The 72089-nt window shown below is 38.0% G+C and overlaps 1 protein-coding gene, 2 long non-coding RNA genes and 1 pseudogene across 6 annotated transcripts; 1 reads left to right on the top strand and 3 right to left on the bottom strand.

Annotated features, from left to right (window-relative positions):
• Nucleotides 1–31247: 31247 nt before the first annotated feature.
• On the bottom strand, nucleotides 31248–40026 carry LOC110928904. 4 transcript variants are annotated; one of them, XR_002586732.2, is made up of 4 exons: nucleotides 39904–40026; nucleotides 32698–32764; nucleotides 31568–31653; nucleotides 31248–31474 (listed from the first exon to the last, which is right to left on the bottom strand). It is a non-coding gene; the product is annotated as an uncharacterized LOC110928904 (long non-coding RNA). The 4 variants fall into 4 exon arrangements; XR_002586731.2 differs by lacking the exon at nucleotides 39904–40026 and adding an exon at nucleotides 33643–33786; XR_002586730.2 differs by lacking the exon at nucleotides 39904–40026 and adding an exon at nucleotides 33643–33744 and having other exon boundaries at nucleotides 32698–32768.
• Nucleotides 37393–39014, bottom strand: LOC110928905. The gene is made up of 3 exons (XR_002586734.2): nucleotides 38948–39014; nucleotides 37819–37904; nucleotides 37393–37725 (listed from the first exon to the last, which is right to left on the bottom strand). It is a non-coding gene; the product is annotated as an uncharacterized LOC110928905 (long non-coding RNA).
• Nucleotides 40027–45411: 5385 nt separating the features above from the next.
• Nucleotides 45412–52537, bottom strand: LOC110931411. Its single transcript, XM_022174806.1, has 3 exons — nucleotides 52299–52537; nucleotides 46395–46688; nucleotides 45412–45853 (listed from the first exon to the last, which is right to left on the bottom strand). Exons 1-3 carry the CDS (start codon nucleotides 52535–52537, stop codon nucleotides 45412–45414), a joined length of 975 nt encoding a protein of 324 aa, XP_022030498.1.
• A 1298-nt stretch (nucleotides 52538–53835) lies between these two features.
• Nucleotides 53836–64233, top strand: LOC110931410 (annotated as a pseudogene).
• The last annotated feature ends 7856 nt before the right edge of the window (nucleotides 64234–72089 follow it).

Raw genomic sequence — 72089 nt, 5'->3', positions numbered from 1 at the left:
GTTATCCCTAACCCTCTCGCCCATGCATTTTCGTTCCGATTTCCATTCTGGGCTAGAACAAACCGACGCGATGAACCCCTAGGAGCCCGCTGCGGATCCTAGAAAGAAGTTTCGAGAGTAAAGCGACACAGGATAGCAAATCCTAAATCACGCGTTATTGGGGAAAGAAACTGCTATGGCGCAGTAGCACAACTATTTGGGCTTCATGTGTGGAGCAACTAGCCAAGATTAGTAGGATCGACAACTTCGGTTACATCCCTTGTATTCACGTACTTCTTTTCCCCGACTTGAGTGTTGGGACGCGTTCCCTCATCCGACCGATGGCATGGATTCTTAAGGCACTTTAGTAAGCCTACACCTTACGGATTTCTGTTTGCATGTCTCAAACACAGGAAGCATGCGTGATGTATGCTTCTCATTGTAGTATCAACGATCGTATCGCGCTTCCATCGATCACGAAGTTAGTTCCCCAAATTCCTCGATTACGTGGTGAAACCTTGTTCCAGTTCAACCTTATACCTCAGCACGCCCCAAAACCCCACAAGTTGATATCTTTCTTACAAAACGGCATATGTGGAGGCGTAACACGACGATGACACAAACCAGACAACCCATCGACGGGCACGGTGACCTAGATGCTCACCTTATCCTTCATTTTCCAAGAGCCGTTATTCTTTGACGACTTTTCTGATCATGAGAATCCTTTCACTAGCTTTCGTACGAACCAAAAATTATTGATTGGGCGGTATCTTCACTTCTTGCGTTTCTATATCGCGACATCCACGTTTCTTCATATAGAAGCCTTGACCAGATCTCTTGTTAGTTTGGTGAACTCAACAAACCCGACCTTTAGTTGACAAACTTTCCAGCCCTTGAAATCCAGCAATGTGTTACTTCAATCATACTTCCTCAAAAACCTGTTTTCGGAAGTTTCGCATCAAAACCCCTCGGCGACGCAAGCGCTACTTTGAGCTCAATCTCACGACTGAGAACAACACACTTAAGCTCGATTTCCTAGTGATTTGAGAAATCACATCCTGTCAGACGTCTTAGTAGTCCCTAAAGCCTACAGACCCGCGCGGTAACCATTCCTCTCTAGCTGCTTCTTACTATGCTAACCACATTGACGTAACACTCCATATCGGCAAGCGACGTTCTTTATTCTAACCACATGCAACTTGTGTACGACCAGCTACCTTATCAACATCAGATAAATCCTTATTGATCCAAAAGCCTTTATGTTTGCCCTAAGTTGAACCGCATTGATTGCGACTACCCCTATTGCATAATTTCTTGCTACCCGCGTTATGCTTCACGAACTCCCTGATCCTTATCCTACCCTATTCTGCACAAACCACCGTTTGGACGAAGTACTTTCTACGAACGTTACTCGTTGGGGCAACGAGCCAAGGATGCCCCGGAGGCAAAGATATCGCAAGCACGGTCCTTCGAACTTGATACGATCAACACCTAGTCACGACTTCGAATTCATCCCACCTTGTCAAAAGTTTGACGCCTGACTCCTTCGACGACATCTGAACCTACTCCGAGAACCAGTAGGGGATCCGAATGACTCTCACGCTTAACTCTAGAATCTCTACGACACAAACCGCTTTACGCTAAGTTTTCAACGCGCGACTTTTGACGTCGCAAGGCCCGCTTTTCTCGATCGCTTGTGCCTCTCGACAACCCAAAGTCCCCGAAAGGGGGCTAGTCTATGCATGGTTCAGGATTGGGAGCCGTAGCCCTTGCGCTCAAAATGAGGAGACGTTACTCATACGGTACCAACTGCACGGTCTACACCGATCACGAGAGTCTCCAGCATAGTCTTTGAACACGCGACAGCACCGACGGGGTCGAACTCCTAAACGATCACGAATGCGTGATTAGGCATCATCCGGACTAGGCTAACAGGAGACTAAACTTAAGCAGGTAGGTGTGTTACAGTTTACCATTCCTTCGAACCTCTTGATCAAACCTGAAACGCTCTAGTAGAAACTCTGCAAGCGGAAAAATTCTTTGGCTGAGCCCATGCGGGGCATGGGAAGCCGCTCGAACTCGAAGGCAATTGCGCTCACTACTTTATGGAATGTATCTGGATTCCATCTTACGGGAATCTCCGAGAGCTTGTGATGGGCGAAGCACACAAGTCCACTTGATACATCCCGATGCGGACAAGATGCATCACGACCTCAAGGCCCAATTGGGGGATCAAAATCGTTCGACCAAGATTGCACACTTCCTTGTGAACAAGGGGAACGGCAGGTTTTTGAAACTTGCAGCTGTCTACTTGTAAGAAGCAATTGCTAGGCACGGGGTGCCAACTTCTATTATCTTGGATCGAGAACCACGTTTTGCCTCCGAGTTATGACAGGCTACGCACAAATCCTTTGGCTCACAGTTAGGCATGAGCATCGCTGCTCACCCGAATATGAATGGGCAAACAAACCGTTATTCCCGGGGGGGGGGGAATACCTTTAAACTACTGTTCCTGGGAGGAATGCCTTTAAGACTGCTACTCCCGCGAGGAATACCTATCCATTTTTGGTTAATATTCGATGTTAGTTAATAGACTCAACTCTACCACCTTATTGAGGAACCGGTTGAAACCACGATCCTCGAGTGTAACAAGATGTTAATCGACCGAGTCCGTTGGAACTCGCGCCATGGCCCAGAGTATACCTGGGAACGGGAAAACCAGCTGGTGTGCATGTATCCCAGGTTGTATACAAACATTACTTCCAGCGCTGAAGCTACAACTGAAATTCCGGGAAGAAATTTCAAGCCAACAAGGGGATGATGTGACACCCCACGAAACGTTTAAACACACTAGCATGTCAGTGGCTGCGTGCTAAATTTCGGGACGAAATTTCTGGAACTTGGGGATAATGTGACACTTCGGGTTTTCCTGTACGTTACATGGATGTTATAATTAAATTTGTGGAATCCTATGCTATGTGAAATACATACGAACACTGTGTATCTTGGGCTACACGATCTTATGTGCTATGTGGCTTGCATGTTTGTTCTGTGAAATTCCGTGAAAGCGCTTGTATCTATGTATGGTAATGGAGTCTATGTATACATATGGAGCGTAGTGTATGACGTTTGCTTAAATTTCGAGGACGAAATTCCTGTAACATGGGGAGAATGTGACAACTCGAACCCTTGATCTTAATCGTCGTGAGACGAGCTTGTTACTCACGTTGTCGAGAGAAGGGCATTTTGGGAATACGTACATTTATTATTATTATTATTATTATTATTATTATTATTATTATTATTATTATTATTATTATTATTATTATTATTATTATTATTATTAATATTAACGATCCGCGAACGATTTGTTTAACGAGTGACACGAATCGAAAAATAAATAACTTATCGAAAGCTGGAATGATTTTCGATCGTATTTTGTTTGTGACTTAAACCGAGCTTTGGGCTTAGCTAGGTACTTAAGGTATGCGGATCCATACACGCGGGCCAAGCCCAACCCAACTCCTCTACACTCCAAACCCTACCTATTTAAGCTTCACTTTCTCATTCCCCTCTCATTTTTCACTTAAAAACCCTAACCCATAACCTCTGCCTCCCCTCTGATGTCCAGTCGCCGGAGCCGTTTTCCGGCAAGAGTCCGGTGATACATTTCCGGCCACGCAAAATCCCTAACCTCCCATTCTTTTTATATTTTCACTCACACCCATCTAGAGAATTGAAGAACGAGAAAGAGAGGCCGACCACCCCTCTCCTGCGGCGTCGCGATAGTGGTTCGACGACGGTCATAACTGTCATTCTGACGGCGCCTTACGACGGCGGATGGTGGAGTCTTGGTGGTGAACAGAAGCTGCAGCAGCAGCGACACCTACGATGGTAGCGCCGCCGTGACGGCGGCGGTGGTGCTTCTGACTTCGACAGGCTTCACTGGTAAACACATCTCTCTCTCTCTTTCTCCCCCTCTCTCTCTCGTTTTCCGGCGATAATGTTGCTGCGTTGACGATGTTCATGTGTGAGTGAAGGTTTTGTTCTCGGGTCAGAACTGGGTTTCTGTTCGGGTTTTATCTCGGGTCAAGACGAACCAACGTGCCAGAGGTTAGTCCGAGTTCTGTTCGGATTCTGGTCGCCGAAAATGAGGGCAGCAGCGGCAGTCACTACGATGGTCCAGAGCTCGGCCTTGGTGTTTCAGTTCTGATTTGGTTTTGGTTCGAGTCTCGGGCCACACGCAACCACCTGTCGAAAATGCGGAAGCAATGGCCTAGTCCCCGGAGAATACTTTACGCTTGCTTGAAAAATAGCGCCGCCCTCAGCATAAATGATGAGATAATAAAATTGCTAATCAATGCTGTTGTAGAAAAGATCCTCTAAAGGGGACCCACCAAAAGTCGAAGCCATCATCTCTCTGCTGAACGGAAGTTCTGACCTGAGCTCTCACTGTCTTCGCAATTTAACCCCTTACATATATCATCTAGGTATACTCACCTGTAAGACTGAATATTGGGATCTAGATACGGGAGTATATTCTGAGGTGGGACACGCGAATAAGTTTAAGTGCTTAAGACATTAATCTCGTATCTCGAAACAGTTGAACTTTGTGTGAAAATTTAAGTGGATCAGTATACTGACAATCTAAATGAATCATTTAGAACTTAAAATGTATAAAGCTTAACGGTGTTGGTGATTTGTCTCAAAAACTGATATGATCCTCTTACGCAAACTCACAAAAATATTATATGTAAATATTTCTTTACTGCATTTCATTTCTGTTATATAAAAAATCCAAAAAGATTTTTAGTGTGTTTTAGCATAAATTTTTGAAAAAAATCCAAAAAGATTTTTGACAACTGATGTTGAAAAGCTGAATTTCAAAATTCCGAGTGCTGAACATAACGAACAGGTTTGGGAAAGTTTGTTTAAAGATGTTTGAAATGAAAATGATGTACATTCAAGTGGTTCATTATTGTCTTTCATGATAAATCTGTTTGTCCAAATTGTGTCTATAAGTGATTAGCTGAGTTTCTATATATGTTGTATCTTATCTTTGATGAAACTTATGGTTTGGGTAGAGAATGTGCAGGTGAGCCAGGTTGATGTACCTGTAAATATGTGAGCAGAATTTGAGTCAGACTACGATCCCAGCATGTTTTGAGGGGAAGTCTGTTAGAGAGAGAGTTTGAAGATGCAAGAGCTAGGATTTTGATTCTGAAGATGCGAGAGTGTTAAAGCATCATCCGAGGGAAGTTATTTGTTGATACTGATTTTCAGGAGAAGATAGAGTGAGACAAGAGCCAGATCGAGATTCTGGAAGCCCGAAGACTGATAAAGACTGAAGATGAGAAGACTCGACACTTAAGACTCGTCAACATCTGAGGGGGGGTCTGTTGGTGCATTCATCTGTCGACTTCGTCTTATATCGAGTCTTGGATTCGTTGCGGATCTGAACAAGTGTGACATCGTCAAAAATGACATCATGTGACATCAATGATGACATCACAATATCATTCTTGATGATAACAATCAGTTTTCGAAATACAATGCACTCACAAGAGACAAAAGTAATTTACGTATGAACATGATGCATATAATTTCGCTTGAAAGTCAATTAGGTGATTTCGCTTGAACAAGCCATGTGTAGCTTCAAGCGAAATTAGAAGGTTATAAATAGGCTTGTGTTCTTTTCATTTGTAACAGAATTCAGAATCGATACCGAGGTGCTGCCGGTATTTCTTGTGACTGTAATCGCTGTTAATTCAATATACAAGAAGTTTAAAGTGATATTCAAGCTGTTTTGAGTCTATAGCTCTGTTTCCTCCTTTCGTATAGTCTAAGAACTCTTTTGAATGACTCATTTGGGTCACAAAATGATCCTACAAACCTTAGCTCTGATTACCAACTTTTAACACTCTAATTTTAGAAATATAAATTCTCATCGACAAGATAAGACTATTCATTATAAACATTAAAACAAAACGTTTACATAACCTTAGTTTAGCAATTAATAGATTAACTAACGTTCAAAAACAACATTAGGATACATAAGTATTCCTTCATTTACATAAGTCTTACTAATAACTAATAATAACAAAAGTTGCGGAACTAGATCTTGAATGGGTTCGGTTCGGAAGCATTGACTTGATCTTCATCCACATACTTTAATTACCTAAAAGCTGAAAATTTTTAACAAACATTAGTACTAAGGTCCTTAGAAGTTAGCATAATCAAAAATACGCTCAAAAATGGGTTCGATTGACTAAAATATGCAAAATTCAACAAAAGTGACTGGGCTCTACGTAGCTTACGGTAGCCACTGGGCAATATTGGGCTGTCGTAAGGTAGTAGAGATCTACCGTAACACTTTATTCGCTAACGTAAGTTAGGGTAGCCACCGTAACTTACGGTAGCTTCCTCGCGCCCCGCGTAAAACCAGACCAAGCTTACGCGGCTCGCCCAAAACTCATCTGCAGCAATTTCCTTGCTATTTTGCTGTATAACCCGTTTATTCTCATTCCACTCGTTCAAAACATCAAAATACAATACGGAATATCCCAAAATTTCAAGTGAGACTTATAATTTCTTGTCTTCAATCTATTAAAATTTTCCTAACATGGATTGTAGCGAATATGCATCATTTGGTGTATGATCAAACTTATAGATATTTATTCCACATTTTAACAAACTTACCCTCTAATTCATTGTTCCCGAAACCATACGGACGGGATATTACTTTGTAACAAGGTGACCCATCTTCGGGTTATTTATGTCAATAACTCACGCTCCCATTACCGGTTTGCGTGTTTAATAAATCACTACCCGTCACCCGGGCTTATAGTCTCCGGATAAGGTACTCCCGTTACCTGGTTTGTACCTATCCCTAATAACCCGTTTGGTTGCCGTTATGAATTCCATCATTTAAGCAAACTGTCACACCCCGATTTCCACGTGTATCACCGGTGGGCCCGGTGGGGGATTACCGTGACGTAGTTGGCAACAATATAGTCAAACCACACAATTATATGAATGCACAGCGGAAGCAAAAAGATAAATATAATTCAACCTTTTGAATGTAATATCAAGTGTATTACAGAAGTCGAATTGTATCCACAGGGGATCAAAATAATAATAAAGTATTGTTCAGTCAGATACAGCATCAAGCTTGCGAGACTTATCACGATGCTAGGAAGCTACTACCAGCCAATTTCGTGTAGTACCTGCACTTAATCTTTTTGGGAAAATACGTCAGTTTACACTGGTAAATACGTTCAACTGACACATTTGAAAATGTTTATTAAAATTGATTTGAATGCACGAGGCACAAACTCTTTTATAACTTGGGAAAATTATTAAAATCTTGTAAACGAATTACATGTCCTTTTATGCGTTCAGTAGCCCGGATCCTGTCCGGGTTAAAGATTAATAGACACACCACATTGCGTAAAACTGTAGTGTAAAAACAACGGCTACGTCTTTTAATAATAATGTCGACATAATATACCGGGTGTACGCCTACACCGGGATGTCGAGGTCGTGGCCATTTCGTAAAATGATGCCAAGGATATCCGGGACAACGGTCATTAACCCCCCAATGGCTTTTAAGTAACAAGACTGTTTAAATGAGCCGATCACATTATTCAATTAACCACCTAAGCGATGGAAGATATGATGCTCAATCAAGCGGTATTAATATACCGTATCCCAAGCCCGTATAAGGGAAAATAAGTTAAAGTATTTACCTTTGCAAGTATATTCCTTAATGGATTACGTCACAGATAGCTTTTACTAGGGCTCCTATTCTGGAACGAAGGTTTTAATTAACCTATTAGAATCCTAACGGGTCTTTATATTGGCCGTAGCCTAGACCGGTTGGTTCCGAAATATAAATACGGTTTAATCGCGCGAAAAGGCGAAAACCGAGAATGGAGTGTGATTCTGACCCAACAAGTTCAGAGACTTGTTTTATATGGGTTTAAGGTTCACACTCTGGATTTCGGGGTCAAAATAATATGGCTTGACCCATATCGGCTAATTTATGAAAACTAGTTTCATAAGCCGAATCGTGCGCGCAATAGGCGCAACGGTTAACCATGAGAGTCCTACGCTTATTTCCTAAGTCAATATGCCTTAAAGAGGTTGTGGTATCAGTAGGATACCTTCCGTGATGCCCGTAACGAGTTTAAGTTAATATTGTGCCCCGTAGGGGTTTTTCGGTCATTTTAAAGACTTTTAAAGAGCTTTTCGAGTTCTACAGGAAATCTGAGTTTCCCGAATAGTTTATAAGGTCTAAAATACTTTATTTATTATTTAAAATCAGTAGCAACTGGAATCGGGTCAAAAGACCTTGTAGAACTCAAGTTTTGGCCGAAAAGGGCATATTCGGTATTTACCGAACCGTAGCCATAACCGCAGGTTATGAGCAAGGTAAAAATTATTAAAAATCTTTAAAATTCCAAAAATGTTATTTTACAATAGTGGGTAAAAGTTTTGGTGACGAAATCTTGGTTTAGATAGGCGTTATGCTAATTGCGCCGTTTATTACAAAAGTTTCTTATAAATGCGCCCTTTAGCATAACTCTCATTCTAGAGCTCGGATTGACGTGAAACTTTAAGGACATGCTTATAATTTAGTAAGCAAGGTTATGGTCCGTTCACGTGTCCGAAATACTCGTTTTATTTTAAAAAGGCGTTACGGTCAACTTTTAGGCGATTAACGGAATTGCGTAAAAGACTCGGACAATTCATGAACCGGTCACAGAGGGTTAAACCATCATGTAACCTGGTCCTAAGAGAGTCCTAAGGCATATCTATACCTCACTAAAACGGGTCAGAACTGAAGTCAAAGCAAAAGTCATACTTTTGCGACATTCGGCTCCAAACCGGGTTAATATAGGAAATGGTCGATTCAAACGAGCGCAAACAAGTTTATATACTTAATATCATGTTTTATGAGTGTCTAAATAGGTTCCATAGCATATGCATTATAGATTATGTAAGAATCGCAAAAATAGCTTTTTGTTGACTTTTTAAGCATTCGTTTGACTCGACATTTGAGCTAGTTAGAGTGGTGATCAGAGGGAACCCTTTTAGAGGTTTATTACCCACATAAATACCAACTCATAACTACTTTTGATCCGTCATAATCCTGAGCCATTACGGATTTATTTTGAAGTCAAACCGTATTTACGGCGGTTTGGTTTTTAGCTATTTACTTAGTATAAATTGAACTACAAAAGATCTAAACGACTTACAGAAGTTGAGACTTGCTTATAGAACAAAGAAGAGTGCTTGAGAGCTCTTAGAAGTGACCAGAGAAGTGTTTTGAGTTGTGATGAAAGTTATGAACATAAGAGGTCTATTTATAATTAAGGACATGGTCCAAGATCATCACACATCACTCTACAACTGATCATGGATGGATGGCATGTGTTCTAGAGAGTTATGGGTCGAGTAGGGGGCATCCATACTTCTGAGAAACCCATTACTCCTTTTTTGGCCGTTTAAATCAGCCAACAGTCAACAATCTGTCGCTGGGCGTTGCTTACGGACCGTATGGCTTCGGCCTTGCGGTCCGTAAGCCATAGGCGGATCATCAGCAATCATTCCCCCTCCTTACGGTCCGTAAGGCATACCCTTTACGGTCCGTAAGGGGTTAAAAATAAATCTTTTTAAATCTTTTAGTAATGATTATAAAATCTTGGTAATTAATTACTTGACCTTTCGGGTTTGAAGGGGTAACTTTGCGATATGGCCCTTGATTAATTACAGTTAAGGACCTCGCGTTATTTACCCGCATTGTTAAGCCCCCGGTTAATTTATTTATTATCCGGAAAGCCTTAATATTATATTATTGACGCTTTTAACCTTTCTCATACGAACTCGATCGTAACTTTCTCGTTTTAAAACGGAACTTCGCGAAATTTATATATTGCATTCTAGTGAGTGTATTATACTGTTACAAAGCCTTGGGAACGTTAAAGGGTCACTCAGAGGTATAATTATACATGTTGACACGGTTAACCCCTGTAGCTTGTAATCTCTCACTTTCTTCCGCGTTTTGCTTCCGTACGATCCATGATTTATTCATTTGAAGGTACGAGCATCCTTTTAGGGTTACCATACAGTATATTTACCCTTGGTTGACATTTATAACCCTCTAATTTACATACTTTCAAGGTTAGTCAATATTAGTCCTTTATTTAATATCAATGCCACGTGTAATCAAATGACACGTGTTAACACATTATTGGACACAAAAATTCGAGGTGTTACATCCTCACCCGCTTAAAATAAATCTCGACCCGAGATTTACTCAAATAAATAGGGGTACTTTTCTTTCATTGTGGCTTCGACTTCCCACGTATATTCGGGACCTCTACGAGCATCCCACTTGACCTTTACAATAGGTACGTGCTTTCTGCGAAGCTTTTTCACCTGTCGATCTTCAATCGACAACGGTTTCTCTACAAATTTTAAGCTCTCATCTATATGCACATCTGTGTGTGGAATCACCAATGATTCATCGGCGAAGCACTTCTTGAGATTGCAGATGTGGAACACATTGTGAATTCCATTGAGCTCTTCAGGCAAATTCAATTTATAGGCAACTGACCCGACACGTTCAATAACCTCAAAAGGTCCTATGTATCTCGGACTCAGCTTGCCCTTCTTGCCGAAACGCATCACCCCCTTCCAGGGCGACACTTTAAGCAACACCTTTTCACCTACATCAAAGTGAAGGTCCTTACGCTTCGGATCAGCGTAGCTTTTCTGCCTATCACGGGCAGCCTTGAGACGTTCCCGTATCTGGACAATCTTGTCCGTTGTTTGGAAAACTATCTCTGGTCCCGATAATTGGACCTCTCCTACTTCCGCCCAACAAACAGGCGATCTACATTTCCTACCGTATAATGCCTCAAAAGGCGCAGCCTTTATGCTGGTATGGTAGCTATTATTGTAGGAGAATTCGATTAGGGGTAGGTTATTATCCCAGTTACCACCTAAATCTATAGCACACGCGCGTAGCATGTCCTCTAACGTTTGAATGGTACGCTCACTCTGACCGTCCGTCTGTGGATGGTAAGCCGTACTGAAGTTCAAACGCGTGCCCAAAGATTGCTGGAAACTCTTCCAGAAATGAGACGTGTATCTAGTATCCCTGTCGGAGATAATAGACACAGGTATGCCGTGTAAGGCTACAATCTTATCAACATAAAGTTGGGCTAGCATATCGGAGCTATACGTCTCCTTGATGGGTAGAAAATGAGATGATTTAGTCAGCCTATCGACTATAACCCATATTGTATCGTTTCCTTTCCTGGTTTTGGGTAACTTGGCTATGAAGTCCATAGTTACGCATTCCCACTTCCACTCGGGAAGTTCAGGCTGTTGTAGCAAGCCAGACGGCTTTTGGTGCTCGGCTTTGACTTGAGCACAAGTCAAGCACTTTGCTACATGGGCGGCTACAGACTTTTTCAAGCCTATCCACCAATAGTTTGCCTTTAAGTCTTGATACATTTTATCTGCTCCCGGATGGACCGAATATTTGGAACTATGGGCTTCCTGGAGGATAACATCTCGTAGTCCTCCATAAATTGGAACCCATATTCGTCCGTTTAATCGAAGGATTCCATCCTTGCTAAGAGTCAACTGTTCTTCAGTTACTCCTAACTTTTCCTTAGGATAATTAGCTTCCAACACAGACTCTCGCTGTGCAGCTAATATCCTCTCAATCAAATTGTTCTTGACTTCAATGCTCTTGGCATTGATTCGAATCGGTTTTACCCTTTCCTTTCTGCTCAGGGCATCAGCGACTACATTCGCCTTACCGGGATGGTACCTGATCTCACAATCATAGTCATTCAAGGTTTCCATCCAGCGGCGCTGCCTCATGTTCAACTCCTTCTGGTTGAACAGGTGTTGGAGGCTTTTGTGATCAGAATAAATCACAAATTTAATACCATAAAGGTAATGCCTCCATAATTTTAGTGCAAATACAACGGCACCCAACTCCAAATCATGGGTGGTGTAATTCTTTTCGTGCACCTTTAGTTGTCTTGAAGCATAGGCAATCACCTTGCCCTTCTGCATAAGCACACACCCCATGCCTGTGTGTGATGCGTCGCAGTAAACTACGAACTCATCAGTACCTTCCGGTAATGTCAACACAGGAGCGTTGCTTAGCTTTTGCTTCAGGATTTCGAAAGATTCTTGCTGCTTTGGGCCCCAAATGAATTTTTCTTTCTTCTTGGTTAGGGAAGTCAAGGGTGCAGCAATCCTTGAAAAATTCTCAATAAATCTCCTGTAGTATCCTGCTAACCCCAGGAAACTACGAATTTCGGTAGGAGTCTTCGGCTCTTGCCAGTTCATGACTGCCTCTACCTTAGCGGGATCCACCTGGATACCACGCTCACTTACAACGTGACCCAAAAACTGAACCTCTCGTAGCCAGAACTTACATTTCGAGAATTTGGCGTAGAGTTTCTCACGCTGTAGTAATTCGAGAATGCAACGGAGGTGCTTCTCGTGGTCAGCTTGGTTTTTGGAATATATAAGGATGTCGTCGATGAAGACTATGACAAATTTGTCCAAGTACGGCTTGCAGACGCGATTCATGAGATCCATGAACGCAGCCGGTGCATTTGTGAGCCCAAAAGGCATCACTAGGAACTCGTAATGACCATAGCGAGTCCTAAATGCTGTCTTATGCACATCTTCATCTCTGACCTTTAGCTGATGATAGCCCGACCTTAAGTCGATCTTCGAGAAGTAGCTCGCTCCTTGCAGCTGATCGAACAGATCGTCGATCCTTGGTAAGGGATATCTATTCTTGATGGTAACTTTGTTTAGTTCTCGGTAATCGATGCATAAACGCATCGATCCGTCCTTCTTCTTCACAAACAGAACAGGTGCTCCCAAGGGAGACAAACTAGGTCTGATAAAACCTTTTGCCAACAGTTCATCCAACTGGGTCCTCAGTTCCTTCATTTCCGTCGAAGCTAGCCTGTAGGGCGCTCTAGCTATAGGAGCTGCTCCAGGAATGATATATATTCTGAACTCCACTTGTCTATCTGGTGGTAAACCAGGTAGTTCTTCGAGGAAAACCTCGGGATATTCAGAAATAACAGGAAGGTCCTCTATCTTCGGCTTAGGCTCTTCAATTATCACCTGAGCCATGTAAATGACACAGCCTCTGTTCAAACACCTAGAAGCTTTGAGCATAGATACATCTTCGGGCAACCCATACTGCGTGTCTCCTCGAATGGTAAGCGATTCACCACTCGGAGTCTTTAGCAGTATATGCCTTTTGCCGCAAATGATTTGGGCCTGATTACGGGATAACCAGTCCATGCCTAGAACTATATCGAAACCCGCTAGTTTGAAGGGAAGTAGAGATAGAGGAAAAGAGTGGTTCTTAATGGACATTTCACATCCCTCTAGAACAGTGGAGACGGTTTCTATCGTGCCGTCTGCTAACTCTACCTCGTATTTCATATCTAGGGTTTTGATAGGCATATTCAGTAGTTTGCAAAATTTTTGGTCTACAAAGGATTTATCAGCGCCTGAATCGAAAAGTACTCTTGCAAATATATTATTTACGAGAAAAGTACCTGTAAGTACATTGTCGTTCAGCACAGCCTCCTTTGCATCCATACGGAAGACTCTCGCATTTGTCTTCTTGTTCTCTTCTGGTTTCCTGGCATTCTTGGGACAGTTACTCTTGATATGCCCCTTTTCGTTGCAACCATAGCATGTTGCATCCTTGATTTTCTTGCAGTCCACCGTCTTATGGTCCTTGGACTTGCATAGTCCACAGGCAAAAGACTTTGGCTGGGACTGTGAATTTGACCCAAACCTACATTTTCCCGAATGGGGTTTCTGGCAGACTTTGCATTTGGGCCTTTCTCCAGCTTGCCCATCTTTCTTTGCTTCAGTTCCTCTCTTGCCTTCACCGTTTCCACGGTGTTTCTTTCCTGACCTCCGTGAGGTGTCGTCCTCACGTTTCCTCTTTTCCGCCTCCTTGCTCCTTAGCGTCCTCAGACGGACAGCATCTAAAGTGAGAGACAAGGAGAGGTCAGTTACTGACCTGAAGGTCGTCGGCCGAGAGGCCTTCACACTAGCCTTTATCGCAGGCTCTAAGCCCCCAATGAAACGGGCGATTCTCCTGGACTCTGTTGTCACAAGGTACGGGACCAGGCGAGACATCGTATTGAAGCTCGTCAAATAGGCCTGGCAGTCAAGGTTTGTCATCACCAGTGACACAAAATCAGACTCGATCTTCTCTACCTCATGCTGAGGACAGTAGTTTTCCTTAATGAGAGCAATAAATTCCTCCCATGTCATCTTGTATAGAGCAGACTTACCGGATGCCTGTACCAACGCTCTCCACCACGCTAGGGCCTCGCCCTTAAATGATTGTGACACAAACTTCACCACATCCTTCTCCGCACACCCACTGATGTCCACAATAGTGTCCATCTCATCCAGCCAGGTGATACAATCCACAGCACCCTTCTCCCCTGTGAATTCCCGGGGCTTACAAGACACGAAGTACTTGTAGGTGCAACCCTTGGCACCGGACGCATCAGTATATTCTCGTTCTCGACGAATACTATTCTCAGCGGACGAGTGATTATCGTCATCTTTCTTGGGTTTGGGGAGTGGTTTGGATTGTGATTTTGGTTTGGAGAGTGGTTTTGATACAGATCTGCTATGAGACTCGGTATATTGACGATCCAGAGCTGCCTGAACAACATTGTCAATCAGAGCCTTTAGCTGTGCGCCGGTCAGATGCACCTGCGCATTATCGTAGTCATCTTCGTTTGTATGGCTGTTCTCTCCATTGGGATCCGCCATTGTAACTTGAATCTGTTACAGAAGATAACAAAATTTTATTCAGGAGATTATTATAGAATTGTCTTTTATGACAATTCGTTAACCATGGTAACGGAGACCATATTTGGTTAACTTATTACTCACTTAATCTTAGGATTTGAATATATCCTATTTTAGCTATAATAATAATATTGGCGGCGTAAAGCCTAATCACGAGGATGCTTTATAATATTAGCCGAGATTTCAGAGAATCAAAGGCATAGAGGTTTGAACCGTAGTTCTTTTACCCCTTTCTGACAGGGAGTCATAGACCGCCACTGTCTTCTGTCCTTATAAGACAATTATTACGGCCCATAGGCACTACACCACTAATGGATGTTTTAATAAGGTTGGCCCGTAGGCACTACATCTCTAATGGATGTTTTAACAAAATAGGCCCGTAGGCACTACATCGCTAATGGATGTTTTAATAAGGTTGGCCCGTAGGCACTACATCACTAATGGATGTTTTATAAATGATCATCTTTATTGATGATTTAACCCATGATTTATAAATCATTTATTTGGGTTTTGTAATCCCTTAAAGGATTATTGTATAAGAATGACGCGTGTGATTTTAACGAATCACATCTGCCATGATCGTCAACATGCTTGCAGAGGTTAACAGGGAATCCGAATCTCTTAATTTGGTCGTACCATCTTGGCCGGATCTTAAAAGACACCAGGCTAGGCTTCACTCTTAAGATTCTTTATTTAGGCAGATCAATTTAAAAGGAATGGTTTTGATTTATTTCATATATAGTGATAACAAAATGAAATTCATAATATGACATTCCAAAATATTAATACAATTACACACCGCTAAACGGGACTTTTAAATAGTACAAACCTACATAGAGGTTTAAAAACAAGTGACAAGTCCACGCAGGGACTAATATAAGATAAGTGTCCATGCAAGGACTAAAAGATAAGTCCACGTAGGGACTGAAATACGATAAATGTCCACGCATGGACTTATTTCAAAGTAGAAATTACATTAGTACAACTATTAAGGGCTAGTGGTCACGTTTCTTCTTTTTGCCCTTTAATAGGTTCGCTAAGCCTTTGAGAAATCCTCGGTGGCTCTTTTTCTCTTCCTCGAACTCTCTCTCCACACGATCTAGTCGTTGGAGTATCTCTTCCTGTTCCGGAGGAGAGAAACGTGGTTGTGGCGCTTGTTGCGGAACTGGAGGTCTGGGAGGTATTGGATACCCATGAGCTGAGTAGTCCGGTGCTCCCATGTTCCCATGAGCTCCGTCAGGATAGCGTGCATTGTATCTAGCCGACACCACATATGGGTCGTGCTCATAATTGTAGTTGTAATGTGCTTGTGACGGTTCGAACGGGTTGTAAGCCGTTGGACCCGTGTAAGCAGGTATGGGTTGGTCGTACCCAAATGGTGGCGAATTTGGTGCAGCTGGTGCGGAGTTCGCCTCCTGTATAGGACTTGAAGGTCCTTCTTCTTGTAGTGGCGGGTAATGGCTACTACTAGAGTGTCGAGGGGTGCTGAAGTGGAAATCCCCTCTTCCTCATGTGGACATACGAGCATTTGTCCTCCTACGCCTAGGCGGATCAGGCATTACTGGCTGTACCGGTGGCGGAGGTGGTGGCGTAACTGCCACGAAGCGTGAATCCTCGGAAGGATCTTGCGGATGTCGCGGTTGTTGTGATGTCTGCTGAGGTGGTGTGTAGTACCACTCATGTCGGTCAAACAACGCTTGGAAACTATCTGGCCCCTGATAGGGTGTGCCATGGAAGGATGACCCATCAGAGACTTCTATTGGATGCGTGGGCGTACCACGAGCAGGTTCTGTCGGATCAGTATCTTCGTCCATATGATCTTCGGAGAAGTGATCTTGTGGCCCTAGTGGAACAAAACCTGAAGGTTCCTGGATGTAGTCAGCTGGATTAAACTGACCTCTGAAGTATGGAGTAGGGTCGTCAAAATTTCGGTGCGATACCGAACGCTGTAGAGGGATGAAGGACGGTTGTGGGTTGTTGGGATCATTCTCTGAATTTGGCCCGAATGAGTGCCGGTATGATGGCGTCGAGCTGTGCGAGGTGGAATGCCTCGCAGGTTCGTAAAGGTCTCTTTGCCTCTGCGGTTCTTCACTCCTTGTAGTCGAAGGAGCTCGCGTACCAGAAGGCCCGGCTTCGTGATCGTGATGAGTAACGATCTCTCCTCTGCCTCTTCTTCCCCTTCCTCTTCCTCGGAATATCACTGGCGGCATGTTTCCTGCTTTATAAAACTTTAAATACCAATAATAAAAGAAAAAGACAAAATTGGAATAACAATTCGAATTTGTCCTAAGTTCTTGTCTAGACTCAAGTATGTGCAATTGTGTCATTGAGATTAAACACATTAGGATAGTGTTTAATTCACTCAAGGTTGGCTCTGATACCAACCTGTCACACCCCGATTTCCACGTGTATCACCGGTGGGCCCGGTGGGGATTACCGTGACGTAGTTGGCAACAATATAGTCAAACCACACAATTATATGAATGCACAGCGGAAGCAAAAAGATAAATATAATTCAACCTTTTGAATGTAATATCAAGTGTATTACAGAAGTCGAATTGTATCCACAGGGGATCAAAATAATAATAAAGTATTGTTCAGTCAGATACAGCATCAAGCTTGCGAGACTTATCACGATGCTAGGAAGCTACTACCAGCCAATTTCGTGTAGTACCTGTACTTAATCTTTTTGGGAAAATACGTCAGTTTACACTGGTAAATACGTTCAACTGACACATTTGAAAATGTTTATTAAAATTGATTTGAATGCACGAGGCACAAACTCTTTTATAACTTGGGAAAATTATTAAAATCTTGTGAACGAATTACATGTCCTTTTATGCGTTCAGTAGCCCGGATCCTGTCCGGGTTAAAGATTAATAGACACACCACATTGCGTAAAACCGTAGTGTAAAAACCAACGGCTACGTCTTTTAATAATAATGTCGACATAATATACCGGGTGTACGCCTACACCGGGATGTCGAGGTCGTGGCCACTTCGTAAAATGATGCCAAGGATATCCGGGACAACGGTCATTAACCCCCCAAAGGCTTTTAAGTAACAAGACTATTTAAATGAGCCGATCACATTATTCAATTAACCACCTAAGCGATGGAAGATATGATGCTCAATCAAGCGGTATTAATATACCGTATCCCAAGCCCGTATAAGGGAAAATAAGTTAAAGTATTTACCTTTGCAAGTATATTCCTTAATGGATTACGTCACAGATAGCTTTTACTGGGGCTCCTATTCTGGAACGAAGGTTTTAATTAACCTATTAGAATCCTAACGGGTCTTTATATTGGCCGTAGCCTAGACCGGTTGGTTCCGAAATATAAATACGGTTTAATCGCGCGAAAAGGCGAAAACCAAGAATGGAGTGTGATTCTGACCCAACAAGTTCAGAGACTTGTTTTATATGGGTTTAAGGTTCACACTCTGGATTTCGGGGTCAAAATAATATGGCTTGACCCATATCGGCTAATTTATGAAAACTAGTTTCATAAGCCGAATCGTGCGCGCAATAGGCGCAACGGTTAACCATGAGAGTCCTACGCTTATTTCCTAAGTCAATATGCCTTAAAGAGGTTGTGGTATCAGTAGGATACCTTCCGTGATGCCCGTAACGAGTTTAAGTTAATATTATGCCCCGTAGGGGTTTTTCGATCATTTTAAAGACTTTTAAAGAGCTTTTCGAGTTCTACAGGAAATCTGAGTTTCCCGAATAGTTATAAGGTCTAAAATACTTCATTTATTATTTAAAATCAGTAGCAACTGGAATCGGGTCAAAAGACCTTGTAGAACTCAAGTTTTGGCCGAAAAGGGCATATTCGGTATTTACCGAACCGTAGCCATAACCGCAGGTTATGAGCAAGGTAAAAATTATTAAAAATCTTTAAAATTCCAAAAATGTTATTTTACAACAGTGGGTAAAAGTTTTGGTGACGAAATCTTGGTTTAGATAGGCGTTATGCTAATTGCGCCGTTTATTACAAAAGTTTCTTATAAATGCGCCCTTTAGCATAACTCTCATTCTAGACCTCGGATTGACGTGAAAATTTAAGGACATGCTTATAATTTAGTAAGCAAGGTTATGGTCCGTTCACGTGTCCGAAATACTCGTTTTATTTTAAAAAGGCGTTACGGTCAACTTTTAGGCGATTAACGGAATTGCGTAAAAGACTCGGACAATTCATGAACCGGTCACAGAGGGTTAAACCATCATGTAACCTGGTCCTAAGAGAGTCCTAAGGCATATCTATACCTCACTAAAACGGGTCAGAACTGAAGTCAAAGCAAAAGTCAAACTTTTGCGACATTCGGCTCCGAACCGGGTTAATATAGCAAATGGTCGATTCAAACGAGCGCAAACAAGTTTATATACTTAATGTCATGTTTTATGAGTGTCTAAATAGGTTCCATAGCATATGCATTACAGATTATGTAAGAATCGCAAAAATAGCTTTCTGTTGACTTTTTAAGCATTCGTTTGACTCGACATTTGAGCTAGTTAGGGTGGTGATCAGAGGGAACCCTTTTAGAGGTTTATTACCCACATAAATACCAACTCATAACTACTTTTGATCCGTCATAAGCCTGAGCCATTGCGGATTTATTTTGAAGTCAAACCGTATTTACGACGGTTTGGTTTTTAGCTATTTACTAAGTATAAATTGAACTACAAAAGATCTAAACGACTTACAGAAGTTGAGACTTGCTTATAGAACAAAGAAGAGTGCTTGAGAGCTCTTAGAAGTGACCAGAGAAGTGTTTTGAGTTGTGGTGAAAGTTATGAACATAAGAGGTCTATTTATAGTTAAGGACATGGTCCAAGATCATCACACATCACTCTACAACTGATCATGGATGGATGGCATGTGTTCTAGAGAGTTATGGGTCGAGTAGGGGGCATCCATACTTCTGAGAAACCCATTACTCCTTGTTTGGCCGTTTAAATCAGCCAACAGCCAACAATCTGTCGCTGGGCGTTGCTTACGGACCGTATGGCTTCGGCCTTGTGGTCCGTAAGCCATAGGCGGATCATCAGCAATCATTCCCCCTCCTTACGGTCCGTAAGGCATACCCTTTACGGTCCGTAAGGGGTTAAAAATAAATCTTTTTAAATCTTTTAGTAATGATTATAAAATCTTGGTAATTAATTACCTGACCTTTCGGGTTTGAAGGGGTAACTTTGCGATATGGCCCTTGATTAATTACAGTTAAGGACCTCGCGTTATTTACCCGCATTGTTAAGCCCCCGGTTAATTTATTTATTATCCGGAAAGCCTTAATATTATATTATTGACGCTTTTAACTTTCTCATACGAACTCGATCGTAACTTTCTCGTTTTAAAACGGAACTTCGTGAAATTTATATATTGCATTCTAGTGAGTGTATTATACTGTTACAAAGCCTTGGGAACGTTAAAGGGTCACTCAGAGGTATAATTATACATGTTGACACGGTTAACCCCTGTAGCTTGTAATCTCTCACTTTCTTCCGCGTTTTGCTTCCGTACGATCCATGATTTATTCGTTTGAAGGTACGAGCATCATTTTAGGGTTACCATACAGTATATTTACCCTTGGTTGACATTTATAACCCTCGAATTTACATACTTTCAAGGTTTGTCAATATTAGTCCTTTATTTAATATCAATGCCACGTGTAATCAAATGACACGTGTTAACACATTATTGGACACAAAAATTCGAGGTGTTACACAAACCAAACTACTTAAATCCCATATTCTAAATTGCCAACTATTATCAATAATAAAAGACTAATTATCAATATTAACGAAGCGTTAGCCACGTACCTTAAAGCTTTCCCTTCAAGCGAGTGTCCGCACCGGCTTGACTTCCCGACGCCTCACTCGTGTTGCCTAAAATACACAAGCCAATTATCATTAGAACCTTTCGGCTTATAACTTAAGCTTGTTAACTTAGCCAAACACCACAATTAGTGTCTATCAACTTCTTTTAGGCGTTTTATCAAGCACCTTATGTGTATACTCTACAATTAGCATAACATTCTTGTTATTGAAGTTTTCTAACAATCAAAACCCCTATTTAACAAGTAGAAATATTTACTATCCCCTTTTTATATCAAATTTCTGATTATAACTTGTTCAACATCATTATTAGCCTTCCAGATTTCATGAGTTCGATTATACATCAAAAACCCATTTGTTCATACTTGTGCATTCAACCAATTTCCTAGTCATAACAATTTTTCTACTTATTTTCATCAAAACTTTACTTGGAATCATGTAGATTACACTATTTTTAACATAATTTCAGCAAACTACTACTCAATTATGCATCATAGATTTCATCAAGAACTCAATACACAAGTATACATCAAATTCCCAACATACCTTATGAAGAGAGAATGTTAGGCACTCTAATTCAGCAACGTGCATTCAGATTCGTTTGATTTTGGGGCTGAATTTGATGGAATTAATCAAGAACTAGGGTTTGGTCCCTGTTTTCTTTCCTCTGGTCGCACACACCCACACGTTCGTATATGTGTGTGTGGTTTTTGATTTATTTTGTTTTATCAAAAATCAAGTTTCCATTCATACAAAATCAGCCCCTCTAGTTTTCTTTATTAGACGAGTGTCAATTGAACTAACTTCTTTCCTTTTAATATTTGGTATTTTAACTATTAATTATTTTGGGGTGTTACAGGCAATTTCCTCTCAAGCAACTCTGATATCCGCTGGTGTGTTTGTTCTAACCACTGGTTCTATCAAAAGGATGTCAATTGCTGAGAAAAGAAGTCCCCAGTACTGAGAACAAGGGGCATCAGTGGATGATTTTTGGGAAACTTTCCCTAAGGAAACCACTGATACAACCACTGCCGGTGGGAAATCAAATGATCCCATTAACTTGGGTGATGGTTTAACGTACCGAGAATTGACGGATAGAGATGACAAACTTGATACATCTGTTGCAGAAATCAAAGACATGCTGCAACAGTTGTTGTAAGCCCAAAAGGTACCATCCACTGCTGCACCAACTCCAACAGCTGCTCCATCATCTGCTCCTACTCCAAATGAGTTGTGGAGTTTGTTTCAACCTATGCTCCACCAACAAAGAGAATTAGTTAATCAGCAACATGAAATACAAGTTCAAAAGATCAGAAATCTCATGGAAGTAAGGTTCAAAGATACACAGGAAGACATAAAGGCAATCAAGGCCCATTTGCTGAACAGCACTGGCACTGCTCCTCCCTCTATCATCTTTGTGGATAACCCACCACCAGTTGATGCCAAAAAGGGGGAGAAAATGAAGCAGTTGAAGAAAAAGGGATATGAAGATGGGTTGTATATTGCACCAGACAATTCAAGTATGCTTGCAGATATCCCTAAGCCAGATGGTACTAAAAAGGTTGATGTAACCTTAAATGCCATTGCTGATGCAAAAGCAAGGGTGAAAAAGGATTTGGAGGCAAAGGGAAAATCAAAGTTTGAACAAGAGAAGAAAGTTTCCATGGAAATGGAAGAGCAGGGTGTTTCTGAGCCCAAGGATGAAGAAAATCCCGAGCCTAAAAGAAAAAAAGCCCACTAGACAAGTGAGGCAACCTAAATCCACACCTTCCAGAATCACAAAACATGCTCCCAAACCTCCCAAAAGCTCCACACATCAAACCTCCAAACCAACAGATGTTAAAACACCTGTCGTGTCAACAACTGTAGGTACTTCAGAGGTTTCAACATCTGTTACCTAAACAACTGCCACCACTACTACTTCAACACACACTACATCCACTGCCTTACCACCACCACCAAAAATCACATCACTACCAAAAACAACTTCATTACCACCAACACCTCCTGTTAAAAGGCAGAAGACTTCAGATGACACATCATCTGCTGTAATGACAACAGTGGTTGAAACACCAGTTGTTTCAACAGCTGTTAGTCAACCACCTACCACTCAAATCACCACCAGTCAACCCACCGAAACACCACCAGCCTCTCCTAAACCTAAAAGGAGAAGGTTTTTACTGAATGATGACAATTCACCACCTCCAACATCTTCACAACCACTGACACTTGTTACCATTCCAAATCCAGTTCCACTCTCTTCAGCACAAGCCTTCAATCCAAACACCGCCATTACTCCTGCAGGTGTCTAGTATCCTTTAGAGCTTATAACAGTTAGAGAGGAGATCAAATCCTTATACTCTGAAGATGACCCTGCTAAAAGGAGTTTACCATCTCTTCAAGGATATCCTAGGCCTAACAACATTGAAGAATATTTGAAGTTAAAGGCTCAACAAGCAGAGGATATCTCTAAAAGAATCTCACAAGGAAAATCTGACAAAGAAATTCAAAGACACTATCAATTCCTGCTCACACAAGTCAGAACTTTGGAGCAGTTTTATAAAGATTTGTGTCAAAAGCTTTCAGAAAGAGATGATGAAACTTTTAGAAAAGATTACATTGAGCACATTATGGCATTCAAGAAATACAAAGGAGAAAAGGCTCAATATAAAGAATGGACAGTTGGTGAGCTCAAAGAGGAGTTAGAAAGAATTGAAAAAATGAACAAAGACAAAGTGAAACACACTCCTCCTGTCTGGTCAAAGTACATGAAAAATGTACCAAACAAGGTGCTTGAGTTGAAGATAATGAAAGAGGAACTTATTGTTGCTGATTTTGGGTCAAGAAATCAGGTAACAAGGTGGAAAGAAGACAAAGTCAGGGCCAGCTACAAAAAGTTGGAAGAATTAAGAAAAAAAATCCAAATGTTCCACAAAAGCCTGACTATCCTGAAGTAGTGGTTTCAACAAGGCCACAAAAACTACCTATCAGGAAACCCACTGTTCCACCTGCAGCCATCCTTTATCAAAGAAGGAGACAAAAGCAGATGGATGCAGAAACACCAGAAGATCTTGTAGCAGGGGATGCTATTATAAAAAGTGTTCTCAAGCAGATGATGACAGAAAACTCTGAATTGGCAAACACTTCAAGCACTGCTCAACCTGTCATCACCAGGCCACCGTCGCCAAACTCATCAGTAATAAAACCTCTCCCAAGAAACCCACTAGATTCAAAAATACTAAAGTGGAAATATGACAAACAGACCCACGTATTGACTCTGATAAAATCCAGTGGTGAAGTAAAGAAAATATCAAGGGAAAAAGCATTGGGCCTGGGTGTTGAAGATCTGCAAGATCTCCTTGATCTTACACTGTGCAGGGATGAGGATGAGACAAATTCCTTGGACTTTGAATTACAATTTAAAGGACAAGTCAGGGAATTATTGATGAGGCAATAAAGATCTACAATAATGGAGGGTTTTGGCATCATCTGTTCCAGGGGGAGATCGTTGGGATTGAACCCTAACAAAGGAATAGTTGATTAAAGCCAAAACCAGATCAGAGCAGTGGATCCAGAATAAGTAGATGTTATGTATTCATTCTCTCCCCTTGAAAGTGGCTAAATAACTGATGACCTCTATCTACTGCTTGTTTACGACAACTGTCCTTCAACAACTGCTGATGATTAAAGAACTGTTGAAGACTAACAATTATGCTCAATCTATTGATCTGAGTCAAGCACTGCTGAAGACATAAAGTACTGCTGGAGTCACAACAGTAGAATGGGAAGCAGTAGTTTGTTTATTCATTGTATTGTAATGTGATCAGTAGTTAGCAAGCAGTAGTTGTATTAGATCAGTAGTTACAGGTTGTTAGGAGGTTAGATGTCACTTTCATGGTGACGTCAGCCAAGATGCTTCAGTGGTTTGCTCGTGCCTATAAATAGAACAGTACCCTGTACTGTTCTATTAGCTCTTTCACCACTTGTCTTCCTGTACGAACAAATACTATGAGCTCAGGCTGAGGGGGAGTTTGTGATACATGCATGCATTGTAATTGAAGTTTGAAATAAATTCAATCATTCGGTTCTATGTTAAACATGTGTGTTGAAAGCATTTCTCCTGTTTGATTGTGTGCAAAGTTTGTTTCCATTTATATTCCGCTGCATTTACTTGTTCATCTTCTTAATTCTTAAACGAAAACACAATCAAAAAGAAACTCAGATCCTAACAAAGACCTCGTTGAACCCTACACAACGGACTAAAAACACAACGAACCATACAAGTAGATGCATTGGTTTGAATCGATTGTTTTTTTAAATATGTTGTAGTTCATATTTTATTTTCGTTTGAATTTGTACATGGTTCTTGTACTACAATTTCCCAAATATTTAAAAAGAGTATCTTTATTTTTTATTAGTTTTATTAATAAAATTGTAAATCATTTCCTACATTATTCACTATAATTTCTTAATATTTACTTGGAGATGATGGATTCTTAATATTTACTTGGTGTGAATTTTTGTGTAATTGATTTTGTGGATGTCATGAATCAGAAGAGTTTCATTATTCTTCGATATCAACAATATCAATAAACCCAAAATGATTACATTTCTTTTTTTTAATGGCGGAGATTCTATGATTATAGAATAAGGGTCAGCAGAGCTGTAAAACCCAAAATTACAAGGAAAAAGGAAAAAAAACATACAAAAGAAAACAACTTACAACATCACTTAATTATATCTCTTACCTTGAATTCTTTCCACCTCTCCCAAACTAGATTTTTTTTATCTTCGCCCTTTCTTTAATCCACAGAAACGATACCTCTTTTATTTCATCAACCGTCCTTGTTACCGACCCATTTTGTTCGTTTAATACCGAATTGTTTCTAGACTTCCATATTTGCCACATTGTTATCATAGTTATTGTCGTAATCACTCTCTTCCATTCCTTCGACCCATTGCAGGCTTGTATTCGTTGAAGCACTTCGTCACATGAATTAACGTCCTCGTTGCACGGTAGTTTTAACCAAACCATGATGTTCCACCATGTAGCGCGGGCCATCAAGCATTTTACCATTAGATGTTTTGTCATTTCCTCCTCTATTCCGCACTTCGAACACAACTGATCTTCGATTATAATCCCCCTGCGTTTCAGCTCTACTTTCACCGGAATCCGATTCTTTATAGTTCTCCATACAAAAAGATTTACTTTTGGCGGTACCCATCTGTTCCAAAATTCCCAAGCCGCATCATTCTCCGTTAAAGAAGCTTTTGTAATTTCATCTCTTAATAAAGCCACCGTCAAATCTTCGTTCGGTTTAGTTCTCCATCTCAATCTGTCTTCACATTCTGTTATCTTTTGCTCCTTTATACATCTCGTTGAATGTTCACAATGCAAAATCTAAACTAAAACTGATTTCCGACTCATATTTATTTAGGATTGTGTTTACGCTTACTTTATAATTCGAATTAGAAGCTAATTATATATATATTTCGATTGATGATAAATAGTAACTTTATTTTTATAATAATATATAGTTTTTTTTATTATTTTATTATTTAATATATTATAATAATTTATTATTATATTTACTTTTAATAACATATTTTTCTTTTTTTTTAAAACATATATTTCCTTTACCTTTATTTAACAATTGGATTTTCTTTCTTTTTTTTTTTAATATATTAATTTGTCGATTAATTTGATACTTCTTTAATAAGTTACGTTTATAACTTTTTTTCTAAAAACTTAAGTACGTAGTTGTACATGATTTTCTTTCCCTGACATTCCGTTATAAGTTTTGTTAAAACGAGGTTATACTCAAAATAAAGTATTTATTTAGTATCATAAAACGGTACGATGATAAACTAAATCGTTCTAATGGTTTGACTTTCTAAACAACATGCTTTATTTTCGAATCACGTTTGTTTTACATTATCATTTGCTCGGTTTCGCCGCAACACGCGATATAAAAAACTAGTCAATATAATGGTGGAAGTGGGTGTGCTAAACTGAGAAACATTTAATCAAAACAATGTAGTTTTGATTGATTTCACACATAAGTTGCATGTCTAACAAACCCATATTCACTTTTTTTTTAAATCATAATATGAAGTGAAATTCTTCTTCTACATAGGGGTTGTTTGCCAACATCTGAATGGTTAAGTGCTGAACAAGTAAGAGGTGGTCTGAACCATTAAGTGCTGAACCAATACGAGGTCTGAACCATTAAGAACATGTATAATGCTTAACCGTTCAGGGACAAATGTCTGACCAATTCAGATTAGAGGTCTTAACCATTGTTGGGGCACGAATGTCTAAAGCCTGGGTCTTAGTCTTAGTTGTCCATGTATAGGGTCTAGGAATGTTAATTATGTATAGTATAGGGGGTTGTTATGTAAATGTTTGGTTTTAATGTCCTGATTTCGCCCCAAATAACATTGTGCCATTTGGAGCGAAATCACATCTTTCTGATTTCGCCCCAAATGACACAGTGTTATTAGGAGCGAAATCCCACCCCCTATATATAGTGTTAGTGTTTTCTCATTTGTAACTTCATGTCCACTGTGTAGCCGAACTGCTGCCGAACTTTTTCGTGAAAGATTAATGAGAAAACCAGTTTAAAGTAATCAGCACTCTGTTTCTACTCCATTCTACTTTGTTTCTACCTGTTTGTGTATTTTCGCTGCATAAACAGTTGTGTTCTAGCTCTGATTGACTCATTCGACTGTCAATAACGGTCCTATAAAATAGCCGACTACGGCAATATCCAAGGGGGAGACTGTTAGTGCATTAATGTCTATCGCCTTCGTCAATCCGAGCCATAGCGTGAAACTGAAGATAACAAGGTGGCAATCTTGTAATTAATGAAAAGTTTCATTAAAGCCTTGACCTATAAATAGAGGAGTTAGTAGTAAAGTTGAAGACTTTTGCTCATTTGGGAATTAGGTGATCCAAGCTTAGAGAGAGAAAGTATAGAGAGAGAAAGTTCTCTCACGTGATTCTTGCATTGTACACGTCTTCTTATTCAATAGAATCACGGTTCTAGTACGTTCTTGTGTGTTCGGTCACACACGTTCACGGATTTCGCACGTCGAGCGTTCGTTACGCAATCGTTTGGTGTCAAACCGATCCTACAATTGGTATCAGAATTTGTCTCGTCACCTGGCAGTGCAAGAAACAAACCGCAGTGGCGCTCTCTACATGCGAGGCTGAATACGTTTCAGCCTCCAGCTGTTGCTCGCAGATCCTTTGGATCCAACAGCAGATGCGCGACTTCGGTTTGCAGTTCTTGGATACTCCGATCTATGTGGACAATGAAGCACCTATTAACATCACTAAAAACCCGGTTCACCATTCTAAAACAAAACATATCGAAATCCGTCACCACTTTATCCTTGATTGTCACGAGAAAAAGTTAATCCGGATTGAACACTTGCACACCGATGATCAGAAAGCGGATTTTTATACAAAACCCTTTGACAAAAAGAGATTTTATTATCTTTTGAAATTGAACGGGATGAAAAATCTGCAATCTGGGAGGGTAATAGAATGTGAAGCTGAGTTGGGCGGCGATCTGACGTAAACCATGTCTAGTTGTCAACTTTGTTTGTACAGTTTATTTTCTGCTTTTTGATAAAAACAAAAACACAAAAATATGTTTTTCTTTTTAGGGGGGGGGGGGAATTTGCAGAAAAATACAAAAACATGATAAAATTCAAAAATCCAAAAACATTAGAAAAACTTCAAAAAGAGTTTGTGTAGAATAGGGGAAATGATAGTACATCAGCTAGACAGACACAGTACGCTAAAGAATTGTAATGTTTAAAATGCAATTAAGCAGTCTCGCTAAAGATGTGCCGATAGGTTTTTACAAAATCAGTAAATCAGTTTGGGATATAAAAACTAAAATTTACTTGCGTTTACGTGGGGAACACCTCCAGGATATATGGGTAACCCCCGAAATCTTGTTTGAAAGGTCCCGTATTCTGAGATACTAGGTCTTTATGCTTAGTGATATCTGGGGTATTATCCCGGGACTTCTGCTGTATGGAAATACTGACCTAGTCCCCGGATAATACTTTACGCATATGCTTTACTTGTAAAGCCTCCCCTCAGCATAAAAAATGATGACACATTGAAAAATGTTAATCATGTGCTGTTGTAATCAAAAGATCCCCTAAAGGGGCCCCACCGTAAAGTCGAAGCCGTCATCTCTCTGCGTATACGGAAGTATCGACCTGAGCTCTCATGGCCCTCGCATTTCACCCCATTACAGATATCATCTAGGTATACTCACCTGTAAGACTGAATACTGGGATCTGGATAAGGAAGTATATACTAAGGTGGGACACATGTAAAGGTTTAAGTCTTAAAACACTAATTCCGCATCCCGGACAGATTGAAAGTTTTGTGAGAATTTAAGAGGATCAGTATATCGGCAATCTACGCGAATTGTTTCAAGCTTAGTATGAAATAATAGCTTATCGGTGCTTGTGTCTAGTTGGCAGCTGATATGATCCCCTAACACACTCACAAAAAGATTATGTGTACATATTTCAGTTTATTCTGATAAAAATCCAAAAAGATTTTATCTTTTTATCTTATTTTCGACAACCGACATTGGGAATCAGATGTTCAAAGCCTTGTGCAGATCATGTCTGTTTGATGAGGGTTGGGTAAGCTTGAGATACTGAACTGTGTTTGGTACATGTTTGTAGTTTGAAAAGGTGTTTGAAAGTGCAAAATGTTCGAAAGTTCATTAATGTGAACTGTTTTCAGAATGAAAAGACAGCGTACTTCATAAAACGGTCAACCAAGGTCATTAATTTGGACTTGGTAGACCAAACAATTGACCAAGGTCATTAACTTGGACTTGGTTAACTGGGTGTGTCGGTGAACAATCAGAAAATGTTAAAAAGTTAAAAATTTTGAAAATAATATTCTGATTTCGCTCCTAAAACACACCAAATGTTGATTTCGCTCATGATGACACTTAAAATCTAATTTCGCTCCTAGTTGCTTCAAATGCTGATTCCGCTCAAAGCTTCACATTTGATTTCGCTCGAGAGTTACATTGGCCATTTAGTGCGAAATCAGACAGACTATAAAAGCCTTCTGATTCCGCTCCTGACCTCACTTATCTGATTTCATCCCTAACCAATTCTCTCTTAGTGAATACAAGCGAAACCTCTAAATCGTTGTTTTCTAAACGAATTGCTGCCTGATTTACAACAGATCTTGTGATTATCTTATTGATTAATCATGGGCAAGGTAGTTTGAGTCTCAATTTGTCAGATATCATGTGTTAATTGAGCAGTCGGCAACTGTTGATGAACAAAACTTAGTTTTTAGGGTTTTAAATGATAAATCTGTACAATAAAACAAAAATATGTTGTCGTCTCATAGTGTAGATCATGTATTTGGGTGTTGATTGCATCAGATTTGTTGTTAATTGCTGTTTGTCGGAATGAAGGATATGCGAACTTAGATCTAGGGCATGTTTAGTGTCAAAAATGAAATTAAAATATAACCCTAGTGTCGGAATCATCAATTTAACACATTAACATAATCAATTTTATCATTCAACAAATTTTGAGAGATTAAATGTGATTTCGCTCTTAACATGTTTGAGTGATTCCACTCCAAAGTGGATATCCTGATTTCGCTCCTATGTGTCAATATAATGTTCATTTTGATTTCGCCCCAAACTAATCAGTCAGGTGATTCCGCTCATATGCATCATGTATGATAATGTGATTTCGCTCCTAGCACGAGTTAGTGTTTCTGCTCCTGTGTATCATGTTGATTTCGTTTCTAAGTATATTTGGTGATTCCGCTGCTAATCACTTGTAATGTGATTTCGCTCTTAGTGCACTTTCTGATTTCGCTCTTTGTGTACTTAGTTGATTTCGCTTGTGATTGTTTTGAAATTGAAATTTTTCTAAGTATGTTGATTCATGTTGCACTGTTTTAATGTGCAGGGTTCAAGTGTGATTTTTGATCCTCTTCACAACAGCTGTTGTGATTTGGATATGGAGAAAAATACGGAATTGTCAAAGTTCAGCAGTATCTTGGAGTTCATGGGTCGTATTCCTATTCAAAAGGCCTTGACTGATCAACGTCCATTGTACAAGTCACATATTGAACGTTTCTGGAAACATGCTAAGTATGATGAGGCAAACAAAACAATTCAGTCAATTGTGAAGGTGCATGATGAAAATAAGGAAATTGTGATTACTGAAGCGCTCATTCGTGAGGTTGTGAATTTTCCAGACGACGCAGAATCGCCAACAAAGTTATGCTCAGGATGGTGTAACGCCCGACTTGTTAAAAACAATATTATAATACTTTGCGGAAAATAGGCCCAGATTTTTCTTTTTGTTAATATTACCTAATAAAGGTTAATATTCCTAAAATCTATTAATCCACATAATCGGATTAATAAAATAATTACAAACACACTTTTAGAAAATTTCGCCATGACCCGTTTGCATCACGACCAATCCTTATGAAAACAATACCTGCTTATTAACCAAGGTTTTTATAAAACAAATATAACCCACTACTACATTGACATACTAGCACTTGGCTAAAATAAACATTAAAGTTAAACTCTAAAATGCAACTAACTAAGTCAAGTTGACCCAATAAGAAAACCCATATTACTTAGTGAACAAGGCATCACTAAATCTTCACATCGTTGACCCGCTTCAAAAACTTGATCACTTTCGCCTTCCTACCACCCGAATCTGTCATATAACATTACCATATTATTAGCCTCAACCGAGAAATTATATATTCCTACGGTAAGCATAATTATGACTAATATATATAGATTGAACCGAATTATTGGTGAATGACTTGTGAGATGTTTTCTTCTTTCATGATTCTGGTTCAAGTCACCCCGTTGATTTTCATGACTTATCACCTACATTTAAAACATCAAAATATTAGCTTTTGTTAAGTGAGGACTCATAATATGATTTTATACCAAACATAACGGAGTATTCAATGCTCATAATGCCCGACGAAACAATATCGAGCCACCACATCATTATCTCGAGTCACACATTTTGTGACTTTCTCCATTCTAATATGGATGCCCCTTTTTTATAGCTCATGTATATCCCTGCTAATATAGAATCAAGGAAACTTCAAAGTAAACCATTATCGAATTGATTCGGTCAATATAAATAAAATGGTAAACTGCCACATATCTATGTTGTAATTCATTAGACAATATATGCGATTATCAACAATCATTATTATCTAAAATACTCTTAATAATTCATACATGTATTCATAACATACTCCAATATGTTACATAGTTTTTATGACACAAGTGTCATTCATTCATAAGCACTACTAAATGAACACATGTTTTTGCACATGCAGGTTACAACACCCATGACTTTTTAGTTTAGCATACACATCCATATTCAAGGAATCACTCACCTCAACTCATGTAATATATATAGCTAAATAGAGGTTTAAAACAACAACATAATCACATCCCATTGGTTCATTATAAATTCCCTAAGATTATGTAAGTACTATAAAATTTATGTTTTTCACTCAGCTTTATGCAGCTGTAGTAATTCAGTATTTTCCCATATTTATAGTGAGTATTTCACTTCAAACGAAAATTCCTATTAACGGTGACTTCGAGACCTTTCCGTGGATATAAAATACGCCCCGAATGGACATTCGGTTGATTTTCTATGAATTTTTAAAGACTAGTAAAAATATGGAAATAAGCTGAACTTTCAGCATTTGGGTATCTCGACCCATTAACATTATGTACTCTTTCTTGATGGGTTAAAACCCCCCAAAACATCGCTAAAACAATACGTTATTGTTAAGTTAAACCATATTCAATAAGTTTCATTAAACCACCTTAACCATAAGAAATTTAAGCCAACAATAAGACTATTTAAATCAATGCGACTCCAAACATACACGAGTCACTCACCTTTGCCCGTAGGAATGTTGTTGCTTTATCACCCGTTTGACCCGTTGCCATCCAAACGTTATGCCACCTATCTTGACAACAAATCAAACTTGCAAATCATTAGAACACGTAACATGGGCATTTATCTCATAATACCTAGTTACTTATCCAACCCATCATCAAGCATGTGTTCTAAATCATTCTTTTACCCCAAACTTGTTAATTGGTTTATCAACATCCATTTGACCCGTTATCACGCATTTGTGTTTAGTCATAACATACGGGTCATTTTCACCACAATTTCATTGACTAACCAATGTGTATAAGTTTGGGTTATAATCCAACCCAATTAACTCATTCACTCAAGTGACCCGTTTGGATGATCAAGTGAAAATAACATTTACATATGTACTTTATGTTAATCTCATTCACCATTAGATTCACCAAAGCTTTATGTTTACAAAACACTAAGTAATTCTTAGCAAATCATTAAAAAATCAAGTAAACATGGCAAAACTTTCAAAATCTCACTTTTATTTTGGTTTAGGCATTTAATCAAACACCTTGCGGGCATAAACTATATTCCACCATTTTTACGCTTATATGAACTCTCATGCACCCACTTCATCATTAAGATGTCTACTTTCTTTGTAATTCTCAAATAGTATCATCTTTTATGTTTTTAAACAAAATCATCGCTGTTTTAGGATCGTTAGTTTCTACTCAGCAACTTCACACATGGTTTTCATACATCTCTACCCTAATCACCAAATCTTGAATTTGAACCCAAATCATAACATGCAACATGAATCCATAACTCAAAAGTTACAATAAATCAGTTTAGCATAAAGACTTTGGTTGTTCAACACCAAAATCACACACAATTAACCCTAATTTCATGGTTTGAACAAAAAGCATGAAGAACACTACTTTGAATTTCATCAAACAACATATGAAATCACTTACTAGGGCCTTAGAATCAAGCAAAGAAGACATAATCGAGACTTCAACCCTCCAATTTCGTGATCCTCATGTGAAATCAGTCTCCTTCTCCTTCTTCCTTGTCATGCGTCGCACAGAGGTGACCTCCTGGTCACGCCCTTTTCTTTTTCCCTTTCTTTTTTTTTTTGTTTTTATTTATCTAAGGTTCTAGCATATTCACTTTTGGCCCTTATGTTTTGGTTAGTTATCTAGTTTGGTCAAAGCACTATTTTCACTAATAGATAACTAATATTTTAACTAGGTTCAATATACCTAGTTACAATACTTCATGTTAATATCATAATGAAACATGATAACCGAAATTTAGTATTTTTTTGGGGTGTTATAAAATACTATTTCCACCAATACAAACTTACTTGAAAGATTATATATATTTTAATACCATGAAAAAATCGGGATGTTACAAGTCTACCCCCTTAAACAGGTTTCGTCCTCGAAACCGAATTATACTCTACCTTAGGATATTACCCTAATAGTTTAATCACCATCCCACTTGTTTGCGCCTTTAAGCTTAAGCAAGGAGTTCTTCTATTATTCAACTATCATTAAACTAAAGGTGTCCATTAAATGGATTTCACATTTAGAATTTACTTACGTGTACGATCAAGTAGAGCTTTCATCCATGCTCGTTTGAGTCCCGTTGCATACCACCTATGCAACTCACACACGACTTCCATCTTTCCACCTGTAACATCTCTATTTAAACGTATTTAAAACACATGTTCATATTAAACACGAGTTCTAACATGAACCCCTTCCTTTATATGAGGTTTTTCAACCTCTAGTCCATACTTATTTCAATCATGGTAACACCTCTTAATTCCTTTATCATTAATTAACTTTTCGTTCACATCTTAGTCCACCTCCAAGTATTTATACGTTTTGAAAACGATTACTAATTATTTTACATCCACATGTCGTGAAAGTAACTTTTCAACCATTACCCAATTACTTAACATTGGTTTTACACGTTACAATTTTTGGGAATTAAATCTTACTTGACACTCGTGAGGTACTTATCCTTATTATCATTTCCATGAAGTCCTTAGACATCAATGTTATTACCCCATGAAGTCCGGACACTTCATATATACACCCGTGAAGTTCGTATACTTCAAGTTATCATTCACCACTACTATTATTACAATTTATCATTCTAATTTCTCTCTTTTTACTTGCATAATTCATTCACATAGGAGCTTAACGCCATTATCATACACATAATTAGACATATTTATGTATTATCTTTTCCTTCATTAAAAAAATATCTATATGAGCTCATACGTACTTACCTACATTCATATTCCCATATTACAATTTATAAACAACTAAACACCTTTCCATACTTGCTTACTTAATAAGTAAGTAGGGGCCCTTCGTGTGTACTTACAAGTACGCTCACCGTACTTCTGTGTACTTAATACGTACACATGTCTCACAACCATTAACAATTGTAATTTAATTAACTGCCTTAGATTATGGGATATTTAAACCCTAATATCATTCATGAAGTCCTTACACTTCACTTTACTTCTCTTGGAGTTCTTACACTCCAAGTGTTTTCTATGATGTCCATATATCATCGCCTTACATTCGTGATGTCCGTGGACAATCACCATTCATTCCATGATGTTCGTAGATATCTGCTTTATGTCACTTTTATTACATTCGTTAAAATTGTCGTTATTGACTAAAACCAAGTTTTACTTCAAAGGTTTTTTTTTAACTTGTGTCAATTACTCGCATCAAGGAATTGACGACCAATTGCTTTCTCTTTACCAATTTTATTTTACGCGGGGAATCGTAACCGATTCCCACGCCTTAACACAATTGACCAACATGCCCTTTTTAATTTTACCCTGTAGGCTATTTCTTTATGCAATTCTTTTTATCCGTGACCCGAAGGTCACATTGGTCCTGTAGACCCTTGCCTTTATTTATAACCAGAAGGTTATGATGATCCCGTAGACCACCCTTTACCCGTGTCATTCATTAAGTGTATTTGGTGTCACACATCCATTTTATGTTTTGAAAATTATTTATTTTCATGTTTGAATCTATTAGGGTCTCGTGAACCTCTAGATCATTCGTTCTTATTATTATTATTATTTTCTTTTGTCAGCCCGTCATGGCCGTTTATACCATTCATTCTCATTTTTCCTTTGTCACATAAGGCCCTTTAGACAGTGAGTGCCAAAATTAATATTCTTTCTCCTTCCAACCAAGCATGGGCATTTAGGTCATCAATACAATTTCTATTCTTTTCCAATCATAGCCGATGACTATGTTTGATCATTATAGGCAACACCTCCATTCTATGACTTCGTGGGTCATTTATACATTGGTTTTACATGCGAATCCATCATTCATGGCCCTATAGACCATGAATGGCGATTCTCATCATCGTTTCTTTCTTTTCCCTTTTTATCTTTTCTACGATCATTGTCCACGACTATGATCGTTTCCACTTGGGCAATACCTCCATTTCTCACGCTCCCGTTACCCAGTTTGCGTTTACGTTTACTTGACCCATTATGATGTTTAAGCACTTAAGCTTAAACCATCCACATTCTTTTCATTGGATTATTCCATTTCCATTAACCTCGTCCTTACTACATTGGACGTATATGCGTTTATTATAAGAAGTTCATGGTATCATGTGTTTACTAGTTACTTGGCCAAGGTAAGCAGTCAACACATGGTACATATGACCTTATTATAACTAACACATTACCTCCCATGTAAGTAAATCCTTAGTTCATGTTCGTGTCTCCGATTGTTTTTTTTTTTTTTTTTTTTGGTAAAACCACTTTTTATTGTTATTTAACAATTATTAGTTTAACCCATTTTCTTCTCAAAACATGTAGAATGTTTTCATTTTATAAAACTTTTATGCAATCACATTCATCAATGTAATCGTTACTTTTCCTCAGTAAGATCCTACTAAGAATATCTACTTGGATGGTCACCCTCGTCCGAGTTTCTAAATCAGAAGTCTTTTGTACTTTAATTATTCACTATTATGAATGATGCGTATTACCCGCCCAATTTCTCTTGGGAGCATCATCCTGGATGGGTATCATATCCAATTTTCCCAAGCCTTAATTCCATATGCAATCGTCATTCATTACTTAAATGTTGCATACTATTATTCATATAATAAATTAAAGTGTGCACCTGGGTGATACTCGCTCTGATGAACTTTCATTGCCATTTGTCCTTTATTCGGTATCATCACTTGGCTTAGGTCCTTGATGAGCATGCCCTACTTCATACTTCCGACCCTTCTACCATCATGTCTGGTGGATCATCAAATTCCTACCATCTTCAGATGCGAGAATCATACCACTGAAATATTCAAAAAAAATATTAGTAACATTACAATTTAATAAGAGCCTGTACGATAATACAAGGCATTTTATATTACTCGTTGAAATGAGTAGCTCGTTATCAATACCGGTAACTTAGTTAGGCCTTAGGCCACCTTAATTGTCTTTGGCTTCGTGATCAAGTCTCGGGTCAACTTTCATCTCCCCATAAGAGCACTAAGGTTGAGTTTGAATACCACTTCATATTCAATTCTCTCAACCCACGGCTCTGATACCAACTTGTAACGCCCGACTTGTTAAAAACAATATTATAATACTTTGCGGAAAATAGGCCCAGATTTTTCTTTTTGTTAATATTACCTAATAAAGGTTAATATTCCTAAAATCTATTAATCCACATAATCGGATTAATAAAATAATTACAAACACACTTTTAGAAAATTTCGCCATGACCCGTTTGCATCACGACCAATCCTTACGAAAACAATACCTGCTTATTAACCAAGGTTTTTATAAAACAAATATAACCCACTACTACATTGACATACTAGCACTTGGCTAAAATAAACATTAAAGTTAAACTCTAAAATGCAACTAACTAAGTCAAGTTGACCCAATAAGAAAACCCATATTACTTAGTGAACAAGGCATCACTAAATCTTCATATCGTTGACCCGCTTCAAAAACTTGATCACTTTCGCCTTCCTACCACCCGAATCTGTCATATAACATTACCATATTATTAGCCTCAACCGAGAAATTATATATTCCTACGGTAAGCATAATTATGACTAATATATATAGATTGAACCGAATTATTGGTGAATGACTTGTGAGATGTTTTCTTCTTTCATGATTCTGGTTCAAGTCACCCCGTTGATTTTCATGACTTATCACCTACATTTAAAACATCAAAATATTAGCTTTTGTTAAGTGAGGACTCATAATATGATTTTATACCAAACATAACGGAGTATTCAATGCTCATAATGCCCAACGAAACAATATCGAGCCACCACTTCATTATCTCAAGTCACACATTTTGTGACTTTCTCCATTCTAATATGGATGCCCCTTTTTTATATCTCATGTATATCCCTGCTAATATAGAATCAAGGAAACTTCAAAGTAAACCACTATCGAATTGATTCGGTCAATATAAATAAAATGGTAAACTGCCATATATCTATGTTGTAATTCATTAGACAATATATGCGATTATCAACAATCATTATTATCTAAAATACTCTTAATAATTCATACATGCATTCATAACATACTCCAATATGTTACATAGTTTTTATGACACAAGTGTCATTCATTCATAAGCACTACTAAATGAACACATGTTTTTGCACATGCAGGTTACAACACCCATGACTTTTTAGTTTAGCATACACATCCATATTCAAGGAATCACTCACCTCAACTCATGTAATATATATAGCTAAACAGAGGTTTAAAACAACAACATAATCACATCCCATTGGTTCCTTATAAATTCCCTAAGATTATGTAAGTACTATAAAATTTATGTTTTTCACTCAGCTTTATGCAGCTGTAGTAATTCAGTATTTTCCCATATTTATATTGACTATTTCACTTGAAACGAAAATTCTTATTAACGGTGACTTCGAGACCTTTCCGTGGATATAAAATACGCCCCGAATGGACATTCGATTGATTTTCTATGAATTTTTAAAGACTAGCAAAAATATGGAAATAAGCTGAATTTTCAGCATTTGGGTATCTCGACCCATTAACATTATGTACTCTTTCTTGATGGGTTAAAACCCCCAAAACATCGCTAAAACAATACGTTATTGTTAAGTTAAACCATATTCAATAAGTTTCATTAAACCGCCTTAACCATAAGAAATTTAAGCCAACAATAAGACTATTTAAATCAATGCGACTCCAAACATACACGAGTCACTCACCTTTGCCCGTAGGAATGTTGTTGCTTTATCACCCGTTTGACCCATTGCCATTCAAACGTTATGCCACCTATCTTGACAACAAATCAAACTTGCAAATCATTAGAACATGTAACATGGGCATTTATCTCATAATACCTAGTTACTTATCCAACCCATCATCAAGCATGTGTTCTAAATCATTCTTTTACCCCAAACTTGTTAATTGGTTTATCAACATCCATTTGACCCGTTATCACGCATTTGTGTTTAGTCATAACATACGGGTCATTTTCACCACAATGTCATCGACTAACCAATGTGTATAAGTTTGGGTTATAATCCAACCCAATTAACTCATTCACTCAAGTGACCCGTTTGGATGATCAAGTGAAAATAACATTTACATATGTACTTTATGTTAATCTCATTCACCATTAGATTCACCAAAGCTTTATGTTTACAAAACACTAAGTAATTCTTAGCAAATCATTAAAAAATCAAGTAAACATGGCAAAACTTTCAAAATCTCACTTTTATTTTGGTTTAGGCATTTAATCAAACACCTTGCGGGCATAAACTATATTCCACCATTTTTACGCTTATATGAACTCTCATGCACCCAATTCATCATTAAGATGTCTACTTTCTTTGTAATTCTCAAATAGTATCATCTTTTATGTTTTTAAACAAAATCATCGCTGTTTTAGGATCGTTAGTTTCTACTCAGATTTTGGTCAGCAACTTCACACATGGTTTTCATACATCTCTACCCTAATCACCAAATCTTGAATTTGAACCCAAATCATAACATGCAACATGAATCCATAACTCAAGAGTTACAATAAATCATTTTAGCCTAAAGACTTTGGTTGTTCAACACCAAAATCACACACAATTAACCCTAATTTCATGGTTTAAACAAAAAGCATGAAGAACACTACTTTGAATTTCATCAAACAACATATGAAATCACTTACTAGAGCCTTAGAATCAAGCAAAGAAGACATAATCGAGACTTCAACCCTCCAATTTCATGATCCTCATGTGAAATCAGTCTCCTTCTCCTTCTTCCTTGTCATGCGTCGCACAGGGGTGACCTCCTGGTCACGCCCTTTTCTTTTTCCCTTTCTTTTTTTTTGTTTTTATTTATCTAAGGTTCTAGCATATTCACTTTTGGCCCTTATGTTTTGGTTAGTTATCTAGTTTGGTCAAAGCACTATTTTCACTAATAGATAACTAATATTTTAACTAGGTTCAATATACCTAGTTACAATACTTCATGTTAATATCATAATGAAACATGATAACCGAAATTTAGTATTTTTTTTTGGGGTGTTATAAAATACTATTTCCACCGATACAAACTTACTTGAAAGATTATATATATTTTAATACCATGAAAAAATCGGGATGTTACAGATGGGTTATCAGGGTGCATTGAACGTTGGAAATTATTTGAAGTCGAAATTCCAGAAACCCTACAAGTTTCTTATTCATTGTATTTTGATGTCACTTAGCCATACGAAGGGAAGTTATGATACAACGCGCGATTATCAGATGAACATGGTTACTGCATTGGTGTTAAACAAGAAATATAACTTCTCACATATTGTCTTTCATTATATGGCCGAGAATATTACCACAAAGAGCAAGACTTGGATGTATCCAAGGTTTGTGCAGATGATGATCGATCATGCATATCCAGAGATTGACCGTGATTTGAAGGATGATTTGTTAGTTTAGTCACATATGAGCAATGATTCTCTAAAGTAGCTTGCCAGATACCATCCAAACCATCCTGAACCAAAGATAGGTGCTGCGTTCTTCGGTTTTATCAAAGATGTGAATTATGTTGATCCTGATCCAGTTGATCATCAAAACTGGAGAAACGAAGAAGAAATGAAGGAAGCAGCCTATGCGGAAGAGCTGAAAACTCTTGTGGAGTTCAAAACCACCCGAAATGACTGGTTTGTCAAAGAACCAAGGAGAAGAAGCAGAAAAGTTACTCCTAAAGTTCAAGAGGGTGAGGGGTCATCATCACAACCAAAAAAGAAACAAAAGAAAGTAACAAAGACGTTATTAGTTGATGAGCCTGAAGTTGAAGAACCGACTATGAATGTTGAGGAAAATCCATATGCTGGTATTGAAGAAGTGATGTTGGATCTTGGTGATTTAGAGGCTGAGCAAGTAGTTAATGTAGAAGCTCAGAAAGAGAAAGTGATTGATGATATTGACGGTGATAATGTTGATAAAGACACTACAAGTTCTTCGAGTTCTTCAGATGATGAAATTGATGAAACTGAAAGGTTGAGAAGAATTCAAGCGGAAACAGAGAAAGAGAAGTTGTTGAGAAAGAGAAAAAGGCAAGAGAAGGAAGATGCTCCATATGTGCCATCTCCGCAACATGTTTCTGATTCACAATCACCTTCTAGTGGTAGAAAGAAAGTCGGGGCAAGAAAGAAAGTTGTGTCTCTAAAGATTCGAAAAGTCACTCCAAAGATCTCAAAACCGAAGGTTGTGTTAAAGAAGAAACCGGCAAAAGAACCAACACCACCATCTGAACCTACACTATCACAATCACCAACACAATCACCTCCACGACAACCAACACCTCCACAACGATCTTCACCACCAAAACAACCAACACCACCCAGACAACCATCACCAATACATCTTTCACCACCACAACAACAAACCCTATTCACATCTCAATAAATATTTCAAACACCACCAATCTCACAACCTATTGTTCAAACCACACCTGGTTCTTCAGGATATAGAGGTTTTCCAACCGTTCCTTCGAATTTGGGCGTAAGTCTTGATGATGTAGGAGATTTTGATTTTGCAAACGCCTCACAAGTCAAGAATGTTGAAAAGAAAGTTGATGAAGTGATTGCTGAAAACAAAAAGTTAGCTGCTGAGAACAAGAAAGTTTCTGATCGTGAGAAAATTCTTGAAATGCGTGTGAAGAAGCTGGAGTCTGATAACAAAGAATTGTTAAAGAAGATTGACACTGATCAATCAGAGATTGATATCTTGAAAGTACGAGTTGCTGAACTTGAAGAAGAAAAAACTCGAAGAGATGAAAAGAACAAATACTTCAAGTTGAAAAACAAAGAGCTTGAAGCTGAAAAGCATTTAAAGAGCATGAGTTCTATATGCTAAACAAAGTTGTTGAAAAGATGCTTGGAAAATCAATTGAGCAACAGTTTGAAGAAATCCAAGTTGAAGAACTCAGGGCTAAACGTCATGCTGAGATAGATGAACAGATGAAAGATAAAGGTAAAGGCGTTGAAGGAAGTTCGGCAGTGACAGAAAGATCAATTGTTCCTTCCTTAGTGGTTGAGAATCCTGAACCTTTAACTGCTATATCTGGCCTTTTTGAAGAAGAAACTCATCTTGAAGAGTTAGCTGGTGATGACGATGATGAAGATGATGACGATGATGAGGAAGAGGGTGATGATGAGGAAGATGACGAGGATGAGAAAGTCTTTTCAGCAAGCAGTCATGGTTCTGATAACGATGATGACGATGCTCAAGGTGGTATGGGTATAAAAGTGACTGAAGCTTCCACTGAAAGAACTGTTAATGATTTGATGAATGATTCTGTGAATGAAGAGACAGGGGGAGCTGAAGGAAAGGGAGAGTCTGATGATGCTCAGAATGTTAAACATGTTGAGAAGTTAATTTTGAGATTGGATACTTATAGGGAAGAAGGTGAACATTTTCATACGTACACGTTGGAAACGATTAAAGAAATGACACGTATGGTGAATCCTGATTTCAAGTTTGACTTTGAAGAGGAATTGAATGCATTCGATATCAACCATCAACCAGAGTACGAGTACAAGTATGTAGAAGATGCTGACATGTATGACAGGTTGAGGTTGAGGATTGGACTGATGATGAGGATGTAAGCGAAGATACTTCCCAATTGCCCACACTGATGGAATTCTTTTCAGAGGAGAATAGAGATGAGTTGAGATGAAAACTGGCTGAGATCTTAAAAGACAAGAACTTTGATGGCACTCCCAAAGACATGGAAAAGGAAGAACGGAAAAAGTGGTTTAAAGATAGTCACGAGAGAAAGTTCTAAAGACCGTTGAAGTACTATCAACGAGATCGAAGTGTGTCGCTCGGTGACATCATTAGCTGGGGTTTCTTACCTCATGTTAATGCTTACGCGATCAGAAGAGAATGTGGGGTGCAGTACTTTGAACGCTTATATGACATAATGTCATTACCATGGTGGGATGTGGAAGAGCTGTCAAAAGTAAGAACTTTAGGGTATCCAGTTCGTAAGAATGATATTTCAATGTGGGGGTATATAAAGTTTGAATCGTTGAAAGAGTTTCGACACTGGAAGCCGCATTATCCTAAAAGAGTGCAGAGGGTAGATCCGGAAACAGGGATTGAAGAAACGATACTTAATGTAAAAAAGCCGAAGACAATGAAGACTATCCCAGTGCCACCAATGGAGCAGGATTTCTATAAAGGCTTCTTGGGCTGGGTATACAGTTACATTTCAACTGAGGCTGTCATTACTTATCAAGCAGGAAGTGAGTTAAGAGAGATGCATGTGTATGACCCGATGTGGTTAGTAAATTACTCTGCGAAAGATATTGAATGTCTATTCATAAACAAGATACACTATCAGGCAGAAGATAAAGAGCAGGCCATGCGGTTTCAATGTGTTGCTACTCTTTGCTTTCAGAAAGGTATAAACTCTGAAAGTAAATGGAAGTCATCTTGGTGGTCTCTCGATGAGAAAATGAAGAGGAAAGCTGAATGTGAACGTCTAAAGCTTGAAGAAAAGAGAGGAAAGTGGATGAACATTCAAGCTGAAGAAGAGAAGAAAAGAAAGATAGAGAATGACCGAGTGAGGAACTTGCTTAGGAGGAAGCCTAAGTCAAGGGAAGAAACGTTCAGAGCTGTTTGAAGACCCGAAGACAAGACTGAAGACTATGGATGTATCCAAGGGGGAGTTTGTTGGTGCACGAATGTCTAAAGCCTACGTCTTAGTCTTAGTTGTTCATGTATAGGGTCTAGGAATGTTAATTACGTATAGTATAGGGGGTTGTTATGTAAATGTTTGGTTTTAATGTCCTGATTTCGCCCCAAATGACATTGTGTCATTTGGAGCGAAATCACATCTTTCTGATTTCGCCCCAAATGACACAGTGTTATTAGGAGCGAAATCCCACCCCCTATATATAGTGTTAGTGTTTTCTCATTTGTAACTTCATGTCCACTGTGTAGCCGAACTGCTGCCGAACTTTTTCGTGAAAGATTAATGAGAAAACCAGTTTAAAGTAATCAGCACTCTGTTTCTACTCCATTCTACTTTGTTTCTACCGGTTTGTGTATTTCCGCTGCATAAACAGTTGTGTTCTAGCTCTGATTGACTCATTCGACTGTCAATAACGGTCCTACAACCATTCAGACTCTGTATAAATCTTAACCATTCAGAGCCAAATGTCTTAACCATTCAGACATTTGCTCGTGAAACAAACAGTCTAAACCATTAAGTGCTGAACCAGTAAGATGTCTGACCCATTAAAAGTATCATTAAGAGGTAAACAAACAGCCCCATATTTAATTACAATGTCACGAGAATTGCAATTTTGTCATGACTTAACTAGTTTCTTCTTAGGTAGTTACAACGCTAACCACTTTCACCTTCTGCTCTATAATTTCACTATGATAACCAAATTAATTTCACTATGAAGTTCAATTATTAGCGATTCGGTTCATTACGATATCGGTCTAGTATTAACACTCACTCGCTCTAAATCGAACATTAGTGGACTCAGAAATTATTTACTAGAGGTGCGAACATGGGTTTTAACCAACATTTTAAGGGGTGCAATCAGAATTTTTGCCTATAAAATACCCTAAAATTTTCTTTTCAAAGGGTGCGCCCGCCCACCCAGGCTATAACCTAGGTCCGCCCCTGCAATCAAAATATAAAACCCAAAAAATAAACTTGTCATGATAGATAAATTAATCATATCTGACCTTTTCTATTTCAAGTACAAATTTTAGCGAAACTTTTAGTGCTAACGATTAGGGGAGGAGGGGTGGTTCACTAGTGATAGTTTCTATCACTCCCACTATCCAATCAAATCATGCCATGTCATCACCCAATATTCTATCACTAGTGATAGAAATGTAGGCGGGGTGGTATCACTAGTGATGGAATTCTATCACCCCCAAATTTTTTAATTTTCATTTTAAAATTAGAAATTAACAATAAAACACTAAAATATAAATTTCATTAAACTTAAAAAATAAATTACGTAGCCAAATAAAAAAACAACTAAACGGGTGGCATCTCCCAACCCCACTTTGCGCAAATCGCGCGCTTTTGTTGAATGACAATTGACTTGAACGGTTCGTCGAGATGGGCGTGATTTTCACACAAGATTTTTAAATCATTTTGTCTTTCAATCGTTTTCAAGTGTTCCTTGTACGCCTGCTCGCGTTCAACTTTTAGGGACATAATTCTTTCTTTTCTTTTCGGCCTTCTTGAATTGGGTCATTTTCTCCTCTTCGATTCTGAAGATCGACTCCGCCACCGCTTCCTTACCTTTGCTTGACAATTCACCACCTCTCCTGCGTCGTGGCCTTGTGGGTGTATCTTCTTCAACGGGGTCGTCAACGGGTTGATCGGGTTCGTCAAGGGGGTCGTCGTTGAAGTTCATTTCTGGCAAGTTATCCGACGAGGAAGTCGTGTAGTTCCCCGAATCGGATGTCTTTGATCTTTTCGAACCGCCTTGTTTTTTTGGAGCCGTAGGACCACGCATGTCTCGCAACTTCCCATGCCCCCACGTGTGGAAAAGTCCTATTTTTGTACAGTCGGCAATACTATTCGGTGGCTTGTCGCATGATTGTCGTCTCGCTCGCTCCACTTTGTGGGTTTCGGTTCTACAAAAAATATAAAATGTTATGTTTTTTTTTTTAAAAAAATCTGTTTTTTTTTAAATCTGTTTTTTTTTTAAATCTGTTTCTTTTTTTAAACTGTTTTTTATTTAATTAAAAAAACAGTTTATTTAATTATAAAACTGTTTCTGTATTTTTTTTAAATTCTGTTTTATTTAATTAAAAAACTGTTACTGGTTTATTTAATTAAAAAACTGTTTCTGTTTAAAAAAAAAACTGTTTTTTTTATAAAACTGTTTCTGTTTTTTAATTAAAAAACTGTTTCTGTTTAAAAAAACTGTTTTTTTTATAAAATTGTTTCTGCTTTTTAATTAAAAAACTGTTTCTGTTTTATTTTAATTAAAAACTGTTTCTGTATTTAAAAAAAACTGTTTCTGTATTTAAAAAAAAAAACTGTTTCTGTATTTAAAAAAACTGTTTTTTTATAAAACTGTTTCTGTATTTAAAAAAAACTGTTTTTTTTTATAAAACTGTTTCTATATTTAAAAAAAAACTGTTTTTTATTAAAGTTTAATAAAAAACATACCTTTTGAATGAAACAAGCGACATTTTGTCCATGTTTCGTATCCTTGCACCGGGAAGTTGCCTAAAATGATTAATGACCCGTCTCCAAAACGCATCCTTTCTTTTCTCGCTGCCATGTTTCCTACTCTCCGAGATGTGCAAATACGCCTTCACCAAGGACACCTCCTCCTCGCTCATCCAAAGTTGTCGGTCGATTGGAGCGATTTCTTGAACGTCATCATTTTGTTCTTCTTCCTCTTCCTCTTCTTCTTCTTCTTCTTCCTCGTCAAGACTTTGTTGTGGTTCACGCCACGCGCTTGCAAAATGATGAATGAGGGTGTTGTCTTCTAGTAGTGGGTCGAGTGTATGGGGTTCGGTTTGATACGTTTGGGGTTGAAATTGGTGAGGTTGAAACGGTGGAACGAACGGTTGGTTTTGGTACGTTTGCGATTGAAAGGGTGGATATTGTTGGGTTTGAAAGGGTGGATATTGTTGGGTTTGAAAGGGTGGGACTTGGTCGGGTTCGTCTTGCAACCTAAAGCGCATCGGCTCGCCAAGATTCGCTCGAACCTTGGGTCTTATGGGATTTTTCTTCGTACCCGAACCTCTTTTTTTCGAACCCCCACCTCTCTTGCTTGAACCTTCCATGTTTCTTGTAAAATTATTTATGAAATCAAATGGAGAATTGAAATCAAATGGAGAATTGTATGGGGTTAAAATTGATATGAAATGTATTGGGTTTTAATTGATTTATATATAACATTCAAAAAAAAAAAAACCCAATGTTTATTTACCCCCCCCCCAACGGTCACCATCAACGGTCATTTTTCGATTTCAGAACGCGTTATACATTCAACGCGTTGAATTTACAACGCGTGATGGTGGGGCAGACGGCGGTGTGCAAAGAACAATAATGCGTGATGGGGGTGGTATAACGGACCACCCCGTGTCCCCTTACGCATTGAGGCTGTCGGCTCCATCGTGACGCTGATAAAAACAAACACGTTAAAACAATAAACACAAAATATTATAAAACATAATATTTTAAACTTTACTGAACAATTAAAACAATAAACACAAAATATTATAAAACATAATATTTTAAACTTTACTGAACAATTAAGTCACCTTGGTATTAAATTATTATTATCGAACTTAGTAATAAAATTTATACAAATGTATTGATAAAATTTATAAGTTATTGGTTTTTTTTTTTTTTTTTTAAACGGCCGACAGAAAATAAGTTATTGGTTAATACCATAATTTTCGTCAACATGTTATTAATTCATCTAACCTTTTTCTCAAAATTTGAGTAATTTAATATAAAATACAACATGAACATTTTCTTAGGTTACATGAAATGGTGCCCATCATTCCTTGGATGATGATCCGTCATCTAGGCGCCACATCATAGTCCTCTCAAGAATGGTCCATCTCACAAATTTAGTGGAAATGGGAGGATAATCCTAGATGATTCTACCCCATCACTTTTATATTTTTTATTTTTTTACTCTTCCACTTTTTTAACATCTAACAAATAAATTAATAAGATGTAAAAATAAAATATAAACCAAATTTTTTTTTTTTAAATTTATCTAATTTTTAACATTTATTAAAAAGAGATTAATCATCCGGCCCAACCTTCAATATCTAAAAGAGCTTAATCATTCGGCCTAACCTTCAATATATACTCTACTTGTCAAAAGGCCTAGTAGTATAAAAGAGCTTAATCATCCCCTAGGGTTTATTGTTTGTTTCCTGCACAACCGTCGCTGCAAAAGCTCAAGTCTCTCCTCAACAATGGCAATTAGTATAATTTTTTTTTTAATTTTTTTTATTCACACGGTCACAAAAGCCTCGAACCCCACCATTTTCTGTCTTTTTCCGGACCGTCTCAAACGGCAAGATGCCGACGCTGAAGACCGGGGGGGGGGGGGCACGGTGTGCTGGGCAGCGCCGTTCCTGGACGCTCTGGGGACGGTCCCCATACCCAGTAGCCTTAGCCTTTTATGTCATTGCTAATTTGTTTATTACCAACCTTTTTTTATTACTATGTTGTTGTTAATTTGTTACTTTGTTTATTACCAACCTTTTTTTTATTACTATTATATATAACTTGTTATTTAGCAAAGACCCACATCAGTATGTTTAGTTATTTGTCCTTATCTGGTGTTTAACCTTTTTTTTATTACTATTATATATATATAACTTGTTAAGTTATGAGTTGTAAATATTGATATAATTAATAGTTGAAATAGCTGCTTAAATTTTAAACTTACTAAAAGTTGAAGTTTTGTAAGTACAACAAGTCACTTGCCATCTTTTGTGTTCTTCAAATAAAACCTATGAGGATTAATGCAAACCTATGGTTTTCTTAGCTTTTGTTGAAAAGGAGCCATACTAGTCTAGTAAGTCTCTCTGCAACCACCACCAATAATGCCACCATTATAAAATACCAACCAATAATCTTTTGACCTAGTGGTCAAGGAGAAGGTGGTAAGCTTTGATTTTTTCTGAGGTTCTGAGTTCAAATCCAGGCAAGGGGAATTTTAATACTAACTTGGTGATAGTAACATACTAACTACTTACTCGGTTAGCGACATCCTAACTGTACGCTGTTCAAAAAAATAAAAACCACAAAATATCACCACAAAACACCACAACCACAAAAGACTACAATCACAAAACACCACCACAAAATCGCCACCATTGTCATCTTCATCTTTCCGTAAATCACATCGTATGAGGATGATAATGGTTGGGGTTTTGAACAGAATCAGTTGTTGGTGAGCGACGCTGTTGGACACAATCGCGTACGACTACCTAGGAAACATAGGGCCTATGGTGACGGAGGTCTCAGGCAGTGTTTACACCACCGGAACGAGGGGTCCCGGCTAGTTAGGTTTCCAGCGACAAAGGTCGAAGACAAAAGGATGGTACTGAAGTCAAACCTTGGATCAACCATTCGCCACTGCCATAGCAATGCTTCACCGGAGAAATGAGAAAGAACATCATCTCGTACTCCGCCTTAATGCATGCCACCTTCCTACTTATATTTCCAATGTCTCCCTTTCTCTCTCTAAATGCTTACAAGTTACAACTGAAGCCAAAAGCCAATAAATGGAAAGTAAATGGAAACGTGTCTAAAAGGTAACTTTAAAATCCGTTGACCAAAGTTGTAAAGGTTGAGAAAGAGTTATGGCAATTTCCAACAAATTGATATTTTACTGTTCCACTGACATTTGTAAATCATATAATATAATACTAGTAATAAGATTCGCACGTATTGCGGTGTGGGTACATCGCAAATGTCGAACATATTAGTTAGAGCGTTATGTCTGAGTGTTTGTTTAAATAACCATATAAAAACATTTCAATTGAACTTAGTGTTACCTATATAGTATTACGATTAGATCAAAACGTAAAGTAAATAATGTATTATATGCGACCTGACTAACTCAAATTTATACCTTTAAGTCAAAATGTATCATATACAATCCGATTCATACGTATGTAATGCACAAAAAAAAGTACGAAAGAGTACATCATATTGACGTCAAAACATTGACAAACTCGGATTTATACAAAAAAGTATACCAAGACAATCGAATATCGTACCGATTATACGACATGATTATGTATGACTAATTATCGACCATTTACCGAAACATACATAAAAAGTAAGCATGAAAAAGTATTATAAATGAGAACAAACTTTACGTCGAAACGCACATAAAAAGTAAGCATGAAATCATATTGTATTTGACCCAACCCGTTTTCAAATAAAATTTACGTCGAAACGTAGATCAACTCGAATTTATACCAACACGTACGTAAAAAGCACGCAACAAATTAAAGTTTATTAAGTTAATGAACGAAACTACTATGAAAAAGAACAGATTATATATACTCTCGAGGTGTTCAAAGTTATATTTTTTCAATCATAAAAAGGTACGGGATTGAAAATTATATATCCTAAACTTAAGGACCAAGAGTAGGTGAAAATAAGTTTTAACAAAGGAAACTAGCAATGCCGAAGGTCTTTAACAAAGTTGAAGTAAAAAAGGAAACTACCAAAATCGAGGGTCTAAGTTTCAAAATTTATGAAAGTGTAAGGGGGAGACAAAGCCCATAGGAAAGCCCACCAACTTTGTTATGAATAACAATTGTATGTTACATTAACCGTAACTTGCTTTTTGTTTTTGTTTTTTATTTGTTTTTTTTTTCTTTTGTCTTTATTATTTTTCTTTATACTTTTATCCTTTAACTTTCAGTGTTAACAATTATAACCTCTTAACTTTCTAAAAATTTTGTAATAAAGTTTTATGTACTTTTTTTTATATACTGTTGGTATAAATTCAAATTGATTTACGTTTAGACGTAATTTTTTTGGTAATAAGTTAGGTCAAATATAATATATTCCTTATGCTTATTATTATGTACGTTTTCTGTTGGTCTATGTTTTGATGTATATTTATTTTTTTCCTATAAATGAGTCGGGTAAAATACAATACGTTTTCGTGCTTATTTTTATGTACATGTTCAAATGATCTACGTTTTGACGTTTTTTTTTGGAAACACGTCGAGTCAAATATAATATGTTTTCATTAAAAGTTAAAAATTCGAGTCACTTTAGGTTTCGACACCACCACAACGCGACGTAACTATTTTTATGCTTATTATTTTACGATTCTTCGGAAATAAGTGTCAAATATAATTTCCTACTTATTTTTATGTACATTTTCAGTTGATCTATGTTCTAACGTAAATTACAATTAGCAAGTTATGTGGATAGTGCTTTTATCCTATTGGTTTTTTTTCTTTCTTTCTTGATTTTTTCTGGACTTTATTATTTTTATTTTTTAGTTTTCTTTATGTTTACTGTTCCTGTTTTAGGTTCCTTTTCATTAAAGTTTATTTAAGATAACATTTACGTTTCCATTTACAATTAATTTAAAATCATTCCGTCCCGCTGTCTAATTTAAATTTATTTTTATGGTTTTTGGTCAATGTAAAACAAGTGTGGATATTCTTATGGGCACATTTCTTCGGTTGAGTTGGTATACTAAAGCAAAATAGATATCAATCAAAACCCTACAGCATAGCTGCGTAGCGCTGAAAATCTTTCTAGTTAATAGTTATAGACAATATTTGAGTGTGATACATGATCTCACTTATAGAAAAAGAAAAAGTAGTAGATAACCGTGCTTTGTTGTGGGTTTATTCAGATTCTTTCTCTCTTTTTCTATTTTCAAGGGTTAATTATAAGACTTAATTCTATGAATAGTATTTGTTGAATATGTATATATTTCTTTATCATTTTTTAGGGTCAGCTCGTTGGGCTTATCAACCTATGCTAAAGTTTAAGGTCACAAAAAACAAGCGTCTCCAAAATTTGTTTTTTCTTTTCATGTATTATACTTGTTTTTTAGGCCATTTAAACAAAGTTTCTAAGTCCAAGATTTATGATTTTTCTCCAGAAATCCATACTATACACTCATACTTCATTCTAGAATCCAGAAGCAGCGACGTAACACTATAAGCCTCGTTACTTGCGTCGACTTTTGAGTAAACAATGTGAAACTGATTGCGGATCAGATGAAATTAGGGCTGACATTAACGGTAATCAACACTACGTTTATTCAATGTCTCAAATTTCAATCTCAGATTCTCAATAGGTAACAGGTAATCTTTCATTATCTGTTAATCTGTATGTGCATATCTATACTATATATAAAAGTATATCCCAAGGACTTCTTAAGGTAATTTGCCATTCCCTTAAAACACACTTAATGCATAATGTACAACCCTCTAAAGCACAATATAATTTACAATCCCAATTATACCCTCAATCACACAATTGAGAAAAAACACGGATACCACATTAGGGTTTCAGGCTCTCTGATTTCTTATCCGCCTCCATTACTCACTCCTTCTCTGGCGATTCAAGAAGACCAGATCTGCGCGATTCCTCTTTAGATCTGTGTTTGTTTCTTCTTCAGATCTATGATTCCTCTTCAGATCTGCACAATTATCCAGCTTCGCACCCACCTTACAGCCATGATTTTTGGTAGAATTGTAGATTTTTACGTTTTGGTTCAGAGCTCTGTAGGTTCCGGCGAAGGCATAGCCATCAGAGGCTGAACCACCGGTGACCACAACCATTTCCTTCTATCGCAAACCTTAACTACCGAGGCCCCTTCTTCTTTTGAGCATCTATCGTTTTTTGGCCAAGAGCCATGATGGAGTGGTATATTATGTTCCATTTCTGACCACATCTGCGACAACATAGGGTGTATGTCCCCATTTCCAGCTATCTCAAGTATTTTACTGTCACTTCGACGGTAATGTATGTGCAAACTATTGATTTGTCTCCGCTTTTAGAATTCCGGTGACTTTTGGAGGCACAGATAGTGATTTTAAGCTGTTTGGGGTTCTTTATACTTGACAAGCCATAAGGTAAGATTTTGAGTTTTCATCACTCATTGCGTGTTTTAGTTTATGTTAGTAATCGTGTTTTGGATTCTTGTAGTAATTGTTATTGAAATTAGTTATAATTGAGTGGGTTTTATTTTATACTTTTATGTTTTATTTGATGAGATTATATATGAATTTGAAAGTGCAATATGTGTGTATGATTAATGTGGATTCTTGAGTACTTTTCTTTTACTGAAATTAATTAAAGTTAAAAGGGTTTTATAATTTTATTTGTTGATATTTGATTAATTATCTATAGGATTATATGTGAATTTGAAGGTGCAATATTTATGTGCATATGTGTGTGTTTAATTGGTTCATAGGTCTTATATATTTGGGGAAGATGTGGGATTTGGTGGTGTGTTCTGTTGTACAACCGGGTTGGCTGATTAGTTTGGTAAACATAGGATTTTTAATACCCCTCTTTTTTAACAGGTGATTTTATCAAGAACAATGTCACAAATTAACTTTTAATCTGCCTAATTTTGACCTGTAGTTTTAGGTTTCTTGACAATCTTGACTTGTTTTAAGCTACAAAGTTGACTTTTTTATGTTGGTTTACTACAGGGTATTGTTGGATTTGCTATTAGTCTTGCAGCAATGGAAACTGTTTAAAGATATTATACCAATATTTGAATATAGTTGTAGTGATGGCTTATTGTTGTTACTTTTGTAACATGGGAATCGTGCATTAGCCGAAATTCAATTTGCAGATTACATTTTCCTGCTTTTGATCAGGCATGTAGCTCCACCGTGCTAATTAGTCATATATTTAGTATCCAAACGGTTGGCATTTAGCTAATTAGTTCTTGTAGATTGTCAATGAAGCTGCTAAATTCAGATATCGAAGTGGTAACGAATATACTGTGGAGGTAAGATTCATTTTCTCAACTTCATTATTGTTTTTTTAGTTTTGTTATGAGTAAAATCCATGTGTTCCATCGAATCTACTTGATGTATCTACACGAACAGAAGACTTGAGACATATGCTGGCATCAACTGTTGACATCTCCGACTTTGTTCCAGTGAAGCTTACCAACTACAACTATGATGTCTGGAAGAGTCAGATTCTTTGCCTCATAGAGAGTCACGATTTGCTTCACATCATTAATGCAAAAGCTCGTTTTCCATGGGATAAGGGTGACCCCATGACTCAAGCATATGACCCCATGCCGCTATAAGTTCAAAGATTGACGAATCTGTCGTTACTGCAGGTTCTTCAGGATGGTCGTTGGAGTGAACAAGAAGCTTCCATCTTGGTCCCGGGAGATATTATCAGTATCAAACTTGGTGATATTGTTCCTGCTGATGCTCATCTTCTAGAAGGTGACCCGTAAAGATTAACCAATCTGCCCTTACTGGTGAATCACTTCCTGTGAACAAGAATCCATATGACGAGATGTTCGCCGGATCAACTTGCAAGCAAGGTGAAATTGAAGCGGTTGTTATCGCCACTGGTGTGCAAACTTTCTTCGGAAAGGCTGCACATCTTGTGGATAGCACTAACCAAGTTGGTCATTTCCAACAAGTTCTTACGGCAATCAAAAACTTATGTATCTGCTTCATTGCTGTTGGAATGTTGGTTGAGATAATCGTCATGTGTTGCAACCCCCGTCCCCTAATTACCCGGGAGGCGGGCGGCCGCGGCCAGTATCAGTGGTATCGATGTTTATCATTATTTGGCAGCGGAATTTACATCAAGACCGTAGTTAGGAAATATTTTATCAGAGTAAAACACCACATTTTATATTAATAAATATATTGGGATAAAACCCAAGTTTTCGTTACAAACTTATTTATAGGGATAAACCCTATTTCATTGAAATAAAACATCTTCTTTATTTTTGGTAACTTTTATAGCCGCCTTTCCAAGCCTTCAGTGCTGTCCAGCTGGCTTCTATTTGGCTTTCATATTTTGTTACCTGAAACGCATTTAAAAACATTTTGTCAGTGGGAAATATTGGTAAGTGAATCCCAATTTAATCAAGAAGAGTTTTATCAATTTACAGTATTGGGAGCGATTACAATGTTTATATCTACACAATTACTCATTCAGTACTGTCAATCCTGACTGGTGGGTCATATTACACATTGGCTATCTCGTTGTCCAATGGTAATGTATTCCACATTTTGTATACAAAACCCCAACATACCGGCAGTAATTGAAGAATTACAAAGACTCAATCACTGCTATCCCATTGTAAAATATTTAAGGTTTTGTAAAAATAGTTCACAAAAAGGTTTACAAAAAGGAGATTACTCACATTGCAACTTTAAGGTTTTCCTTTGTGTTTTCTTGGTTATTATCTATTAATTAAACAATGCACACGCGTTAGTATAATAACCTAATATTTACATTAGTTATACCCTCCCCGAGACAGAACTCCAACGACTACGTCGGGCAGAGCCCCGACGGCCGTTACGGAGCACTAGATCAATCGGGCAGTGTATCTAATACGTAACCGGGGGTTATGATACTTACAACGAGGCAGAACTTCGTTATTTAGAGATAATTTCGAATGTGGGATGATTTGTGAACTGAGACCGATTGCATCTATTTATACTGCTGATCAGGCACTTCGTCGCGCCCAGGGAAGGCCGAAGACAAAGTCTTCGCGGCCCGCGAGGACTTGTAGACTAGGTCTTAGCTTTGCTGAGTTGACCCGTAGCCCCCACACGCGTCCTGACACGTGGCACCCTAGGGTACGACCTGATCTCCCAGCTGTCGCGGCCCGCGTAAGCCTTCACTGGCTTCGTCGCGGCCCGCGAGCGAGTAATAAATCTGGATTTTATTTAATTTTTATAAAAATAAAGGTATTTAGGGCCAATTTACGTATACGGGGTGTATTTTAGGGCGTATAGGGGTGTTCTAAATATTTTAGGAGTGTCGGAATTATATTTGGAGGGTTGTTATATCCTCCCCACCTTGTTTTAGAACTCGTCCTTGAGGTCTACTGGAACAGGTGTGGGTATTTCCTTTGCATCTCTGATTCAAGCTCCCATGTGTACTCTAGTCCTCTCTTAGAATCCCATTTCACTTTGACTAAAACCAATCTCTTGTGTTTTAGATTCTTGACTTTTCTGTCTTCAATTTGTAGCGGTCTTTCTACAAACTTAAGCTTTTCATTTACCTCTATATCCTTAAGAGGCACTACTAGTGATTCATCAGCTAAGCACTTTTTGAGATTACATACATGAAATACATCATGTATTCCTGCCATTTCCTCTGGCAGTTGTAGCTGATAGACTACAGGTCCTATTCTTCTAATAATCTCAAATGGTCCAACGTACCTGGGGCTTAGCTTTCCCCTTTTTGATGAATCTTACCACTCCTTTCCAAGGAGAGACTTTTAATAACACCTTGTCTCCTACTTGAAATTCCAACGGCTTTCGCCTGTTATCGGCATAACTCTTTTGTCGATCGCGTGCTGCTTTTAGTCGTTCCTTGACTTGAATAATCTTGTCCGTTGTTTCTTGTACTATTTCAGGTCCAGATAGTTGCTTTTCTCTAATTTCTGCCCAACAGACTGGAGTTCGGCACTTTCGTCCATAAAGTGCTTTGAATGGTGCAACGTTAATACTGGTATTATAGCTGTTATTGTAGGAAAATTCTATTAATGGTAAATGATCGTCCCAATTTCCTTCGAAATCAATTACACAAGCTCTAAGCATATCTTCCATTGTCTGGATTGTCCTTTCGCTTTGTCCATCCGTTTGAGGATGATAAGCTGTGCTTAGATTTAGCTTGGTTCCCATTGCTTTTTGGAAACTTGTCCAAAAATGAGAGGTAAAACGACTATCTCTATCAGAAACAATTGATAAAGGAATTCCATGTAATGAAACTATTTCACTTACATACAGCTTAGCTAATTGTTCCATACCGAAAGTTTCCTTTATTGGTAGGAAATGAACTGACTTGGTTAGCCTGTCTACAATCACCCAGATTGTATCATTACTTTTTCTTGTTTTGGGTAATTTGGTAACAAAATCCATTGTTATCAATTCCCATTTCCAAACTGGCATTTCTAACTGCTGCAGCAAACCTGAGGGTTTCTGATGTTCAACTTTAACTTGTGAACAGGTTAGACACTTGGCAACATAAGCTGCCATATCCTTTTTCATTCCTATCCACCAAAAATTCTTTCTTAAGTCCTGATACCTCTTATCACTTCCAGGATGCATCGTATATTTAGACTTATGGGCTTCCTCTAATATACGGTGGCATAGGTTTCCTAGTTTGGGTATCCACATCCTTTTCTTATGGAATCTCCAAATTCCATCTGTTCCTTGTTCTAATTCCTTAATCATTCCTTTGAATTTCTCATTATCATCCTTGATTACTGATTCTTGTGCTTTCCTAATCTGTTCATTTAAATCTACTTGTAGATTTAATTTAAGAGAATGTACTCTTTTTGGCTTTTCATGATACTTTCGACTTAAAGCATCGGGTACTACATTAGCCTTTCCTGCATGATACTGGATATTACAATCATAATCACTCAATATTTCCATCCAGCGTCTTATCTCATGTTTAACTCCTTTTGCTCGAAAACATACCTTAAACTCTTATGATCAGTAAAAATGGTAAACTTACTACCGTAAAGGTAATGTCTCCAAATCTTAAGGGCAAAAATTATAGCTCCTAATTCCAAATCATGAGTTGAATAATTCTCTTCATGATTCTTAAGTTGTCTAGACGCATAGGCTATAACCTTTTGACGTTGCATTAATACACATCCATATCCTAACTTAGAAGCGTCACAATAGACTACAAAGTCTTCAGTTCCTTCTGGTAACCCTAGTATGGGTGCGTTGGTTAGTCTTTGCTTAAGAATTCTAAAGGCTTCTTCTTGTCTTGGTCCCCATTCAAATTTAACAGACTTACAGGTTAACTTTATTAAAGGGATGGCTATTCTAGAAAAATCTCGGATAAATCTTCTATAATAACCGGCCAATCCTAGAAAACCTCTAACCTCGGTTGGTGACTCAAGGGTTTTCCATTTGGTAATTGCTTCAATCTTTGTGGGATCCACATGAATTCCTTCATGGTTAACTAAATGCCCAAGAAACTGTACTTCTTCTAACCAAAACTCACACTTTGAGAATTTTGCATAAAGCTTTTCTTTTCTCAGCAAATTTAGGAGTGTATGTAGATGCGCTGCATGTTCCTCTTTACTCTTAGAGTAAATGAGAATATCATCTATAAAGACAATTATGAATTTGTCCAAATATGGCTTACATATTCGGTTCATCATGTCCATAAATGCGGTTGGGGCATTGGTTAAACCAAATGGCATGACAGTAAATTTATAATGGCCATACCTTGTTCTGAAAGCGGTCTTAGGAATATCCTCTTCCTGTACCTTTAATTGATGATATCCTGAGCGTAAATCGATATTAGAAAAGAATCGAGCTCCTTGCAATTGATCAAACAGATTATCGATTCTCGGTAATGGGTACCGATTTTTAATCGTGACCTTATTTAACTCACGGTAATCAATGCACATACGCATTGATCCGTCTTTCATTTTGACGAATTAGATTGGTGCTCCCCACGGCGATGAGCTTGGCTGTATGAATCCTTTTTCTAATAGTTCGTCTAACTGTTTCTTTAATTCTTGCATTTCTGCTGGTGCCAAACGATATGGGGCTTTGGCAATTGGTGCTGTCCCTGGTAGCAGATGAATTCTAAATTCAACTTCCCTGTCTGGTGGTAACCCTGGGAATTCTTTTGGAAAAACATCTGGAAACTGAGATACTACGGGAATATCTTTCAGTTCTTTTCCTTTAGTGTTAATGATTATGGAAATTAAATACACTAATGATCCTTTTCTTACAAAACTGGCTGTTTTCATCACAGAGATGAATTTTGTGGATCTATATGGCTTATCTCCTTTAATTGTGATCTTTTCACCTTTTGGTGAATTTACTTGGATTGACTTTTGATCACATAGACTACTGGCTTTATTGGCTATTAACCAATCAATTCCTAATACAATATTAAATCCTGGCAGATTCATTGGGTAAAGATTTGCAATAAACTTTTGATTTAAAAATTCTATTCGTGCTCCCTGCAAGATTTCGGTAATCTTAATGGTTTCCCCATTTGCTGTCTCTACCAAACACTCTTGTTAAAGTTTAGTTAATGGTTGATTAAGACGTTTGCAGAATGAAGTATAAATAAAACTTTGGTTCGCACCAGAGTCAAATAATACTTTAGTAAAAACATCATTAACTAAAAACGTACCGGCGATCACGTCCGAGATCCGCTTTGCTTCTTCTGCAGTTAGAACAAATGCTCTAGCATTTTTAGTAGTCTTGTTGATATGAACTTGTTCTCCACAACTGTAGCATATCCTATTGTTAGGTTTCTTCCTGCAGTCTTCTTCCTTGTGTCCCGATATTTTGCAAAAATTGCAGTATATAGAGCATCTTTCAGAATGCTTTCTTTTTGCAATATTTGCAGTAAGGGCAGAAGTAGAACCTACATTTTTCTCACGATTGGAATTTCCGTAGCGAAATTCTTGGGTAAGCTTTTGAGCTAGGTTCTTCCTCTGGTTTTCTTCTTGTGTACGCACTAATTCATCAGTCAAGGTATTTGCTAGTTCTACAGCTTCTTCTATGGTTTGTGGTCTAGCTGCCTTGACTACATGCCTAATCTCACTGATTAATCCCAAGATGTAACAGGAGATTAATATTGGTTCTGGTGAAGCAAGGGTCGGCACTATTCTAGCATATTCGAAGAATAACGTAGTGTAACTCTTACTATCCACTCCAGTCATCCTAAGGTTTAAGAACTTATTTGCTATCTGTTCCTTTTCATTAGGAGGACATAATTTCCTTTCAATCATATTCTTAAATTCATTCCATTCCATATTATAGACCTTGTCACTTCCTCTAGACTGGAGGATAGTGTTCCACCATTCTAATGCTGAGTTCTTAAACAGATTGGAGGCAAACATTATCTTATCCTCTTCTGCGCACTTGCTTATCTTCAAGACTGCCTCAGTCTTTTCTATCCAGCGTAGAGTTGCAATGACTCCTTCATTGCCCGAGAATTCTATTGGTTTATAAGACCAGAATTCTTTATAAGAACAACCATAAGACATGGTTCTTCTTCTTTTTGGAATGGGCACTTGAAGTATGGGTCCATTGTTTACGTTGTGTTCTGGTTCAGTAGGTGGTCGTTTACTGCCATTATTACTTTTATTATCTGCTTCCTTAACCGTTTTGATAATATATGGCACTGCGTCTATAATCCCTTGTGCCACTATGTGTTGGATGGCACTATTATCTATCTGATTTCCATTATTATTGTTATTCTGGTTTTCCTGGTTCACTTCGTTGTCCATCTGAATTTTAAACATTTACCACGTATTAATATCACAAGACAATATCCAATACAAACAATCACATCACAAGCATATTGATCCAAAATCGTCGTCATTGCGACCTTTACTCTATTTTATATTATGCATCTATATCTATTACAAATACAACTGGAACTAAAAATACAATACTAGTATGCATCAGTAACTATAAGATTATCTATTTTTAGTTGATTATATTATATATTATATATTTTTTTCAAACTTACACACACACACACACACATATATATATATATATTATTTTATTATTATTATTATTATTACTATCCCTGGTAGGGGTTCATCCAGTATTGCATGTTACGCTCGTCATCTTTCCAGACGAGTCGCTCCCCTATCTGTCTCATCCTCTCACTTCCTTCTAATATCTCCTCACCAAAGGTGCGGAGCTCTTGCACATTCTCAGTGCTCATGGGTGGTGCGGGTGCAGGTATCGGGTCTGGGTATTGTGGCATGGGTTCTTCGTAAGGGTACGGGTTCTCTAGAATTTCCCTGATATATTGGTCGTTATCAAAATATGGGTCTAGAGGGTCCAGGTCTAGGTAAGGTGCTATTGGGTTTTGCATGGGATCGTCTTCTAGTGGGTAGCGTTGTTGGTAATCCCTATGGTCGTCAAACCATGAGTCATAGTCTGGGGGATGGGGTGCTGGTACTCTAGGGATCTCAGCTGGATCGAAGGCAGGTGCTGGAATTTGGTTTTCAGGGTTGGCTTCGATTTTTCATAGGTTGTGTGGGAAACAGTGGTAACAGCTGGGGTGCTATGAGTTGTTCTAGATTCGGGTCTGCAGCTGTAGTTGCTAAGATATGAAAATTTGCTAATCTCCTATTGATCATATCCTGGGTGTGAGTATTCATTTCTCTATTCGCGGCTGCTAAAGCTCGCTGCTGCTGTAGTTTTCTCATCCTTTTTCTACGCTCGTGAGCTCCTCTGCTGAACCATCCTCTCTTCTTGGTAGGGAATGGCTCTTCAGATTGGGCTTTGAATACGAAAATTCCTTCTTCGGTATCAGCCGAATACCCCGAGGGGGTAGGCTGTGAAGAGGTTCTTTCGTCCCTAGGTGAGCTGGACAACTGACGGTAAACGTCCGAAGGTCCTTGGTCACTCATACTGTAAACTAACAAATTGTCAAATAACACAAAACAATAATATACAGATATGCACATAATCACATAAATTATTTCCTAACATAATGGATAAAATTTTGGTGTCAGCAGAACACTTTTGTGGCTGAAATCAGTGGCTGTAGCTCTGATACCACCTTCTGTCGCAACCCCGTCCCCTAATTACCCGGGAGGCGGGCGGCCGCGGCCAGTATTAGTGGTATCAGTGTTTATCTTTATTTGGCAGCGGAATTTACATCAGGACCGTAGTTAGGAATTTTATCAGAGTAAAACACCACATTTTATATTAATAAATATATTGGGATAAACCCTATTTCATTGAAATAAAACATCTTCTTTATTTTTGGTAACTTCTATAGCCACTTTTCCAAGCCTTCAGTGCTGTCCAGCTGGCTTCTATTTGGCTTTCACATTTTGTTACCTAAAACGCGTTTAAAAACATTTTGTAAGTGGGAAATGCTGGTGAGTGAATCCTAATTTAATCAAGAAGAGTTTTATCAATTTACAGTATTGAGAGCGATTGCAATTTTATATCTACACAACTACTCATTCAGTACTGTCAATCCTGACTGGTGGCTCATATTACACTTTGGCTATCTCGTTGTCCAATGGTAACGTATTCCACATTTTGTATACAAAACCCCAACATACCGGCAGTAATTGAAGAATTACAAAGACTCAATCACTACTAATCACATTGTAAAATATTTAAGGTTTTGTAAAAATAGTTTACAAAAAGGTTTACAAAAAGGAGATTACTCACATTGCAACTTTAAGGTTTTCCTTTGAATTTTCCTGGTTATTATCTATTAATTAAACAATGCACACGCGTTAGTATAATAACCCAATATTTACGTTAGTTATACCCTCCCCTAGACAGAACTCCAATGACTTCGTCGGGCAGAGCCTCGACAGCCGTTACGGAGCAATAGATCAATTGGGCAGCGTATCTAATACGTAGCCGGGGGTTATGATACTTACAACGAGGCTGAACTTCGTTATTTAGGGGGGGGGGTGTTATGCCCAATGCTACTTCAAATATTCATAAATTTAGAGAGAATTTCGAATGTGGGACGATTTGTGAACTGAGGACAATCGCATCTATTTATAGTGCTGATCAGGCACTTTGTCGCGCCCCGCGAAGGCCGAAGACAAAGTCTTCACGGCCCACGAGGACTTGTAGACTAGGTCTTAGCTTTGCTGAGTTGACCCGTAGCCCCCACACGCTCCTGACACGTGGCACCCTAGGGTGCGGCCTTATCTCCTAGCTGTCGTGGCCCGCGTAAGCCTTCACTGGCTTTGTCGCGGCCCGCGAGCGAGTAATAAATCTGGATTTTATTTAATTTTTATAAAAATAAAGGTATTTAGGGCCAATTTACATATACGGTGTGTATTTTAGGGCGTATAGGGGTGTTCTAAATATTTTTGGAGTGTCAGAATTATTTTAGGAGGGTTGTTATATCATGTACCCAATTCAGCACATGCGGTACAGAAGTGGGATCTACAATCTTTTGGTGTTGCTTATCGGTGGAATTCCGATTGCTATGCCTACTGTGCTTTCGGCCACAATGGCTATTGGATTGCATAGGCTTTCACAGCAGGGTGTTATTACTAAAAGAATGACTGCAATTGAAGAAATGGCTGGAATGGATGTGCTTTGCAGTGATAAGACGGGAACACTGACACTTAACAAGCTTACAGTTGATAAAACTTTAATTGAGGTGTTTGCAAAAGGTTTCAATAATGAGCATGTGCTGCTTTATCCTGCTAGGGCTTCTAGGACTGAGAACCGGGATGCTATTGATGTTGCCATTGTTGGAACCCTTGCCGAGCCTAAAGAGGTATCTGATAACTAAAATGCTTTCGTTTCAATCTGATTTCATGCTCATAGATGACATACGTGACTTTGTAGGCACGAGCTGGAATTAGAAAGGTTCACTTCTTTCCATTTAACCCTGTTGACAAGAGGACAACATTGACGTAGATCGATGAGCGTGGAAATTGGCATAAAACAAGCAAAGGTACTCCAGAACAGGTAATTTCTAACTGTGTAGTACCCTGTTTTCCCATGGATTCTTGCATATCACAAGTTAAACGATATAGATTTTGTAAAGGATTATCGAGATCTATCACATGTATATAATTTTTCTTATTCTTTCAAGATTTACACATAGAATATTTATGCTTGCTTTCTTTAGCTTTAAGTATTTTTGAAAACTGGTAACCTAGCCTGAAATTTGCATGCCGGTTGACATGAGATATTGGTTATTTTAGGTTTTTAGTATATGGGTTTGACTCATTTTTAACTGATACTATGGTCTCCAAAGATAAAGAGGAGAAAAAATTCCTAGATGAGAGTCCAAAGTTAAAGAGTCTGGCTCAAGGTCAATTGATACAACGGTTCTGATACATTTTATATATGTTTGTTTTAGAGATGGGCTGTTGATATGAACAAAGATACATGTCTAAGATTGAATATTAATCATCCAGACACAGAGGTGTGAATCATTTTCTGTAGTGTCTGCAAAATCATTTTTTGGAAGCTGAGAAATAAGATAGCAGATGATACTCTCTTGGGTCAGATCTAGCGATTGGTCGATGGTTGATGTTGATTTTCAGGCAAAGTGCTCACTGTGGCGGCTCAATGGTGATTCCAACAAGGCTGTGGGTGGCTGGAACTTTTTGTTGCTGTTGTTGAAGCCTCCTTTAGTTCCTGGATTAGGGGCATGTTTTAGATGCTATTTTCAACAAATATTGTTTAAGGTTTTTATATTTTTTTGTATAAATTATATAATAAACATACTCTTTTTATATGACAAAAATGCACTATATGAATGGTTATAGTCTTTGTTTCAATTTGTGTTGCAGGGGTAAAGTAAGGTGCTAGGGTTCAATGATATTGTAACTGGAGAAAGAGGTTTCGGGTCGGTTTTTAAAGGGTGGATGGATGAACAATCGCTTGCAGCTGCCAAGCCTGGTATTGGCACTGTCATTGTGGTTAAAAGATTGAACCCAGAAGGTTTTTAAGGTATCAAGAATGGCTGGTAAGTACCAAAGTTTGTATCTTTTTTTATTAGTGTTTTGAATTAGAGTTATATTTCCCTTGATTTAAGATGGGTTTTTTTAATACATTGTTGCAGACTGAAATTAATTATTTAGGGCTGCTAAATCATCCAAATCTTTTGAAGTTAATCGGTTACTGCTTAGAAGATGACCACAGGATGTTAGTGTACGAGTTCATGCCACGAGGCAGCTTGGAAAACCATCTATTTAGAAGTGCGTTTTCGCCATTGTTTACCGCTCCAATTTTTCTGCAAATTTTCAAAATTAAGTCTTATTAATAGTGTGAATTCAGGATCGTGAATGATTCCTTCTCCGTTGAGTGCGTACTAACACTTATGATGTGCAGAATCCATATACGTGTGTGGATCAGACACAATGATGTAAATATAACTGGTTTCTATTACTGATTTGACAACGTTTACACCACGAAACCAAACGGACAAAGCTCCACCTCAAAGTTGTCCAAAAGATGCAAATGACAAAGACAAGACCCCTATATATAGACATGTGGGTTCGAACAAGGGATGAAATGGCTGGCTTTGTACGAAGCTGGTGGCTTTGTACAAAGCTGCCTTTGCTTCAATACTTGATTTCTTCAATGTTGCACCAGTCTTGTATCATTCGTTCCAGCTACGTTTCGTGATTGACGCAAGCGATAGACATATGCACTCACAGACTCCTCCTTGGATATTGATGCAGTCAATCTCGTAGCTTCTATCTCTCTTTATGAGTCTTTATGAAATGTTGACATTGTCAGGAACACAGACTCCCCTATCTCTAACAAAATCCCCGTGGGTCTGCTTTCAGATTCAGCTGCTCCCTCTTTCGTTCAACTCTATCTTCAGGCTCCCCCTTGCTTTAAGCTTCCATGCTTTCAGCTTCTAGGATTGTCACCTCAGCTCTTCCAGAATTGTTATCTAGCTTTTTACTACAAGTCCCCCCTGTGATGAGCTCGTCTTCAGACTCCCCCTTAGACTCACATATCGGGATCGTAATCTGGCTCTTTCATCTGCAAATCTCAAACCATTTATAAGAAGTTTGACAATTTAAGATCAAAAACCTAGCTTTAAACATAAGCTGGAGCATTTGAAATATGTGACAGTGAAAGCTTTTTAGGTTTTCCAGGAACGATGACTTGGCTCTTAAAATATTTTTTAAATAGAGAAACTTGTTCTATTGCACAAATGTAACAATATGAATTTATCCAGTATTACCCAACTCCACTTTCCCTATCAAATAACTTTATATCTGACAATTAAAGTTTCCAAAATTCACAAATAATCATCTAGGTCCAAATTAATGTGACCTTGGAGATTTCACAAATTGTTTTTGATTTTTCGATTTAAAACTTCAAGCTTCAAATTAATGAACTTGCTTATTTTCAGAAACACGTTCAACATACTTAGATTTTAAAACTCAGCTTTCAAACATTGGTTGTCGAAAATAAAGAAGAAACAAAATATTTTTGTATTTTTCTGAAATATTACAGACAATATTTTTGTTTGAGTTGTGTCAGAGGATCATATCAGTTTATGACAAATCACTAGCACCATTGAGCTATAAACACTTTATGTTCTAAATGATTCATTTAGATTGTCAGTATACTGATCCACTTAAATTTTCACACAGAGTTCAACTGATTCGAGATATGAGATTTGTCACACCCTGTCTTTTGCGGAAGCGTATGATGTGTGACTGGTTTACTATCATTGCATTCAATCGTAATAAACAATTACATGATTCAAAACGATGTTCATCCATTCATGAAATTTAAGTATTACAAACATTGTTTATTCAAGTTTTTAAAACACAACCTTCGACTAGGTTACAAACCAACAAAAGTGGATGGCATCTAAACTTCTAGTTACGACACATGCGTCCAAGATCCATTCATGTTACCTGAAATACATGTAATTTTGGAAAACATCAACAAAAAGTTGAGCGAGTTCATGCGTCTAGTTTGTGTACTGTAAATCTTGTAAATCTTTGAGAGACTTTTTTTGTAAACAGGTATGAAAAGCGTGTATGAACATGAATGTTTTACAAGGACTTTAAGGCATGTGAGGACATGGGGAGTACTTGTTATGACTCCTTGTCGGAATACTCGTTCTGACTCCTTGTCGGAGTACTCGTTCTGACTCCTTGACTGTGTCGATTACCCTCGACTGTGTCGATTTCCCTCGACTGTGTCGATTAACCTCGACTGTGTCGATTAACCTCGACTGGGACTCCGAAGCACTACTAGGTACTAGTTTTGACCACGAGTGGGGTTTGGCCGTACCCGTTAGATCTAACCCTCGTCCCTAGTTAATGAATGTTTTTCATGGCTTGGTACTAGTTTTCACCAAGACTTTATGGCATTTTTAGTATTTAGTCTATGCTCACATGATCTAGTATTTCATAGGCATTTCAAACCGTTTAAGTATTTGTACATGTATTTCACCCCCGAGAGTTATAAAACAAAAAACAGTTAAAGAAAAGGGGGAGCATGAACTCACAGTTTTGCGTCTTCAGTACTCGTAACTCAAATCTCGTCAGCAAATGCGACTACCTACAATGTGCTATGGTCTATTAGACGAGCAGCACATGGCTTGCCTTAGTATTCATGTTTTGAGTTACATTTTCTTTATGTCTTTACGTCATCCGGAGTTATAATACTTTTCAAGTATTTGTTTTCGTGTTTCCTTCCCAAGGATGGGAGTATTTCATACATGTATTCTTGTATTCTTGTATTTGTAATTTCCAAAATAATATATTTTCACTTAGAAAATATACGTAGACTTGTTTTGTCCAAAATAATGTATCGTCAAGAGAATATATATTTTTCTTCAAAAATCATATATCTTCTAAATATTCTAAGAAAATATATTTTTACTTTCAAAAGTAATATATTTCCTCTTTGTCGAAAATATGATATACTTTGTAATAATAAAAATCATACTTTTGTTTCTTTTGTATCCAAAATAATATTTACCAAAAATATGTTGTAACGGTACTTCTCGGAATATTTTGTAAGTTACGTTATTGCGTTTGGTTTTACAATATCAAGTGTGTAACTTATATATTTTTATTCCATGTAATTTTTGGTATTATTTTGGTGTTGTAAGTTCTTGGTATTTGTAAGTTATATTATTTTCCCTAAAATAATATAACTATTTCACATAATCACACATAATGTCTTTAATGTAAATATATATCCTAAATACATATTTACCCATTTTTATTTGTAAAAACCAACCTCCAATGCTTGTATTTTTGTTACAAAAATCAATGGCAAAGTTTATATGGAAAATCATAGTTAAAAATACACTTTCTTAAACGAGTTACGTTTTCACAACTTGTAAATAATATTTACAACATTTAGCTTCTTGAACTCTTCTTGTAAATAATTGTTTTTACATTTATTTTATTTATAAAAACAATGTAAGTTTTTGTAAGGTTATGATTTTTCCAAAAACCGCTTTTCTAACTTGGTTTACTTAGAAAGCTTATAGTAAAAACTTGAATCACCATGATCACCAATCTACTAGTTCATTTATATTTTAGAAAAATCTATTTTTATTGAAGTTCATGACTAAACTAGGAGGTGGTTAGTTATGTAATACACAACCACTTCCTATTCTTGTTAAATCATACTTCTAAGTTTATTTAACAAGACTTTTATGGTGATTAACCTTCTACAACCAAGAATCATCATAAAAAAAATAACAACATACTCATAACAATATCATACTAGTAGTATTTCCTCTTCTAGTAAACTTTTATGTTCATGATTCTTGTTTGACATCTTTTAATATTCTTGTTCTTTAGTGATTTAGACAATAGCATCATACTACTTATTTTGACTAAGAACAAGATGTAAAGAAACTTACTAGCACTAGGCTAGGGTAGAAATTCTAGTGCAAAGATGATGAGAAAAGATGAAGAAACAAGTAAGAACAAAGCTCCCTTGATGCTCCACAAGTAGCAAGCCTTCTTGTATCACCTTACAAGCTCAAAAGAGACTAGAAAATGGAAGATGGTGGTGGCTGTATGGTGGTGGTGGTGGCGGTCAAGTGTGGCCGAGAAAGAGAGAGGAGAGTGAGTGAAGTGAGTGTGATCTTGAGTAGTAATGGTGGTGATCTTCATACCATACTTATAGAAGTACTTCCACATATCGTGTTCATGTTCACAAGCAATGATCCATTAAACAATTGAAATATAATCTCACAAGATATGGGAGGCATGGTGTGGAGAATTTGGTGGGTCCACAAGGACCGAAAATTCGGTCGGGGGGGGGGGGGATTGTTTGCAAACCTAAATGGTAAATGGTAGTTAGATTGTACGTAACTAACCTATACTTGTTAGTTTGACCATTTTTAGTGGGTGTTATGGCAAACGGGGATCATGACTAGCCAAAAGTAGTAAAACATTGTTATTGACAAAAATTTAGTGTCCCGGGTAATGTCCGCTTATCTGGTTAGGTACCGTCCCGTTAAAGTGTTTAATTAGTCCGAATAATGTCTTTTATATATACTTTTGTAACACAAATTATTCCCGGCACTTAGGAAAGTATACAGGACCATTCTGCCATATTTATGCACTATACTAGCACATTACAATGCTGAATTTTAGTTATTTTCTGCAGAATTCTGCACTTTTAGTGTGTTTTAGGCACTTTCCGGCACTTTGTCTATCCCTTAGGCATGCAGTTTTGTGGTCCTTACTTCCCTACACACTATACTAGTGTAATTACGTCATCTCTGGCTCATACATGCCTCAAAATATTGTTTGTTTATGTACTGAACTTTGTCAGCATTTTTGTTTGTCTGGTAATGGTGCCAATTATGTACTGTGCATTATTTGCACTATATCGTGTTGCATGTAGCAACGAATATGAAATGCCATTGTATGTATATAACAGTAATCAAAAATTCATTTGTCTTGTAAACTAGATCATGCACAATTATTTAAGCACAGATTACTGTTCAATTAGTGTACGGAATGTACGGAAAAGTGACGGTTGCCACAGTCTCCCCACGTTAAAAGAATTTTGTCCCGAAATTCAAGCGATGCCATTGGTCGCAGGGGAGTTGTGAATCAGGTATGGTCACTTATGTTTAACATTTGTCTTCATGTGCCCATGTACTCTGGGTCATGTTATAAATTCTATCATACTCAAGTAAATCAATTATGTCTTTTCGGTGTCTTGTGGACTCTTGGTCCGTAACCTTAACAGGTTTTCTAGTAATTTTGTCGTTTTGTCATTGACGTGAATCTTATCTGTGGGAACAACGACTGTTCCTTGAGTCAGACTCCTCTAGACACATGGAATGTGTCGCGATCACTACTGATCTTTTTATGGAAGTTTCATCTTGTGAGCAATGGTTCTGATCCCTACACCGGGGATTCGACCTTTTCGTTTTCCAAATCACACCATGCCTTCTCTAGGCGAGGCTCTCATTTTTAGTCATCCTTTTTGTCTCAAATTCTTATGATTTCTGCCGCTCATCGGCCTAATCTTTCTGTATTCTGTGGGCTGTCTTGTCATGATCACATATCTGGACGATCTTGCCTCTAGTTTTCCAGAACCGACTCGGGTCAGTAGATTGCTTATTCCCGGTCTCTGATCAACACGACGGGGATCGACTTGTTATGTTCCATCTGAAGCTTCACACGAAGCAGTCTGAACGGCGGTGTGATAAGCACTTTTGTAGGAAGACTCCACTAAGGGCAAGTGAATGTTCCAACTTTTTATCAGAGTTTATCACACAAGCACATATCGTGTTCATACAGTCTACATCGTCCAGTAGCTTAGTCCATTTATGTCAATATTCAAGTTCTTACGATCAACGGTGTGCTGCAATCTTCGTGATCAGTAAAGATCGTGCAACGTTTTCTTTCAGGTAATGACGTCAAATTTGCAGCGTGCAATTACTGTATCTAGCTCAAGGTTTCTTCTTATGATTTCTTAATCATCGTGCCGTGTATGCAATGTTGTGGTCTCGTTGCATCGATATGCAATCGAGACTCTGTCGAGGCGCGTCACATAACTGCAACTCTAGCTCCTTAGCTCTTGATTGCAGGGTTGGCATGAATCTTGTTCTTTATCCATCATGTATCTTAAAGTTCTTACCTCGTGAATTCGAAATCCGCTTTTCGTTATCATAGCACATACTGTTCTTTCTCTAAGAGTTTGCAAGGTAAATTGCAGCTGTTGCTCATGACCTTCCTTGGTCGTTGGCCATGTAAGAATGTAGTATAATCATGATTTATCCAGGTATGGCTTACACGCTCGATTCATGAGGTCCATGAATATTGTCGATGCATGTGTTAAGCCAGATGGTACGACAAGGAACTCGTAATGCTCGAAGCGAGTCTTAAAGGTCATTTTAGGGGTATTCCTTCCTTGTATTCACAGTTGTGGACATCCTGTCCTCAAGTTGATCTTTGAGGGATAACCAGAACCTTATGATTTGTCTGTTCATGTCATCAATCCTTGGCAAGGGATTCTGATTCTCCATTTTCTGAAATTTGTGTCAAGTGGGACTGCCAGCTTTCTCTTTGTGTCCTTACTAAGGGCGTTATGTCCTTAATTCCCTCTGTCTAGCAGCTCTTGCAGTTATATCGGAAGCTCATGTTTCTTGGACGAAACATTTTGGTGAGGCGTTATCTTGTCACTGGTGCCGCTCTTGGCACGAGATTCATCCTAACTCCTCTTGTCGCTACGGAGGGCGTTCCTTGTAAGTCTTCATAAAAGGATTCTGGTACTCCTTCCATAAAGGGGATGTTCTCGGGCTCTATACTTGGACATCTAATCCATGCTGACTATCATATTTTGACTTCTAAAGTCAACGGTAACAGAGGGTTCCGGCGTTCTGAGTCCCTAAATATAATCCTTAATTGCTTCGTTTGTCTAAACTAGCCTTCTATATGCCCATTTCTAAAGAATACGGGACGTATATTTTACTCGGAACTAAGCCAAACGATTTCTTAAGTTTTAAGGATGCAAGGTTAAAGTTGATGCCAGTATTAATTAAAAGTAGATGCATAGGGTTGGTTAATAGGGAACGTACCCGTAACCGCATCTGAATCCTGGCATGCTTCACGAGCTCTGATAGTGAAAACCTTTCCTTGCTTGTTTCTTCCTAGGGCAATCTTTCCTAAAGTGCCCTGCTTCACCACATTTGCAGCAACCTGGTATTCTCTTATTTCTTCCATCTGGGTCCTTCGCCCAACAGGCATCCTTGCTGTGCCCTTCTTTTCCACACTTCCCGCACTTAGGCCTCAGACATCGGCCTTCATGGTGAAAATTGCATTCCCCGCACCTCGGCTTAGTCCCTGTGTAAATTTTACCACCGGCCTTATTTGGGCTCCATCAGTTTTCCTGCCATGCGGCGGTTTCACTTTCTTTCTTTTGTTTGCTTTAGAGCTTCCATAGCCGACTTGTGTGCCTACCTTTAGGTTCGAAGACTTCCTTTTCTTATTACCAGATGACTCCATGTGAGTCTCTTTCTTTTTCTCCTCAGATTCTGAAAATTCTCCCGCACGTAGAGCTTCTTCAGTAAGCGTAACGCTTAAATCGATAGCCTCTGTGATGGTTGGAGGCCTTGAGGTAGTAACCAAGCTTCTAATTTGGGGTGCAAGTTGTCACACCCCGACCACGTAAAACATCAAATCGTGGCGGA

Source organism: Helianthus annuus, chromosome 3 (genome assembly GCF_002127325.2).
Source record: "Helianthus annuus cultivar XRQ/B chromosome 3, HanXRQr2.0-SUNRISE, whole genome shotgun sequence".
In the NCBI taxonomy this organism is placed as follows: Eukaryota; Viridiplantae; Streptophyta; class Magnoliopsida; order Asterales; family Asteraceae; genus Helianthus; species Helianthus annuus.
Note: the sequence above shows the minus strand (reverse complement) of the source record. Positions and strands in the feature narration are given on the sequence as shown.

Bases quoted from the DNA above. Each gene is read 5' to 3' on its own strand.
- LOC110931411 (XM_022174806.1), bottom strand. From the start codon at position 52,537: ATGGTTGTGGTCACCGGTGGTTCAGCCTCTGATGGCTATGCCTTCGCC. The intron at 46,689-52,298 runs GTAATGGAGGCG...TCATTTTGCAAG, and splicing joins AATCGCCAGAGAAGGAGTGA to CGCGTGGCGTGAACCACAAC. The intron at 45,854-46,394 runs GTATGTTTTTTA...TATTTTTTGTAG, and splicing joins TCGCTTGTTTCATTCAAAAG to AACCGAAACCCACAAAGTGG.